The following is a 60771-nucleotide window of genomic DNA, read 5'->3' as shown; positions in this document are numbered from 1 at the left end:
AGAGTAGCTGGGATTACAGGCGCGTGCCACCATGCCTGGCTAATTTTTGTATTTTTAGTAGAGACGGGGTTTCACCATGTTGGTCAGGCTGGTCTTCAACCCCTGACCTCAGGTGATCTGCCCACCTTGGCCTCCCAAAGTTCTGAGATTACAGACGTGAGCTACTGCACCTGGCCCTAAAAGTTATATTCTTAGACCCTTAGTGTTCCATGAATCACAGTGTGTAAGAATTCATAAGGGAAAGAATAATACATTTTGTATACATACATAATAATATATAACATAATTCTTGTAATCCATGTTGTGTTTAACAAATCTTTGTTGAGTGCCTAGTATGATCCAGGTGGTAGACTAGATGTTTGGAATTGCATTGTGAAACTTAAGATTTTTTACACATCTGCTTGTGCTTTTCCTTGGTCTACGTTGGACTTGCCATAGCAGGTAGGCATATTAACTTTTATTATTTCACAGGCTGAAAATACCTTTCTGTTCTTTGAGGGTTCCTAGCCTTGTGATTTGGAATCAGAATGATCTGGAGGAGAGTCTGCCACTTGATAACAGTGGTAAGTTACTTAACCTCTCAAGGCCTCAGTAATCTTATGTGTTTAATGAAAAAAAAAATAGGGTGACCTGAGATTTTGTGTTAGTTATGGGTATTGGTTCCAAGCAACAGAAATGGACTCTGAATGAAACAAGCAGAAAAAAGCCTTATTGAAGGCATGATGGGAAGATGTCAGAATCAGTGGGAGCACTAAAGAACCAGATTTGGAGACTATTACTCACATATCCATTTACTGCCAAATTGTCCACAGAATAAGTCCAAGAAGAGGCCAGTAGTAGAATTCATCCAATGGAGACAAGATTATTTGGGTTTAGCAATATGGGGGAGGACTAACACAGGTCATCATAACCATCTGATCTGCAAGGATCTCTTATAATCTTGCTCTTGAAATTATTCTTCTCTCTTCTGCGTTATAAATTTTCCCAGTCTACTTGATCAGTACCTCAGCCTACAGACATACCTTTATGATTGTCATCTTAAAAAGAAACTTCTCCTCAATCCCGGAAAGTCTAAACCAAGCTCATTCAACCCATGTACTGCAGACCATATGTGGCCTGGGAAGGCTTTGAATGTGGCCCAACACAAATTCATAAACTTTCTTAAAACATTTTCATCATCACTGGCCATCAGAGAAATGCAAATCAAAACCACATTGAGATACCATCTCACACCAGTTAGAATGGCGATCATTAAAAAGTCAGGAAACCACAGGTGCTGGAGAGGATGTGGAGAAATAGGAATACTTTTATGCTGTTGGTGGGACTGTAAACTAGTTCAACCATTGTGGAAGTCAGTGTGGCGATTCCTCAGGGATCTAGAACTAGAAATACCATTTGACCCAGCCATCCCATTACTGGGTATATACCCAAAGGATTATAAATCATGCTGCTGTAAAGACACGTGCACACGTATGTTTATTGCAGCACTATTCACAATAGCAAAGACTTGGAACCAACCCAAATGTCCAACAATGATAGACTGGATTAAGAAAATGTGGCCCATATACACAGAATACAATGCAGCCATAAAAAATGATGAGTTCATGTCCTTTGTAGGGACTTGGATGAAGCTGGAAACCATCATTCTCAGCAAACTATTGTAAGGACAGAAAACCAAACACCGCATGTTCTCACTCATAGGTGGGAATTGAACAGTGAGAACACCTGGACACAGGAAGGGGAACATCACACACCAGGGCCTGTTGTGGGGTGGGGGGAGAGGGGAGGAATAGCTTTAGGAGATATACCTAATGTAAATGACGAGTTAATGGGTGCAGCACACCAACATGGCACATGTATACATATGTAACAAACCTGCACGTTGTGCACATGTACCCTAGAACTTAAAGTATAAAAAAAATTATGAGATTTTAACTTTTATTTATTTATTTTTTAGCTCATCAGCTGTCATTAGTTTTAGTGTATTTTATGTGTGGCCCAAGACAATTCTTCTTCCAGTGCGGCCTGGGGAAGCCAAAAGATTGGACGTCCACCCATGGTCTAAACAGTCTTACAGAAGAATTCCTTGAAACAGTTTTCTTTTTTTTTTTTGAGATGGAGTCTTGCTCTGTTGCCCAGGCTGGAGTGCAGTGATGCGATCTCCACTCACTGCAAGCTACGCCTCCTGGGTTCATGCTATTCTCCTGCCTCAGCCTCCCGATTAGCTGGGACTACAGGCACCCGCCACCATGCCTGGCTAATTTTTTGTATTTTTAGTACAGACAGGGTTTCACCATGTTAGCCAGGATGGTCTCGATCTCCTGACCTCGTGATCCGCCCGCCTCGGCCTCCCAAAGTGCTGGGATTACAGGCGTGAGCCTCCGTGCCCGGCCGAAACAGTTTTCTTTACTTGTTATTTCCACTTTTTCTGCTTCCATTTTCTCCTGAGCTCACTTCAGTTGGCTTTTGTCATCATCAATCTATGGAAACCATTAGTATGATTGTCACAAATGGCCTCCTTGTGGCCACATTTAATGGCCAATTTTCACTTGCTCTTAGCCAAAAGGCCAAGAAGCGATCAATGACCAATTTTCAATGTACCCAACAGCCTTTGACAAAGTTGATTATGCCTTCCTTTTTTGAAACACTTTCTTCACTGAACGCTACACTCACTTTAACTCCTACTTCATTGAGTCTTCATTTTCCATTTCCTTTGCATTTAAATTCTTTCATGTTACTTCCTTGTTCTCATGCTCTTCTACAGCAGCGATTCTCAAACATGAGTACACATTAGAATCATCTGAAGGTCATGTTAAAGCAGTTGGCTGGGCCCTAGTTCCAGGGTTTCTGATTCAGAGTTTCTGATTCAAAAACTCTGAATTTACATTTTTAATAAATCCCAAGTAGTGCTGATGCTGTTGATGTAGGTACTACATCTAGAAAATGTATTTTTCTTCCAGAATATCCATGGTGACAATTTAGCAGATGAATAAATTTAGGCTTCTGTGAACAGAGGAGAAAATAATCCCCCTGACTCCCGATGCCACACTGCTTCCCTGTCTTCTCATGGGAGCCGTCCCCTCTTGGGTGGCCCATTGTAGTCACAACGCTACAGCCCTGCTTTTGTCTGGTCACTGGACTAACCCAAGAGTGGGGATATCAGCTCCATGGCAGGCAGCTGGAGGGGCTCATTACAGCTCAGAACTCCATGGCTGTGCTCCTACTTACTCTCAAAGTGAGGGGCTTGCCCTTCTCTACTTTCTGTCTCAGGTTTCTCAAGAACACATCTCCGTACTAGAGTATGATCAGGAGCATCTCAACACTCAAAGAATATGCAAGGGGAACTCTGGAATAAAAAAATGAATTCAGGCCGGGTGCGGTGTGAGAATCAGAAGGGTCACACGCCGATGGGGCAGATTAGTGGCTCATGCCTGTAATCCCAGCACTCTGGGAGGCTGAGGTGGGTGGATCACTTGAGGCCAGGAGTTTGAGACCAGCCTGGCTAACATGGTGAAATCCGTCTCTGCTAAAAATACAAAAATTAGCCAGGTGTGGTGGTGCATGCCTGTAGTCCCAGCTACTCGGGAAGCTGAGGCAGGAGAATTGCTGAAACCCGGGAGGCAGAGGTTGCAATGAGCCAAGATCGCACCACTGCACTCCAGCCTGGGCAAAAGAGTAAGACTCAAAAAACAAAAACAAAAACAAAAAAAATAGGTGAATTTAGCACAATTGTAAGATACAAGATCAACACATAAAAAGTCAAACACATTTCTACATGACAGCAATGAATATGTGAAAACACATTATAAATGCTATATGATTTATAACCCCTCCAATTAAAGACTTTAGGTATAAACCTAACAAAACATCTCACTATCCTGAAACTACAAAATGTACATGAGAGGAAGAAAGGAAGGAAAGGAAATGGAGAGGTATCCTGTGTTCATAAGGTCAAGATTGTACATAGTAAAGATATAGATTTATTTCATATTGATCTGTAAGTTTATTTCAATTTGTATCAAAATTTCAGTAAGTTTATTTTTAGATATCGATGTTTATTCTGAATTGTATAGAAAGTCAAAGGACCAACAATAGATAAAATATTTCTGAAAAAAATAAATGAAGTGGGAGAAATCACTCTCAATAATGTTACGACTTACTGTGCAGCTGCTATAGTCAAGACGCTGTGATCACAATAGAGAATGAGAAGTAGATGCACACAAATAGGCCCAGCTGATTTTTTTTTTTCTTTTTGAGACGGAGTCTTGCTCTGTCGCCCACGCTGGAGTGCAATGCGCGATCTTGGCTCACTGCAACTTTCGCCTCCCTGGTTCAAGCATTTCTCCTGCCTCAGCCTCCTGAGTAGCTGGGATTACAGGTGCACACCACCATGCCTGGCTAATTTTCGTATTTTTCAGTAGAGACGGGATTTCACCATGTTGGTCATGCTGGTCTCCAACTCCTGACCTCGTGATCCGCTTGCCTCAGCCTCCCAGAATGCTGGGATTATAGGCGTGAGCCACCGTGCCTGGCCTGATTTTTTTTTTTTTTTAAGATAGAGTCTTGCTCTGTCGCCCAGGTTGGAGTGCAGTGGCTTGAGCTTGGCTTACTGCAACCTCCACCTTCTGGGTTCAAGCGATTCTTCTGCCTCAGCCTCCTGAGTAGCTGGGACTATAGGCATGCGCCACCACGCCCAGCTAATTTTGTATTTTTAGTAGAGATGGGGCTTCACCATGTTGGCCAGGCTGGTCTCGAACTCCTGATGTCAAGTGATCCATCTGCCTCAACCTCCCATAGTGCTAGGATTACAAGTGTGAGCCACCACGCCCGGCCCAACTGATTTTTGATAGTGGTGCAAAAGCAATTCAGTGGAGGAAGGATAGCCTTTCCAGAAATGGTGTTGGAACAATGAACAGCCATAAGCCCCAAGAAACGAACCTTGATCTAAACCTGATACCTTATACAAAAATTAATGCAGAATGAATCATAGACTTAAATGTAAAGGATAAAACTATGTAACTTTTAGAAAAACAACAAAAACATCGGGGGTGGGGTGCGATACACAAAGAATTTTCAGACTCAATACCAAGAACACAATTCATAACAGGAAAAATTGATAAATTGGTCCCCTTAAAATAAAGTTTTGCTTGATAAAAGCAATGAAAAAATCTTGTGAAAAAGAAAAGTTAAGCTACACATTATGACTATAAAAGAATAGCAGGTGAGAATCAGAAGGGTCACACGCCGATGGGGCAGTTCTGTATCTTGATTCTTCTGGGCATTATGCAAATCTACACATGCGATGAATTTGCATAAAGCTACACACACACACACACACACATACACACAAATGAGGGCTCATAAAACTGGTGAAATCTGACTAAAGCCCTGTGGATTATATCAATGTCAATTTCTTGTTACTAGAGTAATAGGAATATACTATATACACAGTTATGGAAGACATTAACATTGGGGGAAACAGAATGAAGAGTACATGACACATCTCTGTACATTTTTGGGGCAACTTTTGTGAATATATATTTCCAAATAAAAATTAAATAACTATTTAAATTAAAAAAATGAATGTCTACCCTCCAGTTTGGGAAGACAGAATAACATTCTTTCACTAGCACTGTTTTGATCATTGCTTTCATTTGCTCAATAAAAGCAATAAAATACTTGTTAAGAGGAAAAGACAAGCAACACATTACAACTCTAAAAGAATAGCAGGTGAGGCCAGGCACGGCGGCTCATGTCTGTAATCCCAGCAATTTGGGAGGCTGAGGTGTGAGGATCACCTGAGATCAGGAGTTCGAGACTAGCCTGACCAACATGGTGAAACCCCGTCTCTACTAAAAATACAAAAATTAGCCAGGTGTGGTGGTGCATGCCTATAGTCTCAGCTACTCAGGGCGGTGGGGGTGGCAGTGAGGGTGAGGCACGAGAATTCCTTGAACCCTGGGAGACAGAGGTTGCAATGAGCTGAGATTGCACTACTGCATTCTAGGCTTGGTGATGGAGTGAGACCCTGTCTCCAAAAAAACCACCTAAACCAAAACAAAACAGCATGTGAAAAAAAAGCTGGCCAAAGCCCACCAAAACCAAAATGGTGATGGAAGATGACCTCTGGTCATCCTCACTGATCATGATATGCTAATTATAATGCATCAGCATGCTAAAAGACACTCCCGCCAGTGCCATGAGAGTTTACAATTGACATGGCCATGTCAGAAAGTTTCCCTATATGGTCTAGGAAGGGAAGGAACCCTCAGTTCTGGGGATTGCCCACCCCTTTCATGGAAAACTCACAAATAATTCCCCTTGTTTAGCATATAATCAAGAAATAACATAAAAATAGCCAAGGAGGAGCCTATGCTGCTGTTCTGCTTGTGGAGTAGCCATTTTTTATTCCTTTACTTCTTAATAAACTTGCTTTCACTTTACTCTATGGACTTGCCCTGAATTCTTTCTCATGAGTGATCCAAGAACCCTCTTTTGGGGTCTGGATTGGGACCCCTTTCCGGTAACATTATTGCTAATACTACATGCTCTATTAGGGTAATTTCCTCTTGTTGATGAAAAGAGTCAAACTCTGTAAAATATTTGAAGAGATTTATTCTGAGCCAAATATTAGTGAGCATGTCCTGTGACACAGCCCTCAGGAGGTCTTGAGAACATACGCCCAAGGTAGTGGGGTGCATCTTGGTTTTATACATTTTAGAGAGGCATGAGACATCAATCAAATACATTTCAGAAATACATTAGTTTGGTTCAGAAAGGTGGGACAACTCAAAGTGGGATGCTGGGGGTGTGTGTGCTTCCAGGCTATAGGTAAATTTAAATATTTTCTGACTGACAGTTGGTTGAGTTTGTCTAAAGACCTGGGATCAATAGAAAGGAAATGTTCAGGTTAAGATTAAAAAAAAAAACAGGTTGTGGAGACCAGGGTTCTTTTGAGGTTTTACAGTGACTGCCCTTAGAGACAATAGATGACAAATATTTCCCATTCAGACCTTTAAAAGGTGTTAGACTCTTACTTCATCTCTTCAGGATTGGGAGGGCCTGGAAGAAAAAGATCTAGCTACATGATAAAAAGAGATTCTTTACAGATGCAAATTTTCCCCCCACAAAGGACAGCTTTGCAGGACCATTTCAAGATATGGCAAAGAAACATGTTTTGGGGTAAAATATTTTGAGTTTCTTCTTTGTCACGTAATGTTATGCCAGAGTCAGATTGGAAAGTAAGTCACGATATATAGGGTTAAATAAAACCCATCTGATGAGAATTTATGGTTTGTAGGGCATGACTCCCTAGACCCTGTGGATAGGAATTTGGGCAAGATGAAAAAACTCAGGGCTTAGTCCTCACTCTGGAAAAGTGGAGACCCATATACACAAAATAAGAAAAACTGGCCACATGGTTACAACCTGTCTCGACTAATTCCTTATGGTCATTTGGTTTATTTAATTACTTGCCTTTAAGCCTAGGTTCATGGCTTATAAGCATTATGCAAACTAGAGTTATCATATTACTATTAATTTCACTTTTTTTCTTTTTAAACCTTGTATCTGTTACTAGTCACATTTCTTTACATAAGCACAACTCCCAAGCAAATAGTGCTGGTCTAGCTTCTTGAGATGATTTTAAAAATGTCTACAACACAGATAAAATTAGACAACAATTGACTTCAGGTAGACTTAGCCAGTTTATTGCAGCACTATTCACAATAGCAAAGATTTGGAATCAGCCCAAATGCCCGTCGATGATAGACTGAATAAAGAAAATGTGGTACATATACACAATGGAATACTATGCAGCCATAAAAAGGAATGAGATCATGTCCTTTGCAGGGACATGGATGAAGCTGGAAGCCATCCTCCTCAGCAAACTAACACAGGAACAGAAAACCAAACACCACAAGTTCTCACTCATTAGTGGGAGCTGAACAATGAGAACACATGGACACAGGGAACAACACACACTGGGGCCTGTTGGGAGTGGGTGGGGGAGGCAGAGCATCAGGACCAATAGCTAATGCATGTGGGGCTTAATACCTAGGTGGTAGGTTGATAGGTGCAGCAAACCATGGCACCCCTTTACCTATGTAACAAACCTGCATGTTCTGCACATGTATCCTGAAACCTAAAATAAAATAAAAGAGAAACAAACAAAACAAAATGTCACTGCTCATTGATAATACATTTAGTCACTCAAGAGCTCCAATGAAGATGACAAAAAGATTATTGTTGCTTTAATGCCTACTAACAAAACATCCATTCTGCAGCTGTGGATAAAAGAGTAATTTTAACTTTCAAGTCTTATTATTTAAGAAATACATTTCATAAGGCTACAGAGGAATTAGATAGTAATTCCTCTGATGGATCTGGGCAAAGTCAATTGAAAGCCTTCTGGAAAGGATTTACTACTCTAGATGCCATTGAGAGCATTTATGAGCCATGGGAGGAGGTCAAAATATCAACATTATTTTGAAAATTTGGGAATATATAGCCCCATTTCTTTGGGATGAAGCAGAAAAGGAAAAGGAAGAACTCTGTGCAGCCTCTGATACCAGCTGAAACTGATGAATGCCTTTAGCTTTGCTGCCGAATCAGTTGACTAATAAACCACATTTTATTCGGTGTTCATTATGTTAAAACATTTGGGAGTTAAAGGTGAAATAGAACAAGTATAGGAAAACATGTTCCCTGCCTTCCAGCACTATCAGGTGAGATGAGATATAACATTAAATCAAAACTAATAATGTAAAAATAAGTTCCTAAGTTGAATGTTACCAAAATATGTGCTTCAAAAGAGGCCCAATGAAACTACGAATATGTTTTCTAAACAATGGGCAAAGTCACAGTGGTTTAACTCACACCTAGATTAATAATCAAGTTAGAGTCCTGTAAAAGACCCCACAGAACCAGCAATTATAATGACCAAAAATATTTATTTGTTGATCCTTATTGATCTAATTCTGTAGATTCATCCTTAATATGCAGGAAGACATCAGATAACAGTTTTGTAAAGAGGTGCTTGTTGACTTTCTCAATATAATACTTATTATAGAATATCACAAATGGAACATGTAATATAAATGTCACTACGAGAATCACAAGTATAATTTTCCTTTTCATTAAAAATTGTTGGTAAAATTGTTGAGAAATGTTTATTCTCTGATCACAGCTCAGGAGGACTTGAGGGTACTAACTATAGGTGGCGGGGAGATAGTCTTATGAGAACTAGAGAAGATGACTGTACTTATTTGGCATTGATTTGTCACCTGCTTTGTAGTATGCAACGTGTAATACTCTACCCAGACAATGAGAGCTCAATGAATGTAGAGAATTTCTAATTATTCACCCAGTATACTAGGTTAATTAAGCTCATCTTCATTTCTGAGTTTTATTCACAAAACAATTTGAAGTGTCTAGTGTTCTGGGATACAGCTTTCTTGAACAAAGTGGAAGTCCTTAGGGAAAGTCAGGGTCCACTTGTAATCCCATCTCTTAAGTGCACTTTTAGAACAATAGGTTTTTCTGGTTGAAGAATTGGTAGATTGTCTAATTTCAGTGGGATCTGCAAAAGTTAAACAAGAATATTCAGAAACAATGAAGCAAATGAAGAAAAGATAGAAGCAAAATAAAAAAGATGACATCAAGGGTAATGCTTTGCAATGACTAAAAAAAAACTACTTTCAGCACCATACATGTTGGTTTATTTGTACTTGTTCAGTTAGCTCTGTGAAGATTGGATAGTGAAAGCATTTACCATTCATCATTTAACAAAATATTTATTGAGTATCTATTCTGTGCCAGGCTTGAGATTGTTCATGCTGGCTTCTGTTCCTTTTTATTTAAATTTTAAGCAAAGAGATATTTTAAAAAATCAAATCCAGATTATTAGGCATTATGTTAAACTATTTTGGAAAAGCCATATAAAGTTAATTTTGTATATGATGAAACTTGCAAGGTAATCCTCAGTAGGTGTTATATATTTCAATTATATGGACAGTCTTCAACTTATTAAGCATTCACTAACTCCATCCAACTGAACCTATCCAGTGTAATGATGGGAAGAGATCTTCAAGAAGCATTATGCTTTTGTTTTTTACTTCTTCTCTTGATTTCCAAAGGAAATGCAAATGGGAAGCTTCTCAAGGCCTATAGTGTTTTGACTAATACTTTGAGCCCTCATTCTCCCAAGTCACTTCAGTGTCAGGGGAGCAGCCAGCAGAGAAATGTTCTGATGTCAGTTAAGTGAAGGGCAGGCAAATTGTCATGGAAATTGAAAAGTGCCAGCTAGTAGATGCTTGGGAAATTGCCAGGGAGTATCACCCCATCCCATGTGTGCCAGAGACCTGCTTTTATTCAGAGTTGAGCCCCTGTCTGTACACACTTAGAGGATGGATGTACAGCTTCCCTAAAGCCACAAATAAGATTGAAACCCTATCTATTCTTCCTTCCCATGCACAAAGCCTACTTTAGAATAGGAGTTGCATAGTAAATGCACAAGTCCTAGAAATAAGGCTTATAGGGCCTTGCTTGATATAAATAAATGACAAGTGTTCATTAAGTTCTTCAGAGAAAGATTCCATATCTTTCTATTAATGTGACTCATTATTTTAAAATTTCAAATGGCATGAATGTTTTTCCTGCAGACAGACATACACACTCAAATATACAAATGTCACATATTAAATTTAAAAATTAAACAGCTTAAAACTTGTATCCAAGAACTCCAAATCAACTGAAACTCACTCCTTAAACATGTGTGGAATGCCTGCAATGGATAATGTCCTCTGCAAGACACTATTGGACTTTTATGAAAGAATTAAAACAAAACAACATAAATGGGGCAGAGAGGAGAAATTCTTAGAATAGAGAAAAGACTTGTAGAATAAAACTGAGTGGTTTAATGAAAAGTATAAGATTAGGTGATGATAACAGCCTGCAATAAACAGTAACAAAGCAGAAGAATAACTGGCCCTGTACTCGATGGGGAAGGTTTCTTAGAGTGGCTTGGGGAATTGATGTAGGACTTGTGGGATAGGAACATAATGAGAAGGAAAAGAAGAACATTCATAGAGCTATTATTGGGTTGAAAAGATGCACAGCTTGTATGAAGCAGCGAAGCAGTGCTCCTGGAAGATAAGGTCAAATGGTCAGGATGGCCTTGGACTGTAAGTATCTTTTCTATCTGGCAGAAATGCCTTAAATTAGTGATTCCCAACATTGGCTTCACATGAGGACCAATGGGAGAGCTTTTAAAGCCACAACTCTGGGCAAATTAGTTTAGAATTTGTGAGATGATCCAGGCATCATGAATTTTTGAAGCTCCCCAGTGATTCCAATGTACAGCTAGTGGTTGAGAAACACTGTCATGAGAAAGCTTCTGCAAGTTCTAGTGAGTTCTAGTGGAGGAGAGCACCATTCGAAAGTCCTGACAAAGTAATCATTGCACTTCATGATTGTGCAAAAGACTTCCTCATCTTTACAGTTGACATGAAACTGAATTTAAAATTTGCTCAAGTTCACAGAGACTGAACATAATTATACCATGCTAATCTATATTGACATTAGATGATCTTTATAGTTCTGTCTTTACAAAGCCACAGATTTTGAACTCCAGAAGTGATTCATCTTTAAGCATTATGGATAGCTCCAATTAGATTCTTTGTCCTACAGAGCAAATTATTGAAAAATGAACAATAATTTTTAAAAAATGTAGACTTCTCAGTTTAAAAAACTCCCAATAAACATTATTTATAAGAAAGTTTACTGACCTGAGTCTCTTTACAAGGTTTGAAGGAGAAGTTCTGCAGTGCTCTAATGACAGCAAGTTTTATGTTTGTGAGAGCAAACCTCATGCCAATGCAGTTTCGGGGTCCAGCTCCAAAAGGTATGTATCTGTAAAGATCTATGCTGTCCTTGTTCTTCTTACTGAACCTACTTTCACAGTAGTACATAAAAACTAGTTAATGAAACATAAAAACTATTAAAACTACACGTTATGCAGGGTGTGGTGGCTTTTGGGAGGCGAGGACCTCCTTGGCCTCCCAAAGTGTTGGGATTACAGGTGTTAGCCACCACACCTGGCCGGCTATACAATTTTTGAAGGTTAAACCCATGTTTATTCAAATTTGATTCCTCAATATTTGATTATATTGTGAAAAAATTTTGATGGAGGAAAGTGATAATGCCCTTGTGGTTATGTGTTTTTAAAAGACTACTTATATTTTAGAGAAAATTCTGAAATATTTACAGGTTATTTCTTCAAGATAACATTGTAGTCACAGAGAGGATTGTGGTGGTGTGTGGACAGGGAAGCTGACATGCAGCATTGACTACTGAGACAGGTGATGAACACAGGGGGATGCATTAATACTGTTCTATAGCCTGGTGTCTATAGAATATAGTTATGTGTATGTCAAACATTCTTCACAACAGACTTTTTTTAGTATATGGATTTCTCACTGCCTGGCCCAGTTCCTGACACACGGTAACCACTTACTATCTGTTTGGTGACTGAATGATGCAAAGAGAAGTACAATGAGTGGTCTCTGATTTTGTGTTGGTGCAGCCACAGGAGGTGGAAGTGCCAAGATGGAGGAAACACAGAAGTCCTCTACTCCAGAAAACAGAGAAATTGGTCAATTCTGACTTGCTCTTCCAACAAGTATTATGTACAGAGTCTGTGCCAGCAGTAGAGACAGCATGCCTAACAAGACAAGGTCCCTGCCATTGGGAAGTTTATAGTTAGGGGCCAATAAAAGTCTAGATCCCAGGCCTCACCAGCCAGTGCCCTACAAAGTTCATTCCAAATTTTCCTTTCCAAAATGGGAAAATATCAACTATTTCCAGAGTGCAAATTGTGCCCAAAGCTTGACCTTGGCTCTGAATTCCCAGAATATCATGCCCAACACTTCCAAGGAAGAACTTCTGAGAAGTCTAGAAAGCAGGTGACTTTGCTTTGGAAGAGTCATCAACAACTGAGAGTACAAGGGAGCCGGCACAGGACTGCAGACACAAACAGGACCAGGAGAACCTCTGCTTCCCTCTGTCCTCAATGAAGTGGCTTAAACCATCAGGGATGAGGATGTCTCAGGATCTCAGCCTGCACTTTCACAGTTACATTACGGAAAACAGCAAGCAATGTTGAAAGAAAAAGGAATGTGGAAACATGTCCTAAACGTGGTGCTAAATTCAGAGAGCTAAAGGGCACAGCAAAGAAAAACTGAAATGAATAACAAGCTTATATACTCAAAATAACATTATGGTGAAATGAATTATAGCTTATGCATATAGAAATATGTAGTAACGTAAGATAGTAGATAGGTAATGGTTTACTTTGAAATGAAGTAAGCAGCAGTTCAAACTCAAATAAAATGTGATAGTATACTAGTTTTTAAAAATGTCTATGCATAGAAAAATGCCTACAAGACAGGCATTACATAGTTAATGAGGGTTGTTATAAGGTGTTTCTTAATCTATGGTTTGTAAAGTTTAACAGTTATCATTTTGTAATAAAAAACTTCCAAAATGAAAAGGCACATATTCAAATGATTGCCATGTGCATCGAGAGAGGCAGAATATACTTGAATCAGGCTGGTTGAGGGAAGGCTCCTTTCCCAGGGGCCTTGTACCTTTCAGGGCAGAACTTCTCAGGCTCTGTCCAGTACTTTGGGTCATGGTGAAGAGCATAGATTGGAACCATCACTGCTAACCCTTTGGGAATGAACACTCCATTGATTTCAATATCTTTCTTGCAGACTCTCGTAACTCTACTAACAACTGGGAATAATCTGAGCGTTTCATTCACCACCATGTCAAGGTACTCCATCTGTACCAGGGCATCGTAGGTGACAGGTGCCTGGGAAGAAAGAAACAGATTTGGATAAATTGAGATTGGGAATTAACTTTCAACTTAGTCCATGCAGTACTATTGAAGTGTTAGGAGCTCCAGAGAATAATTCATTCTGGTAAAAGATTGTTGCATTTATAAATTATTTTAATAATTCTCCATACCCAGTGATGTGCTCGATGGCCCATTGAGATGTGTGGAGGAGTTATGAATTTGGCACAATCACTTACACAGAGACTGAAATCCTTGACATTACCATTTCGTGTTTTTTCTTTCTTGGGAGAACAAACATGACTAATAGACGATGGCCATTTGAATCACCTAAAATATGCCAAAGCCAGTGTCACCTTTCCAAAGAGAGGCTATGCATCTGTACCAAGGAAAAAGAAAATGTAAAAAGCAAATCCTCTATTTCATACAAGCATTTAAAATGGAAAAGTCCTGTTTAGGCCAGGCATGGTGGCTCATGCCTATAATCCCAACACTTTGGGAGGCCAAGGTGGGTGGATCACTTGAGGTCAGGAGTTTGAGACCAGCCTGGCCAACATGGTGAAACCCTGTGTCTACTAAAACTATAAAAATTAGCCGGGCATAGTAGCGCACGCCTGTAATCCCAGCTACTCAGGTGGCTGAGGCACGAGAATCACTTGAACCCTGGAGGCGGAGGTAGCAGTGAGCCGAGATCACCCCACTGCAGTCCAGCCTGGGCGACGAAGCAAGACTCCATGCAAAAAAAAAATGTGGAGAGTAACACTATGTTATATAAAAACCCTATAAATAGTTTGGGGATAAACTAGTTCTTTTGTAACCCAAATATGACAAAAGAACTTTATAACTGGACAGGGCACACAATTTCAGTGCTACTGAGAGTTGTAAACAGGATAGGAACCCTCCGGGCAGCCCCATCCTGTCTTTCTCGAACAATTTCCCACTTGTTCCTTCAGGCCTGGACTATGAACTTAGATGAACATTCCTTTGTGTTCACCTCACTGCCAAACCAGGGCCAGCCCCAAGGCCAGATCTCGTTACACCATAAAGAATTCCAATTTGGGCAGAATTCTGGAAACAGTGTGGGTAATACGTGGCTAGCATTTGGTGTTATATTTGGAAGGTAATATTGTAGAGGTTAAATGTTTGGCCCAGGCGTCAGGCACCCTGGGTCCTAGCTTGGCTTCTTCACCACTAGCTACTTGACTGGAGCAGAGAGAGGTGTGAGGCAGAGCTGAGTCAGCCTGCCCAGCGCACCCAGGGCCAGGTTCCATCAGACCACTGCCAGACCACAGCGAGTCCAGCCAATATCAGCAGAGCTCACTATCCAGACTTGTGAGCAATAAATGATTGTTTTTAGTTGTCATTGAGATTTCTGGATATTTTTTACTTGGTGTTATGTTGCTAACAGACAACGGATGCAGCAGGACCAGCACTGTTTCACAAAGATCTTACACTTACGCAAGAAGCATCCACTACCTACGATTCTCCCTTTGTTTTTACTCTTTACAGCCTTTCTGCATAGTGTAAATGAAAGAACTGATGCTTACGCTTTTTGCAAAAATTGTCCTGGCAAGTGGTGAGGAGGCATTCTTGCTGAGGCTTCACCTTCTCCCTCCTTCTCCAGGGGATCATCCCCTTACCTTATTGGGTAAAACTGCGTCAATCTCCTCCTGCAGTTTCTGCTGGACATCAGGGTGAGTGGCCAGTTCATACATAATGAAGGGGAGAGTGGTGCTAGTTGTGTCATAGGCAGCAAAAATGATGATAATTGACTGGGCCACAAGCTCCAGATCAGACAGAGCTGAAAGGAGAGGAAATATATTTTAGGAAAAGTGGTTAGTGTAGAGCATCACAGTTTAGATGAAGCAAAATTCCAGTGAAGCTCCCAAATCCCTAAGAGCAAAAATAGAAAAGCAATTCAGAGTCACACTGCGGGTGGCTTCACTCTGATGTGTATCCTACAGAGCCAGAATAAGGCAAAGTCACTTTAATCCAGTTTTTTTTCCAGGGTCTACACGATTGTGGGCCATTCACTCCTCATCATACCATCCCCACCAGCTGCACAGCTGGGTAACTTTCAAAGAGAGCATTTCTGTCTAACATACTCAGTGTTATAGGGATGTCCCTTGGATAATCATAGAAGTTCTTTATCTATAAGTAAACGTGGAGTAACATTCTCCCCAGGGAAGATTTAAATTACTCTAGCTACAATATAGCTTGACAAACAATGAGACAGTTTGCAATACTAAGGCTTGATTTTAGGGAAATATAAAGGAACTTTTCTCTAAGCATGTTTGCGGGAACCCAAGGGAAGAATATTGGGCTCTTGCCACTCAAAATGTGGTCCATGGACCAGCAGCACCAGCAGCATCTGGGAGCTTATCAGAAATGCAGAATCTCAAACCCTACCCTCAAACTGCAGAATCAAAATCTGAACTTTCATGAGATGTGGTAATTTGTGAGCCCAGCATGGCTTGAGAAGCATGGATTACATCTTTGAGTGACATCAAGTAATAGAGTTCCTAGGGCACTAGTCTTCAAAATGGATGACCTCTGGATATACGAAAGCTACAGAGACAAAAATCTAGAAGTGAGGTGATTGACTGTAGTCCAATGAGTGGTTTTAATAAAACAGGCTGGGCACAGTGGTGCAAGCGTGTAATCCCAGCACTTTGGGAGGCTGACACAGGAGGATCATTGAGGTCAGGATTTTGAGACCAGCCTGGCCAACATGGTGAAACCCCATCTCTACTAAAATTACAAAAAAACCCACAACTGGGTGTGGTGGTGGGCACCTGTAGTCCCAGCTACTCGGGAGGCTGAGGCAGGAGAATTGCTTGAACCTGGGAGGCAGAGGTTGCAGTGAGCCAAGATCAGACCACTTCACTCCAGCCTGGGTGACAGAGTGAGACTCCATCTCAAATAATAATAATAATAATAATAATAATAATAATAATAATAATAATAATACAGCAGGAAGAATGCATGTATAGATGGGCATTGGCCAACATGAAATATAAAAACAATAGGGTCTAGTGAGTGGAATTCATAGTGCCTATTCCATCCTGGCCCGAATAGCATCTTCCTTAGTACATGCCCATTCTCTCTGCTCCACTTCATGCTCACCGAACAGCATTTATGACTACAGGTTTGCCTCCCTCTTGATATTTCTCCCAAGAAAAGCTTAGCACAGTCAGCCATTGGTCTGTTTGATCAGGACTGGATTAAGAACTTTAGAGACCTAGGGTACTAAAATAAATATGGTGCCCACTCCAACCATGTATTTCATAACTGAAAACAATACAAGATGAGTGTGAGAAAGGTCTACAGAGTTGTGATTTACTGGTGATAATTTTCATGATGATGTTGTGGGTAAATTCAACTTTCCAATTATTTTATTCAGTTGGCATGAACCCCAGGACATGGAATTGAAATGAAATCATAATCTCAAAGTGTAGATCTGCTACCCAGTAGGGTAGGCACTAGCCACAGGTGGCTACTTAAATTTAATTAATTAAAATTAGATATACTTAAAAATTATTCTTCATTGGCAGCAGCTACATGTTCAGTACTCAATAGCCATGTATCTAGTGATGTCTGTATTGAGCAACAAAACGATAGACTGTTTCCCTTTTCACAAAAAGTTGCACTGGGACAGATGGACAGATGATAGATGACACATAGATAGACAAGTAGATGAAGACATAGATATATTTACAATGGTGTGTTTGAGTTAAACATTTCCTGCTCTTTATTTTTACTTATTTTATTTATTTAGTATTATTTTTGAGATGGAGTCTCACTCTGTTGCCCAGGCTGGAGTGCAGTAGTGTGATCTTGGCTCACTGCAACCTCCGCCTCCCTGGTTCAAGTGATTCTCCCACCTCAGCCTCCCAAATAGCTGGGATTACAGGTGTGCGCCACCACACCCGGCTAGTTTTTGTATTTTTAGTAGAGACAGGGTTTCGCCATGTTGGCCAGGCTGGTCTCGAACTCCTGACCCTAGGTGATCCACCTGCCTCGGCCTCCCAAAGTGCTGAGATTACAGACGTGAGCCACCATGCCCAGCCTCCACTTCCTGCTCTTTAGAATTAATTGTTAATATTCACAATTATGTCATATGGTTGTCAAACTTTGATGGCTTGAAATCGATCATGGTCATTATTTTGCGACCATCATAGTAATGATGGTTTCAGTCAAAACCATCCATGGGTGGTAAAACTAGTAGGTGAAAAATTGAAGAGGAAAAGGACATTACACAGTCTTAAAGGTTTTCTCACAGTTACTTTTCCATTATATAGGGAAAAATAAAACCCGTCAGTAGATTAACCTTGTGAACACACTTTCACCAAGTGTTTCCAGTTAAAATCACCCTTATTTGGACAGTGTGTCTCCTGATTGGATGTTAGATGTACGTTTCCAAGTTCTGAGTAAGTGGATCTGGAGGAGGCTGAGAACTGGCATTTTATCTGATGTGGGTGATCCACAGATCACTGACCGACCTCCGGGAGTGCCACACTTGTTCAGGGTTGCCCTTCAAGCCTGGAATGTGGCTATGCCTGTGTGCTTCTAGAAAGTGCCTCCAGCTATCATTTATAACATCCAAATGTGTGCCTTTCTGCAATGTGGAAGAAATTCTCATTTTCCTGGAAAACTTTCTGCACATTTTCAGAACAGGGCCTTCTCTCTGAGTGTCCCCATCAGTAGCCCCCAGATGCAGTTCTTGGTTACCTTTATGGGACTTTGTTTCTTTGGAATTCTGGGAGTCGATCATCTGTTGAAAGAAATCTACTCGATGCTGGAAGCAAAAAGAGAAATTTTAATGACAGAAAGTCACTTGTGAAGTCAGAAGTGAATCAGGAGTCCAGTCCTAAGCACCCCTCCTGAGAATATGCTCTCTTTAAGTTCAGAAGTGTAATGGGTGTTGCCTGAGTCACCAATGTTTAGAATAAAATCATGCATCTAAAACCTTGGAGAGCAGGATGTTTCCTTGAGAGAAATCCTTTTGTCATGTCTATCTGCTTTTTAGTCTTTGCTCTCCCTGATCCTCAGCTTCTCTGGCCTTTGGACACAACTTCCTGGCCAAAGAGTTGTCAGCTCATTCTCTAGTCATAATTTCTTGAACAGGAAGAAGTCCTGAATTTCAATCCTATTTGTTCTGCTGCTTTTATTCTTAACCAATGGACAAATAGATTAATCTCTGGATAATCCCAGGGGAGCTGATTTGAATGCATCTTCAAATACTCCCCACTCCTAGAACTCTATACAACGTTCAGTGTCACCTAGGGGACCCAGTCCTGCATTCCTGACTTTGAGGCATCATCATCGGGCTGGTCTCCAGGGCTCATAAAGGCAAAGTTGGATCAGTCAGCTTGCACCCACAATGCCCAGAGAAGACCCCTGCCCAGTCCAGGCTATGACAGGACTGAAATTTAACATACACTTACTTCTGCAGGTAGCCTGGTAGGGACTCCTGCTGAAGAAGGTGTAAAAATAACAGGCTTGGACTTGAAATGATTCCTTACTAATATAAGAACTAGGGAAATTGTAATACCCATAAAATAATTTTATCAGTCATTTTTATCCAGTCAGATTTATTGGCAACTTTATACAGTCAAATTTATTGACAATTTACTGAAAGGAAGAGAAGCGGTAAAGCTTCTATCTCTACATTATTTATGCCATAATATACTAAAGTCATGCCTATTATTAAATTCCAAATGCTGTTTCACTCATTCTCTTTCTTCCCCAAGCTTCACCTTCTTTATTCCCAGCAAAATGTAAAAACCCTCTTGGTCTAAAGTTCTCTAGCTGCCTTTAAAAAACACAGATAAGTGCACAAATCGTATGTAAACAGCCCAAAAATATAATAAAAAAGTGAACATTCTCATGTCACCACCACCAGATTTTACCTTTTGTTTATCTTTGAGGCGACTTTCTTTCATCCTTTCAATGGAATTTTTTAAAAAATGGGTAACATCTTTTGGAAACAAACCGATATTTAGGGCTTCAAAAACTGGGGTAAGAAATGGAAAGAGTGCTATAGGAAAATTAAATAGAAAAAGAAAAAATAAATCATAGTGAAAAATGTGAAATTTACCTACAACAATTACAATTTTCTCTACCTATAGACTTCAGGGTTCTCAACCAGGATCCATTTCCTGTATGACCTTTGCCCCTCTTCCTGTATGACCTTTGCCCCTCTTCCATGCCAATGGCTGAGCAAGAGCAGATCCACACATAGGGGCCTCCACTATAGCAGTGAGATCAGTGGTCCCTTCTGCATCTTCAGAGTGACCAAAGGAACAGAATTAAATTCCCTGACTTCTTAGCCTTTATCTACTGGACTAGAGTCTCTTTGGATAGCCTGCTGCTTTAATGAATCATGTTTTTCCATGAAATAGTAGTCAGGATAGAAACAATACGGCAAATGTCCTTCAACTACCATGGAATGAAACTAGAAATCAATAAAAGCAAGAGAATTGCACTTAGGGAGGCTGAGGCAGGCAGATTGCTTGAGGTCAGGAGTTTGAGACCAGCCTGACCAACATGGCGGAACCCCATCTCTACTGATACAAAAATTAGCCGGGCATGGTGGCATGTGCCTGTAGTCCCAGCTACTTGGGACCCAGTCATGAGAATCGCTTGAACCAGGGAGGCGCAAGTTGCAGTGAGCTGAGATTGTGCCACTGTACTCCAGCCTGAGTGACAGAATGAAAATGTCTCTCGAAAGAAAAAAAAAAAGAGAGAGAGAGAAAAGAGAATTGGAAAACTCACAAATATGTGGAAGTTAAACAATACACTTTTAAGTAACCAATGAGCTGAAGTAGAAAGCAAAAGGACAATTAGAAATTGTTTTGAGATGAAGAAAAATGAAGACATGATATGCCAAAGCGTATGGGATGTAGCCAAAGCAATGTTCAGAGGGAAATTTATAGTTGTGAATGTCAGATAATCTCAAATCAATAACCTAAATGTATACCATAACACACTGAAAAATGAAGAGCAAAGTAAAACTAAAGCCAGCAGAAAGGGGGAAAATAATAAAAACTAAAGTGTAACCTAATGAAATACAGATTTAAAAGCAATAAAGAAAACCAAAAATTGGTTCCTTGAAAATATCATCAGCCGGGCGCGGTGGCTCACGCCTGTAATCCTAGCACTTTGGGAGGCTGAGGCGGGTGGATCACCTGAGGTGAGGAGTTAGACCAGCCTGACCAACATGGCAAAACCCCGTCCCTACTAAAAATGCAAAAGTTAGCTGGGCATGGTGGTGGACACTTGTAATCCCAGCTACTCAGGAGGGTGAGAAAGGAGAATTGCTTAAACCCGGGAGGCAGAGGTTTCAGTGAGCCTAGATCACGCAACTTTTTTGAGACTCTGTCTCAAAAAAAAAAAAAAATTATCAAAACTCAAAACTCATGGACATAGAGAGTAGAAGGATGGTGACCAGACTCTGGGAAGGGTAGTGGGGGCGGGGGAGGTAAGGATAATAAAAGGTTACAAAAAATAGTTAGAAAGAATGAATAAGACCTATGGTTTGATAGCACAACAGAGTGACTACAGTCAATAATAACTGTACATTTTAAAATCATTTAGAGTGCAATTGGAATGTCTGCAATTCAATGGATAAATGCTTGAGGGGATGGATTCCCCATTCTCCATAATGCTCTTATTTCACATTTCATGCCTGTATCAAAACCATCTCGTGTACCCCATAAATGCATACACCAACTGTGTATCCACAAAAGTTAAAAATAAAAAATAAAGCTCAAGGCTGGGCGCGGTGGCTCACGCCTATAATCCCAGCACTTTGGGAGGCCGAGGCAGGTGGATCACCTGAGGTCAGGAATTCGAGACCAGCTTGACCAACAGTAAAAACCTTGTCTTTACTAAAAATACAAAAATTAGCCGGGCATAGTATTGCATGCCTGTAGTCCCAACTACTCTGGAGGCTGAGGCAGGAGAATAGCTTGACCCCAGGAGGTGGAGGTTGCAGTGAGCCAACATCGTGCCATTGCACTCCAGCCTGAGCGGCAAGAGCAAAAGTCCATCTCAAAAAAAAAGCTCAAATTTTACCACAAAAGAAAATATCATCAAAATTGGCAAACTTTTAGCTACATTGATGAAGAAATAAGAGATGACTCAGTTTACTAGTCTCAGAAATAAAAGAAGGGAAATAATTACTATTGACATTTAAGAAAAATAAAAATTAGCATAAGGATATTCTCTTAACAATTTTATTATTAGAACAATTGTATAAATTAGATAACAGGTAAAATGGATAAATTCTTTGAAAGACACAAACTACAGAAACTGAGTTGGAAAGAAACAGACAATCTGAATAGATCTATAACATATAAAGGCATTGAATCAGTAATCAAAACTACCCACAAAGAAAAGGCCAGGCCAGATAGTTCCAATAATGAATTCTACCTAATATTTAAAGGAGAATTAATATCCATTCTACAAACACTTTCAAAAACTAGGAAATGAGGGAACATTTCCAAATTCATTCTATAAGGCCAGTATTACCATCATATTAAAACTGGAAAAATATATCACAGGATAAAGAAACTACAGACTAACATATCTTGTAAATATAAATGCACAAATCCTTAACAAAATACTAGCAAACTGGATCAATCTAGCAACATATAAAAATAATTATATACCATAACCAAGAGGGGTTTACCCCAGGGAAACAAGGTTGTGTAATATACCATGTCAATTAAATGAAAACACACAATCGTCTCAGTATGAGTAAAAGCATTTGACAAAAATCCAAAAGACTTTTGTGATAAAAACACTCAGCAACTAAAAATAGAAGAGAATTCTTCCACCTGATACAGGGCATCTATGAAACCCATAGCTAACCATACTTAGTACCTTTCCCCCTAAGATCATGAATGAGACAAGGATACCTCTCTCAGCACTTCTATTTACCTATTAAAACTAACAAATGTGTTCAGAAATATTTGAAGATAGAAGGTCAATATACAGAAATAAACTGTATTTCTGTACGTTACAATATACAATCCAAAAGTGGAATTAAAAAATTGTATTTACCATAACATCAAAATATTAGTGATACACTTATCAGGAATAACATTAACAAAAGTGCAAAACCCAGACTCTGAAAAATACAAAACACTGTTGAAATAAATGAAAGAGTATCTAAATAAAAGGAATCACCACCCCGTGTTCACAGATTAGAAAACTTAAAAAGGTCAAAATGGCAATACTTCTCAAATGGATCTGCAGATTTAATGTATTATCAGAATCCTAGCTAGATTCTTTGTAGAAATTGACAAGTTGATTTTAAAATTGATTTGGAATTGTAAGGGATGCAGAGTAGCCAGAACAATGTTGAAAAAGAATCAAGTTGCAGGACTCATACTTCCCAATTTCAAAACTTACCACAAAGCTCTAATAATCAGGACAATGTGATACTGGCATAAAGATAGAAGTATAGTTCAACAGAATAGAATTTACAGTCCAGAATACATCCACATGTCTCTGGTCCACTGAATTTTGAGGAAGGTGTCATGATCATTGAATGGGGACAAAATCGTCTTTTCAACAAATGGTCCTAGGACAACTGGATAGCCAAGTGTAAGAATAAAGCTGGGCTCTTACGTCACACGGCATATAAAATGAAAATCAAGATGCATCGAAGACCTAAACAGAAGAGCTAAAACTATACAACCCTTAAAAGAAAACCAAGAGGGCAAATCTTCATGAGCTCACAATTGGCAATAGATTCTTAGATTTGATACCTACAGGATAAGCAATAAAAGAAAAATACGCAAATCGTGCATCATCAAAATTAAAGTTCAAAGAAGTTCAAAGAAGATACAGTTCAAAGAAGATAAAGTTCAAAGAACAATATCAAGAAAGTAAAAAGACATGTATAGAATGGGAGAACAATTTTGCAAATCATATGCCTGAGAAGGAAGTTGTATGTAGAATATGTAAAGAACTCTTACCAATTAACAAAAAGAATTCAGCTGTATATGGGCAAAAGACTTGAACAGACATTTATCTAAAGAAGATATAAAGATGGCCAATGTTGCTCAATTTTATTAGCCATTAGAGAAGAGTAAATCAAAATCACGATGAGACCAGTTCACATGTAGTAAGGTGTCTATAAACAAATGAGAAAACCAAGTGTTGGCAAGAATGTAGAGAAATTAGAACCATTATATGCTCCTGGTAAAATGGTGCAGCTGTTGTGGGAAACAGTTTAGAAACTCCTTAAGAAGTGAAACATGGAATTACTACTATAAAACGCCTCCATTCCACTGCTGAATATATACCTAAAAGAAGAAAAATCAAGTATTCAAACATAAACTTGTAAACAACTATTCACAGCAGCACTATTCACAATAGTTGAAAGGTAGAAACAACACAAATGTCCATCAACTATGAATGGATAAGCAAAATGCAGCATATCTTTTTTTTTTTTAGACGGGGTCTTGCTCTGTCACCAGGCTGGAGTGCAGTGGTGCGATCTCAGCTCACTGTAACCTCCACCTCTGGGTTCCAGTGATTCTCCTGCCTCAGGTTCCTGATAGCTGGGATTACAGACACCCGCCACCATGCCTGACTAATTTTTGTATTTTTAGTAGAGACAGGGTTTCGCCAAGTTGGCAAGGATGGTCTTGATCTCTTGACCTTGTGATCTGCCCACCTCGGCCTCCCAAAGTGCTGGGATTACAGGCATGAGCCACTACACCTAGCGCAAAATGCAGCATATCTATACAATGAAATATTATTTGGTCATAAAAAGAAATGAAGTACTGATCCATGTTTCAACATGAATTAACTTTGAAAATGTAATGCTAAATGAAAGAAGCCAGTCACAAAAGACCACATATTATATGATTCAATTTATATGATGTGTGCTAGATTAGGCAAATCTAGAGACAGAAAGTAGATTAGTGGTTGCTTAAAGCTGAGGGGGGTTTTGGGGCTGTGTGCAGTTGCTCACTCCTGTAATCCCAGAACTTTGGGAGGCCAAAGCAGAAAGATGGCTTGAGGCCAGGAGTTCAAGACCAGCCTGGGCAACATAAAAAAGGTGAGGAAGGCAGGGCATGGTGGCTCACTTTGGGAGGCTGAGGCAGGCAGATCACAAGGTCAAGAGATCGAGATCATCCTGGCCAACATGGAGAAACCCCGTCTCTACTAAAAATACAAAAATTAGTTGGGTGTGGTGGCGCATGCCTGTAGTCTCAGCTACTTGGGAGGCTGAGGCAGGAAAATCACTTGAACCTGGAAGGCGGAGGTTGCAGTGAGCCGAGATTGAGCCACTGCACTCCAGCCTGGCAACAGAGTTAGACTCTGTTTAAAAAAAGAAAGAAAGAAAGAAAAAAAGGCCAGGTGCGGTGGCTCACACCTGTAATCCCAGCACTTTGGGAGGCTGAGGAGGGCGGATCATGAGGTTAGGGGTTCGAGACCAGCCTGACCAACATGGCAAAACCCCGTCTCTACTAAAAATACAAAAATTAGCCAGGCGTGGTGGTGTGTACCTGTAATCCCAGCTCCTCAGGAGGCTGAGGCAGGAGAATCACTCGAACCCAGGAGGTGGAGGTTTCAGTGAGCCCAGATCGCACCATGCACTCCGGCCTAGGCAACACAGCGAGACTCTGTCTAAAAAAAAAAAAAAAAAAAAATGGTGAGGAAGATTGGAAGGGGATGATGGTTAAATGGTATGTGGTTTCTGAGTTTACAAAAAATGTTCAGAAGTTTACAAAAATGTCCAGAAGTTAACAATGATGTTGGTTGTGCATATCTTTAAATGTACCAAAAACCATTGAATTATACATTTTAAGTAGGTGAATTATATGGTATGTGAATTTTGTTTTCAATAAAACTGTTTTTAAAAATTAGATGAGAGAGAGAGAGAGAGAGAAATAACATAAAAGTCCACATACATATTAAGAGTAAAAAGGGATCCAAAAAATCCAATTTTAAAAGCTTCTTCATATTTTTCAGAAAGGGATCTTGTGGATTGTTGAGAGAATCCAAGTTCACTCCAAATAATGTGCCAGTGATTACATCCATGGTGTAGGCCCCAAAGAAACTGAGTAGAGTAAAACATGGAAAATTAAAACCAGCACCTCTTTACCTTCCTTCTGCTATACACACAGCAAGAAGTGCTATGCCAGAGCAAGACAGGTGAAAACCCACACACAATCAGAACAATCTGCTGCATCATCTCCCATCATACTCATGAGGCATTTATTGGGTATCAGTGATGCAGCTGGCCCTGTGCTGGGAGTGATGGAGACACTAAGGTGAGTTAGACCCACCTCTGAGCTCAAGGACCTCAGTCATAGGGAGACACAGACCCAATAATCAGACAATTACAGTAGTTTGTGTTGAGTGTGGATGGTAAAAGGTGTGTCAACACTGTGCTTCTGCAGGACAAGAATAAAATAATTAACTCTTTCTCGGCCAATCAATAAATTTGACATTGCCAGACCCCACAGTCTACGCCCAGAGCTGATGTCTCTTCAGCACTTTATAGAACAGCCACACCCTGTTCAGACTTGCTGTGAACGTCATGTCTCCGCTGCACTCCCTGATAAGCCTCCTGAAACACCTGCTTTTCCCCAACTCCTGGGATCTGAGGTTGCTCTGAGGGCAGATTATTTTTGTAAAAGTAAGAACTAACAGTGATATTGATTAAACAAATAGATCACTCCAAAGTTGATCGGGGCATCCCATAGCTGAGTGACCACATGTCCCCAGTCTGCCCAGGACAGGCTCAGCTTACACATGTTGTTCCAGCATAATTCAAATTACATTCCAGTTCAGACAACAAACAATAGCATTGCCCTACCTATAGCCTTTACAGAGTCTTTTAAAATTTAAGATTGGAGAAAAGAAATTAGAAGTGGTGGGAAGGTTTAATATTTCATATTTTGGTGGTATCCTCAGCAAAATAATGAAGGGATTGAAGTTATTCCAACTTCCTCATTGTAACTTTCCTGCCCCAGTCACTGCCAGCCAACAGCTATCAAACACCTTCCCCTCCCACCACTCCATAACGTCTATGCTCAAAACTTTAGTACAATCAGGTTTTTATTTTTTCTTTCTACACAATGTATTATTCTTTTGGAATATCCAAGGGGACAATGTAACAGATAAGTTATTCCTGGCTCCTGTGCACAGGGGAGAAGATCCTTTTCTCTCAGCTTCCTAGCTTTCTTTTGTGAGCAACACCATCTTGGGTGGCCTATTGGAGTTGCAACACCACAGCCCTGCTTTTGTCCGATCACTGGAGTAACCCAACAGTGGGAATATCAGCTCCACTGCAGGCAGCTGGAGGGGCTCATGACAGCTCAGAACCTCAAGACTGTGCTACTTACTCTTTCAAGTTGATGGACTTGCTGTTCTCTGCTTCCTGCCTCAGGCTTCTCACCAACATATCTCCACATTGGGAAATGATGGGGACCATCTAAAACACAACACCACCCATAGTTAACTACGCAGACTCGAGTCTCAGAAGGACATGGCTTTGCCCAGCATGGAACAGTAAATGATATTTTGTAATGACTCACCATGTCCTCTAGGACATAAATAGAAAAGACCGCCCCCTGCCCCTTTTTTTTGAGACAGAGTTTCGCTCTTGTTGCCCAGGCTGGAGTGCAACGGCGCAATCTTGGCTCATTGCAACCTCCGCCTCTAGATTCAAACAATTCTTCTGCCTTAGCCTTCTGAGCAGCTAGGATTATAGGCATCCGCCACCATGCCCAGCTAATTTTTGTATTTTTAGTAGAGTTGGGGTTTCACCATGTTGGCCAGGCTGGTCTCAATCTCCTAACCTCAGGTGATCCACCCACCTCGGCCTCCCAAAGTGCTGGGATTACAGGCATGAGCCACTGTGCCCAGCTGAAAAGACCCTTTTTAGAAAGCTCAAACTCAGTGGACTACCCATTAGAAAGGAACTATGATGATACTTACTACCTGTCTCCAGATTCATCCTTTAAGTTTCTAATTATAAATCACCTTATTTTCTTACTTCCTTGAATTTTACACTGGTGAAAGCTGGAGATAGCAATGTTCGTATTCTCTTCCATTCTTCATCTTCAGCAAAACTTAAGGCACTTTTCAGAAATCCCATTGGACCTAAAGGCTTGAGTTCAAAGCAGAAGCAGTTTGTCCTACGTAAGTTTTAGAGATCTCCATAGTTGTAGAAAATGTGTTAAACAGGCATCATGAATTTAACAAATATTTAGTAACTATCTACTGGGTGGCAGGCTCTATACTAGATGCTCAATAAAGATTTATCTTGAATGTGTAGCCTCCTGTAAGCATATGGAAGGGGGATGGTGGAATCAAGGCAAATGGTGTGGTTTCCAGTCACTATATCCCAGTTTCCTTTTAAATGCATGGTTTCCACGTGGAAGAGAACCAGTTCTTCCAGTAGAATAGATGGGAACAAGACCTAGCAACTCCTCCAGGGTTGTGCAAAGCAGAAAGGGACTGGTGACAGATAGGCAGGTCGCCTTGGCAGATTGTACGTTGCCTCAGAGCAGCTGTGTCTTTAATACACCTATAGCATGAGAAACTTGACAAAGGGGTGGTTTGATTTAGTGACTTTTGAAAAAAAAATTAGTAATAAGCAAAAGACTAAGAATGCACTTTGAAGAAACAATGCAATTACATGAAAAGCCCCTTTCTTTTATTTTCCCCCCAGGATTAGAGGAAAAATAAAGAAAAGAATGCTATTTCCCAACTTGCGACAGGCCTATTAGTCCAATAACTTGAAACCTTCTTCCATCTTTCAAAACTGTATTTTAAAATGGATAATTTCAATGCTTATTTAGGATAAAACCTGGCAAACTAGGAAAAAGAGAAACGTCCTCAATTTGATATTCTGAAAAACATGGAAAAAAATATATACAAAAAACCTTCAGCTAAATCACACTTAATGGTGAAAAAAATGAATGCTTTCCTCCAAGATCAGAAACAATACAAAAATATCCACTCTCACCATTCTTATTCAACATCATATTGGATGTCTCAGTGCTATAGATGAGAAAAAAATTAAAGGCATACAGATTGGACGGCAAGAAATAGAAGGGCCTCTATTTTCGGGTGACATAAATGTCAATGTAGAACCTTTCTAGGAATATACAAAAAGACTTCTAGAGCTAAAAAGTGAGATTCAGCAAGGGTGTAGAACACAAGATCAACATGCAAAAATCAATCACATTTCTACGCCATAACAATGACTATCTGAAAATACAGTAAAAATATTCCATTTACATGTCAATGAAAATGAAATACTTTAGGTGTGAATCTAACAAAACACGTACAGGATCTCTATGCTAAAAATTACAAAACGTTGATGAAAGGACTAAAAGAAAACCTAAAGAAATGGAGAGGGATACTATGTTCATGTTTTGAAAGACTCAATGTAGTAAAGATACAGATTTTCCCTAAACCAACTTATAGGTTTAATTCAATACTTATCAAAATCTCAGCAGGTTTGTTTGTAGACATTGACAAGCTTGTTCTGAATTTTTATGGAAAGGAAAAGGGGCCAGGCGTGGTGGCTCATGTCTGTAGTCCCAGCACTTTGGGAGGCCCAGGCAGGTGGATCACCTGTGGTCAGGAGTTCGAGACCAGCCTGGCCAACATGGCGAAACCCCGTATCTACTAAAAATACCCCAGATTAGCTGGGCATGGTGCCGCATGCCTGTAATCCCAGCTGCTTGGGAGGGTGAGGCAGGAGAATCGCTTGAACCAGGGAGGCAGAGGCTAGAGTGAGCCGAGATCATGCCACTGCACTCCAGCCTGGGCTACAGAGCGAGACCGTCTTAAAAAAAAAAAAAAGCAAAAACAAGAACTAAAACAATAAATAAAGTGGGAGTAATCCCTCTACATGATGTTAATAGTTACCGTACAGCTACTATTGTCACCACAATGTGGTACTGGTGGAGGAATAAACACAGTGATCAATGGGACAAAACAGTGAATGAGAAACAGATGCGCAGGTTAGGTGTGGTGGCTCACGTCTGTAATCTCAGCACTTTGGGAGGTTGAGGTGGGTGAATCATTTGAGCCCAGGAGTTTGAGACCCGCCTGGCCAACATGGCAAAACCCCATCTCTACTAAAATACAAAAATTAGATGAGCACGGTGGTGCACAGCTGTAATCCCAGCTACTTGGGAGGCTGAGGCACAAGAATCACTTGAACCTGGGAGGCAGAGTTTGCAGTGAACTGAGATCGCGCCACTGCACTTCAGTCTGGGTGACAGAGCGAGACTCTGTCTCAATTAAAAAAAAAGAAAAAGAAAAAGAAAAAAAAGAGATGCACAGAAATCTGCTCAACTGATTTTTGACAATTGTGAAAAAGTAACCCCATAGAGGGAAAGTAACCTTTCCAAAAATGGTGTTGGAAAAATCACACAGCCACAGGCCACAGAAAGTGAACTATGACCTAAACTTTACATCTTATGCAAAAAATTAAGACAAAAAATTAACACAAAATGTATCATAAACTTAAATGTAAAGCATTGAACCATATAACTTTTTTTTTTTTTTTTTGAGACTGAGTCTTGCTCTGTTGCCAGGCTGGAGTGCAATGGCGCAATCTTGGCTCACTGCAACCTCTGCCTCCCGGGTTCAAGCGATTTTGCTGCCTCAGCCTCCCGAGTAGCTGGGACTACAGGTGCCCACCACCATGCCTGGCTAATTTTTGTATTTTTAGTAGAGATGAGGTTTCACCATGTTGGCCAGGATGGTCTTGATCTCCTGACCTCGTGATCCACCCACCTCGGCCTCCCAAAGTGCTGGGATTATAGGCGTGAGCCACCGCACCCAGCCTTAAACCATATAACTTTTAGAAAAAACACCAGCGACAAAGTGTGCTTGGAGAATAATTTTCAGACTTACAGTAAAAGCACAATCTATAAAAGAAAAATGGATAAATTGGCCTCACTGAAATAAAAAAAAAGTTTTCTCTACTATAGACCCTGCAAGGAGGAAAAGACAAGCTACACATAGTAACAACAGAATACCAGCAGGGAGCCTCCTGGTGCTAGAACAGATCTGTACATATTGTGCTGATAGTCATGCAATTATACACATGGGTACATTTGCATAATGCTACACACACACATATACACCCACACAAATGAGGGCATGTAAAGCAGGAACTCTGAATAAGTTCTGTGGATTGTGTCAATGGCAATTTTCTGTTACTAGAGTGACAGAAATACACTGTATCTACAGTTAAATAAGACATCACCATTGGGGGAAATAGGACGAAGTATAAAGCACTTTCCTGTCCATTTTCTGGGCAAGTTTCCATGAATATATAATCATTTAAGAATAAAAATTTGATTAATACATTTGAAAATATAGGCCTACCATCTGGTTTGTGAAGACAGAGTAACATTCTTTCACTAACACTGTTTTGATCATGTCGGGATCCATGATGACCAGCATGGGCTGTTGCCCCTCATACAGCCTGTGTGGGGGAAAACAGAGCTGACTAAACCTCGCTTGCCTGATTCTGCAGCTGGAACCACACCAAAGAATCCAGATTTTGATCCTGACATTCCATCATCCATACTTGCAGTTGTGCAATACACAGCAAAGCCAGCTCCAAGGTCAATTAGGGTATGACACAGAGTAAGATTCTCACCACGGAAGCCACTTAAGCCTTCATACAACGAAGGGTGATGTGGCTCAAACAGGAAAGAGTCATTGAAAGACAAAAGAGCTCTTCAAAGAGATCATGGTTAGAAATATCAGAAGCCTTTGTTACATCTAGGTGGTGTATACTTGGGCATTCCCTATACCATTCTCCATAATCTTTTGTATGTTTAAAATATTTCATTATAGGCTGGGTGCAGTGGCTCACACTTGTAATTCCAGCACTTTGGGGAGGCCGAGGTGGGTGGATCACTTGAGGTCAGGAGTTCGAGACAAGCCTGGCCAACATGGTGAAACCCCATCTCTACTAAAAATACAAAAATTAGCTGGGCGTGGTGGCTCACACCTGTAATCCCAGCTACTTGGGAAGCCAGGGCAGGAGAATCACTTGAACCCGGGAGGTGGAGGTTGCAGTGAGCCAAGATCGCATCACTGCACTCCAGCCTGGGCAATACAGCGACACTCCATCTCAAAATAAAAAAAAATAAAATAAACAGTTATGTAATCCTCTTCATTATTTTCTTTAAAAATACTGTCTTCTTTTATCTTCTTGTTAACCAAAAAGTGACAGAGACTGGAGCCTTGATTAATAGTTTCCTTTAGCCAAAGTTTGAGAATACATCTGGGAAGAACACCAGCCACAGGAGCCTCTGTGACCTGTGCTTTTTCTAAAGAGGGTTTTGGGAACTTCAGAATTTAAAGGAGAAAGAGCAAGCAGGAGAGAGAAGAAGGAGAGTGTGTAGGTAGTGAGGCAAATGGTCACATTCTTGTGAGGCTCTGAGAAGTGCTCAGCAAATCTGCATTTTGCATGTGAAAAGAGGGCATAGAGGAAAAAGTCAGTTATATATTTCTATTGTGATAAAGAAATCTCCATTTTACATAAAATAATGCAAACATATGAAAAGAGAGAATAGAGGCAAAGTCGATTACGCATTCAACTTGGATTGGGTGGAGGGATAATTTCTTGGTCTTGTCCTTGTCCTGTGCCTGCCAAGGTAAACTGGAAATTGACATTGTCAGGGTAAGTGAGATTCAACAGAACTTGGTTTTAAGGGCTGGTTCATGGGGGGAAGGAGGATATGTATACTAAAAGATTTAGGGACTCATAAGGAACGTCCTTGTGAGAAACTTACGAGGGACGCCATCTGGGGAGATATGTGGCCTTCTATCATTTTGGGAATCTGGCTTTCTTATGAGGTTATGACACAGCATTGTGAAATTACAGCTATATGATTTGAACTAAAGGAAGGCAGTATTGCATGACTCAGTTTCCAACCATAACTTTTCATTTTGGCATAGTGAGTTTGGTCAGATTTTTGCTCTTAATTTAGTCAAGATAACTTTTTTTTTCATAAAGGACCACAGTATGTTTTATTACGTAAAAAGTGTTAAAACTTTTGTATGAAAAGATACCGTAAACAAAGTTAAAAGACAGGAAAGAGACTAAGAGAAGATATTTGTACAAGAGTTAATATAGAGAATCTATAAAACTTCTATAAATGAAGGATTTACTTGATAAGTGAGAAAAGGATATTAATAAGCAATTCATAGGAAATGAAGTCTGAATTATCAGTAATATGAATGAGTAATTGACAATGATAAGCATGGGAAGTTCCTCAGTATTGGTAGAAGTCAGGAAAATGCAAACTAAAAAGATGCCATTTTTATTAAAATGGCAAAAATTACATTTAAAAGCATAGATTGGCAAAGATGGAGGGAAAGGATACTTTTTTATATAGCTAGGGAGATTGTAAATTAACAAGTTTCCTTTGCAGAGTTAGTTTGGCAGAAAATGGGCATAGAAAAAGAAGATAACTTTTAAGGATAGACATGACCATTTTATAAGTCCTTTAAAAAATTTGATCTTTTAATTAATTGTTTAGAATAAAAGGTCACTAAAATTTTAAATTTAGAAGTCTTAATTCAAAGGCTCCCACTATTTTGTCATTGACAATTAGAATTTCTAATGAAGTATTTATTATAACAGCACATAGAGAGAGAGAGGCTGGGAAGGTGGCCTTGTTATGCAAAGAAAACCTCGTAGGTAGTAGCCCTCAGAGTATGTGTCAGATCCTTTTCTACTCTTCCCTAGATTTAGACAAGGGAAGTTCTGGTAAGGCCACATTAAAATGTGTCAAAGTTGGGAGGCTGAGGTGGCAGGATCACTGGGAGGCAGAGGCTACAGTGAGCCAAGATGGTGCCACTGCACCAACCTGGGTAACAGAGTGAGACTCCATCTCAATTAAAAAAAATGTGTAGGCCGGGTGCAGTGGCTCATGCCTGTAATACCAGCACTTTGGGAGGCCAAGGCGGGCAGATCACCTGAGGTCAGGAGTTTGAGACCAGCTGGCAAACATGGGGAAACCCTGTCTCTACTAAAAATACAAAAATTAGCTGGGCATGGTAGTGAGTGCCTATAATCCCAGCTACTCAGGAGGCTGAGGCAGGGGAATTGCTTGACCCTGGGAGGTGGAAGTTTTAGTAAGCCGAGATCACCCCATTGCACTCCAGCCTGGGTGACAAGAGCAAGACTCCATCTCAAAAAAAGAAAAGTGTCAAAGAAATATATTTTGAGTTGCATATTGATTTCTCTTAACTGGCTGGGGTTTCTAGAGGGGAAAATTGACATTTTGTAGCTGTGGGCATTCCAGTAAACATTAGAGGGGGCCACGAATTGGTAAAACTTAGTGGAAGGTAGATTGAAACTCAAAACAGAAAGTTATCACACAATTTACATAGGGTCAAGATCTCCAAGCATAAGGGGAAGTTATAGCTAGCTGACAATAAACCTTGACCCTCAGCTACCAAATTCCAAAATGAAAAGCCACATCGGCTCCTTATGTGGAGACGGATCTCAAGCTAAAAACTGTTCATCATTATGGAAGCAGAAAACTCACCTTCCTTGTTGGAAGTAAGTAAAAACTCCCAGAAAGGAGCTCTATGGCAGAAGAAAATTCAGGTCTCAAGCAACATTTTATGGGAGATCAAGGATCTCTAGAAGGAGAAGCTCCCAGACCTCAGCACATGAGCCAATTGGTTAGAGTGATAAAAAGCTCTAGCTGGTTCTATCACACTGATGGGAAAATTTCTGCAGGCTGAGGGCCAAACTGCCCTCAGTGAATCCCATTGTGGTTACCAAGGTGTTAACCAAAAAGTGACTGAGGCAGGTGTCTTGATTGATAGAGGTTTATTGAGTCAAAGCTTGAGGGGACACCTGGAAACACATGAGCCACAGGGGTAGCTGCGACCTGTGTTTTTCCAAAGAGGGTTTTGGGAACTTCCGAATTTAAAGAGGAAAGAACCAGCAGGAAGGAAAAAAGGGGGGAAAGAGTAGGCAGTGTGGCAAATGATTACATTTGTGTAAGGCACCAATTAGCTCTCATCGAACCTGCACTTTACATGTGAAAAGACAGAGTAGAGGAAAAAATCAATTATGCATTCATGTTGTACTCAGAAAATCTACATTTTACATGAGATATACATGTGAAAAGAAAGAGTAGAGGAAAAGTCAGTTACATATTCATCTCAAGGTAGGTGGAGGGATGATTTCTGGTCTTGTCCTTATTCTGTACCTGTGATAAGCTGGTAATTTACATGATCAAGGTGTGAGTCAACAGAACTCAATGACAGGGCTGGTTTATAGGGCAGATGTATAGAATTCCATGTGAGCAACTTGTGAGGGAAACCATCCAGAAAGATATGTAGCCTTCTATTGATATAGGAGCCAGAAAAAAATTATTTAGGCAGATAGTGAGGGCAAAGGGGTCCTCAGCAAAGCTTCCCTTTTAACAAAAAGCAGCCCCCCAAATCATTTCTTTTCTAACAAAGAGCAGCCTGAAAAAATCAAGCTGCAGACATCGATAAGCAAGCTGGAAGCTTGCACGGGTAAATGCTGGCAGCTGTGCCAATAGAAAAGGGCTACCTTGGAAGCTGGTTATGTTCAACATGGAGGCCCCATCTTCCCTTATCTTTGTCACCCCATTTACAGTAAAAAAAGCAGGCAACATGGTGCCAGCCAGGAAGAGAACCATCTGCATAATAAAAGATTAGGGTGGGGCAGCCAACTTCTTCACATGTTATGCAAACAGTACACCTAGTCCTAACCAGTTTTTTATGTGCTATGCAAATGACACACCTGGTCCAACCAATCTTTCATGCCCTATGTAAATCAGACACTGCCTCCTCAAGCTCATCTATAAAACCTCCTGCACTTTACCGCAGGTCAGAAGACCCACTGGGGGCCCCCTCTCTCGGCAGGAGAGAGCTTTTCTCTTTCTTTCACCTATCCAACCTCTGCTCTTAACCTTATTCTTTGTGCGTCCACTATAGGGAGACCCCCTATATCTGTGGGACAACAAACCTCGGGTATTACCCCAGACGAGTGATGCCACATTGCTATTGTTGTGGGAATGTGGCTTATGTATGAAGCTATTACCCAGGGTTGTGAAATTACAGCTATCTGTCTGGGGAAAAAAGGAAGGCAGTAAGGTATGACTTAATTCTCAAGCTCGATTTTCCCTTTGTCATAGTGAGTTTAGGGTCTCAAAGATTTTATTTTTGTTCACATACTGAATATGCATGGAGTTTCCTATGACACGCATATTCCCCTTGCAATGCTCAATTCCCAGATCATCTTTTTCTTTTAGATAGCCTCTCTCTGTTTGTTACTTAGGTTGACAATAGCATTATCCAAACAAAATCTGGGCTGAGATTGTTCTCTCTGCAGTAAAATAACTCAGCATAGCAACAGCTCTATCCAATGCAAGTTTCCAGAATACTCACCCCCACATTTCTCCGTATTTTTCATTACATTCTCTGTCAAAATTCCAAAGACCCTGGCAGAAGAAACAAAATACAATTCAAGTATTATTTCGAATGTACTGAACGCTACATTTAACCAGGGCAAAAAAGTCAAATCCAATGACTTGCTACCATTAGGCTTGCTACCATTTACTGGCAGTTAGAGGGAATCTTTTTTTTTTCCTTTTTTTCTGCTGCCCAGGCTGGAGTGCAATGGTGCGATCTTGGCTCATTGCAACCTCTGCCTTCTGGGTTCAAGCTCTTCTCCTGCCTCAGCCTCCCAAGTAGCTGGGATTATGGGGGCCCGCCACCACACCCAGCTAATTTTTGTATATTTAGTAGAAATAGGGTTTCACCATGTTGGCAAAGCTGGTCTCGAACTCCTGACCTTAGGTGATCCTCCTGCTTCAGCCTCCCAAAGTGCTGGGATTACAGGCGTGAGCCACCACGCCCAGCTGGGAATCTTATTCAGAGACCTCTTAAGGAAAAGGAGAGAAAATACAGAAGATATTTGAAATGGAGAATTTAAAGTCACTTTTAAATTTTCTCTAACTAGTGTAGATATTGAATGACTTACTTCTGTCTATGAACACTAAGCAACTCATTGTCTTTCTGATGTGTTTTCATTTCTGCATATGTTGTCTCTGCAATCTCATAAACCCCTGAATTATCACCACCATGGGAACATGAAGAAACCGAGGCTGACGGAAAGTGAGTGAGTGTCTCAAGGGAATGTGCAATCTTTTATCTCCTTGTTCAGCATCCTTTTCATTTATCTCATGTATTCTCTCTAGAATTCTAGCTGAATTAGAAAGTCAAAAACATCAGGGACCACTTTTAGTCTAGCAGATTTAAATAAAAGTCCAAGGCATTTTGTTGAGCGAGAAAATGAGTGAGTGGGCAAATGACAGAGTGGACTCACTTTCCAGTTTTCCAGCTTAACACATAATAAGTGTGGGAAATGCCACCTCTAGATGTCAGACACAGCACATTACAATACTCACTCAGAGTTTTCACTTCTGACACTTAAAAACAAACTTTCCTGCTTCCTTGTTTCAGTTTTGATGTTCTAACTAGGCAACATATAGCCCAGGACATGTGGATTTACTAAAGGATCGATCTGGGAAATATGAAGAGAAAATTATTGCTTTTTCGGGGGGTAAAAAAGGATGAAATTCTTAAGTGGTAATTTTGCAATGAAGGCCTCAGTTGGGAGAATTAGAATCTGAAAAACAAGCCTCAGGTCTGTAAGACAGAAAACCTGAGTCAGAGAGCAACCTGTACACAGGCTTTCTTACTGGCCATGTGGACACGCACTTGTGACTTTCCATCATGGCCCCAGGCCCTTGGTGGAGCATCAGACCAGGGTAGCCACAAGGCTCAGTCAAAATTCGAAGACTATGAGACACATATTACCTCCTGTTTAGATAATTAAATTTTGAATAAGTTTGTCAAATTATCCCCTTTCTAGTTATTTTGTTAAGTAATTTTGCCTTTCTTTTAAAAAAAAACAGAACTCATTTTGTGGTTAAATATCTGAAGTTGATGGACAGCCTCCATATTGTCTTCATTATAAGCACTCCCTGCTCAGGCTCACTCATAGGGTGCTGCCTTTGAAGAAAAGCAGCAGGAAAGCAGAACCTTCTTGTTCTTCCTCTCAAATCTGTAAAATACATCCTGGGGAGAAGAAGCTGGAGCACAACTGTGGAACTACCTGCAGGGAATTTAACAGTTCTTGAGAGAATTCAAGTATGTGCAAATTATCCAGCGGTAAATAGCTGCCTAGTGAACTGAATTTTCTTTTTCTTTTTTTCTTTTCTTTTTTTTTTTTTTTTTGAGACACAGTCTCGCTCTTTCACCCAAGCCAGAGTGCAGTGGCGCTATCTCGGCTCACTGCAAGCTCCGCCTCCCGGGTTCACGCCATTCTCCTGCCTCAGCCTCCCGAGTAGCTGGGACTACAGGCGCCCGCCACTGCGCCCGGCTAATTTTTTTTTTTTTTTTTTTTGTATTTTTAGTAGAGACAGGGTTTCACCGTGTTAGCCAGGATGGTCTCGATCTCCTGACCTCGTGATCCGCCCGTCTCGGCCTCCCAAAGTGCTGGGATTACAGGCGTGAGCCACCGCGCCCAGCCAATGAACTGAATTTTCAAAGCTCTACAGGAGGAAGGAAACAAAAGCTTACTAAAGCTCTTGGTGAAAACAGGAAAGTTTGAATGTGGTACATGATGCTAATGAGCGCTACTGGGGCTCCCATTTCCCCATTTCTGCTTTTCTCTTAATACTAAGGACAACTGTAGCTTCTCAAAAATCTGCACAGGGCAAAAGGAAAGTCCTCTTTATGGTTCGCAAAGTCTGAACATCAAGTCCTGAACATCGAGTGCTGATCCCCCAGATATCTGTGCCGTGCAACTGAGGCAAACCCAAACCCCCTGACCATTAAGATGAGAGTCCTGGTATAAACCTGGCCCTGCTCTGGGTGGAGCATACACACCATTTCTGAAAGTGTAAAACATTGGAAATTCCTCCTGAGGAGGAGCATTTTTACTGATAGGACTAAGCTTGGGTTTGCATCGATAAGAAGCAAAAGAGGGAGCTCAAATAACACTTACCCTAAGGTAGAACAAAATAGTTCCCAGAAAAGGCAGAGGGGTTGGCCCAGGAATTCCCAGCTTCTTAAAAAGTTTATGTGAATGGGTCCCATAACTATAAAATAAAAGAGAAAGCCAGGTTACAGAAATTGTAACTTTATAGATAAGGGGTTGGCCAGACATTACCTCAGGAACTGGAATGTTCAAGGGAGGGAGGTAACATGGAGGCAATAAATAACAACAGAAACTCTGATGGCAATAATTACATTTTATAGCAGGATTTTAAGGAATCAGAGAGACCAATGGGGTTCAGGAGGATATTTATTAATTATTTAGGTACACTGGGCCAGTCAGATTAACATCCAAAGGACTGAGCCTCACTTTCTTCCAAGCCTGACTTTTCGGGTGCTCCTGACTCTGCTTCCTGCCTTATTCTGACCAAAGACAGATATACTGGCACACATGGGGATGGACATTCCCTTTCCTCAGGTGGGGCCTGAATAATTGATTTCGGCTGATCTTTGGGGATTCCTGCAAGCTCTGCTCTAGTTACATCTCGGAAGCTGACTAGTCTATGCACAGCCGAAGCTAAGAGTACCATCTCTGGATAAGTAAATGTGGATACAATTTACAAGCCTAGTTATAATTCTGTCAGTACTGATTGTTCTGTTGTTACGTTATTACTGCAAATGCTGCAAATGTCTATGCCCAGAGGAAGGTTTGCCATTCCCACGTGTAGTGTAAGCATGTTTCTATTACATACGCTAATGTTGTTACCATTTCTGCCTACACTAAAAGGGGAGAAATCTCTAGAAGGATGCCCACACTGTGTACACACTACCTGGGTAAGGAATACCATAGTCAAAACTCTACTGTACCATAACTACTATGAATGTGCAGGAACCAAGTTAGAAACCTGCACATACAACCAGACCACCTATTCAGTCTGTGACCCAGGAAATAATCAGCTATATGTATGTTATGACCCTAAGCTCTCACCCTATGAATTCTGGCTTGAGGTACATGTTAAATCAGAGGGAGAAAAAGAAGGAGAGCTTATAGCTCAAACCAAAGAAGCCCTTCCCCTCTATAACAGGCCTATTTCCTTGTATTTTGATGCCTACCATACCGCATATGTTCATAATCCTAAAAAACCAGAAGCAGTCTGCAATGGTTTGACACGAGAGGCTTATCAGCAGCAGTCCTAAACATCTGTACAGAGAATGACAAATCGGATGCCCAGACTGTAACATTAAGTGGTCTACACTGACACAACACCAACACCTATATTCAGGGAAGACTGTTCTGCTAAGTAGTATGTCAACCAAACCAGATCGTAAGACAAAGACATGCAATCCTTTAAATTTTACTATCTTAAAGCCAGAGCTACCTTTTTGGTCTACAGGACAGACAGCACTATTAAGAGTTGATAGGCAAGGAGCAGGCCTTAGAATTCCACTACTGATTGTCAAAAAGACTAGAAGAACTCAGATGTGTCCAACCCCACAATTCTGGGTTCATAAGTCATTCTATAAGCATTTTGATCAGCCGGTGCCCGAGCTTCCCCCATCAACCAAAAACTTATTTGCTCAACTAGCTGAAAACATAGCTGGCAGCTTAGGAATTTCCTCATGCTATGTATGTGGAGGAACTAATATGGGGGACCAGTGGCCATGGGAGGCAAAGGAATTAATGCCACAAAATAACTTCACTTCGCTTAACCCTACCAGTGAACCAACAGCCTCAACCAGTGTTTGGTTGTTAAAAACCTCCATAATTGGAAAGTACTGTATTGCCCAATGAGGAAAGGCTTTCACAGGGGCAGTAGGAGAAACAATCTGCCTAGGGCAACAGTATTATGATGAGACTAAAAACAAAACTCTATTGAAGAAATGCCCAGAACAACTCCTACTTACAAGATCAAAACCCTTTCCCTCCACTGTCTATTCTAAGCCGCACTTGGCATCGGCTAGAGGCTCCAAATGCTTAGAAAGCACCCTCTGGCCTATATTGGACCTGTGGAGCACAGGCATATCAGCTGCTGACTAAATGGACAGGGGAATGTGTGTTAGAAACAATCAAGCCATCCTTCTTTCTAATTCCTCTAAAGCCAGGGGAACTCTTAGGATATCCAGTTTATGATGAAAATAAAAGAACTAGAAGAGGCATAATCACAAAAATAAACACAAATATCAAAAAAGATGTGGACATAGGAGACTGGAAAGATAACAAATGGCCTCCTGAAAGAATCATTAAATACTATAGGCCAGCTACCTAGGTGCAAGAAAGGTCATGGGGGTACCGTACCCCCATCTATATGCTCAACTGCATCATAAGGTTGCGGGCAGTCCTTGAAATTATAACCAATAAAACATCAAGGGCACTAGATTTATTGGCAATACAAGCAACACAAATGAGAAATGCTATATATCAAAATAGGCTGGCTTTAGATTTCCTCTTAGCCTCAGAAGGAAGAGTATGTGAAAAATTTAATTTAACCAATTGTTGCTTAGAAATCGATGATAATGGCCTAGCTGTCATGAAAATCACAGCTAGAATGTGCAAGATGGCACATGTTCTAGTTCAGACTTGGTCCAGGTGGTCCCTGGATTCCTTATTTGGAGGATGGTTGTCAGCCTTTGGAGAATTCAAAACCCTCATTAGTGAGTTCTTGCTTATTTTTGGCATTTGCCTCATCCTCCCTTGCCTTTTACCCCTGTTTATTAGGAGTATTCAGTCAACTATAGAGGCAATAGTAGCCTGACACGCTACCGCACAGTTGTGGCATTAACCAGATATCAGCTGCTGCCGGTAGAAGAAAAAGCTCAGCTCCGCGAGGAGGTGGCAAATAGTGGTGCTTTCTATTAACACTTCTGTTGTAAAAAGCACCAAAGGGGACAATGGAACAGGAATTAAAAGAAATTAAAGAGTGCGTAAGCAGAAACTGAGTTGTATATGAAAAAAACCCAACTTCCCCTGAAAAAGAGAAAGAGCTGGAGTCTTTTAAAAACTAACTGCCTGTTTTTCTGAGGCTAGTGAGCCTTATCTCTCCTCCCTTCCCAGGCATTGCAAAGACCCTGTTTCCCTAGCTGTGCAGCTGCAAGGTCACTAGACAGATAAACTCAAGTCACAAAACGTGTTTTTCCTTGAAATGTAAGAAATGATGTAATGCATTTCTCAATTGAATAACTGTGTTTGTTTCTTACTTCTCTAGTATGCTTCCCTCTCCACAGATCTCCCCCCTCCCACGAAATGCTTAAAAGGTAACTAAACTCTTTGTTCAGAGCTCAGTCCTCTGGATGTTAATCCGACTGGGCTGGTGCACCTAAATAATTAATAAATATCCTCCTGAACCCCATCAGTCTCTCTGATTCCTTAAAATCCCACTACATTTCAATCCTCATCTTTTTTGCTGCCTCCTCTGTGAGACCCCAAAAAGTCACAATGATTAACTAAAAGCAGCTGAAGTCTGCATGATCCCAGTGCTAGAGTGAATGCTTAATAAATGTTCCCAAATTTGAGTGCCCTTAAGAGGTTCAGACTGGAATTCTTCCAGGGCATTTCATTCACGTATGTCTATTTAGTTAATTGATTCTTTCCTGATTTGGAAATTCTCTTTCTAGGTGTATTAGTCCATTTTCACACTGCTATAAAGAACTACCTGAGACTGGGTAATTTATAAAGAAAAGAGGCTTAATTGACTCACAGTTCTCCATGGCTGGGGAGGCCTCAGGAAACTTAAAATCATGGTGGAAGGTGAAGGGGAAGCAAAGCATGTATTACATGGAGGCAGGAGAGAGAGAAAGACAGAGAGAGAGAGAAGAGGTGTCACACTTTTTTTTTCTTGTTTTGTTGTTTTGTTTTTTTTTCTATTATTATTATACTTTAAGTTTTAGGGTACATGTGCACAACGTGCAGGTTTGTTACATATGTATATATGTGCCATGTTGGTGTGCTGCACCCATTAACTCATCATTTAGCATTAGGTATATCTCCTAATGCTATCCCTCCCCCCTCCCCCCACCCCACAACAGTCCCCGGTGTGTGATGTTCCCCTTCCTGTGTCCATGTGTTCTCATTGTTCAATTCCCACCTATGAGTGAGAACATGCGGTGTTTGGTCGAGGTGCCACACTTTTAAAACCATCAGATCTTGTGAGAATTCATTCACTATCATGAGAACAGCATGGGTGAAAACACCCCTATGATCCAATTCCTCCCACCAGGTCCCTTCCTTGACACATAGGGATAACAATTCAAGATGAGATTTGGCTGGGGACACAGAGCCAAACCATATCACTAGGTGAGGTTTTTTTTTTTTATCTTTTGAACTAATAATGAGTTTGTGTATCACTACATCCATTGAATTACAGAGGGTTACTGAGGCCCTTTGCTGACACCTTCTTTCCTGTTTTCTCAGAGGTGTTTATGCTTTTCCTTCCCTCTAAACACTGACCTTGTTTTAGGATCTGGCCATCCTTAAACATTCCTGCACAGAGGAGCTCTGGAAGAATCATAGTGTTCTTATTTCTATGGAATGACAACCATATTCAAGGCTTCCACTGGCTTCATAGAAATGTGAGCACCTTCCAGCTACACCCAAATCTCTGTGGTCAGATGATTTGATTGATATAAACTACAGTAAATGTGATTGACCTATATGTTCTCTGAATGGCACTATGCAGAGGAACCAATGACTAAAGAATAAATTTCAAGGCCATTCCTCCTCTTGTGCAATCTGGCCCTCCAACTGGTGATCCTTACTTGATAAGCACAATGCCAGTCATGCTCACTTTTTTTTTTTCTCAAAATGATCAGTCACACAGAGTCAGTTTACTGCTTCTGTACATCAACTATCCTGCAGGAAAACCCATTAAGTCTGGTGCTCCTTATGGCAGGCCTGCCTGCAACTCATCTTTGATGGGTTATGTGTGAACTCCATCAATTGCAGGTTCTGGATCCTTGCAGAACTTCCCACTCTGGTGTTACTGAGGGATGGAAGACTGGAGGAAAAAGAGAGGCTGCATCCCGCCGATGTAACCATGCAACTGCTGGTGCCACAAAGTAGGCCCTATAAGGGTAAGTTAGGAAAGTGTGGCTGAAAATTATGGTATGCATAAATAGTTTTAAATGCCCCTTATGTGCTTTCAGCTGAAAGAGAGGTCTTCCAAAATTCAGGAACATTTCTGTTGATAGAAAAGTTTCACTGTGCTACATAGCATAAGTAACCATAAAATATTCCAGACAGTTGAATTAGAAACTTGATTTCTCTTCTTTATAGGTTAGCTTTTCTTAGATCCTAAATATTCAGTACAAATAAATAAATCTTATAAAATGTGATAAAGCTGAAAAATTGCATGAAGAGAATGTGTTTGAAGGACCCCACAGTGGCACCCTGGCCAGGCCCAGCTGTTAGCTTGGTTCCCTCTTTGGGGATCTTTTCCTACTCACACATCGAAAATAACCTCTTGGGTTTCCAGTTGTTTATAATCCATTATCTGCCCATGCTAAATTCTGGTTGTTAGTCTAGGTAGATCAAAACTCATAGTCAATCAGAAAGCATCCCCAGGATTGAATGATGTCAGTAAACACTCTTAGTAACAGAAATTGGAAGTTGAATGAAGAGGAGGTGGATAATGTTTATTTACTTCTTCAACGGATCTGTGTAACATCTGTAGGGTCAAGAGAACATTCCTCTATGGAGGTTTGATATTTGAGTCTGAGAAATGAACTAACAGTAGATCAATTAATAGGAGATAATCCTTATAAATTTATCTCATGAATATGCATGGGAGCCTTGAAAGATATGATACTCAAAGAATGGCCTGATGATTGAAGCTTAAATAGCATTCTGAGCTATAAAAATGTAGTATCTTCTGATGGGGAGTGGGTGACACAAGACATGAGAGAGTGAGGGAAGAAAAAGCATGATAAACAAAAGTCATCTTATTATAATGTCTGTCAGGCATCAGTGCTCCAAAGAACAAGTATTATCAACCTTAGTCTCCCTTTCTGTGAGCTAATATTATTTTTTTCTTTTTTTTTTCTTTTAGACTAAGTTTTGCTCTTGTTGTTCAGGCTAGAGTGCAATGGCGCAATCTTGGCTCACTGCAACCTCTGCCTCCAGGGTTCAGGCGATTCTCCTGCCTCAGCCTCCCGAGTAGCTGGGATTGCAGGCACCTGCCACCACACCCAGCTAATTTTTGTATATTTAGTAGAGACAGGGTTTCATCATGTTGACCAGGCTGGTCTTGAACTTCTGACCTCACGTGATCCACCCACCTCGGCTTTCCAAAGTGCTGGAATTACAGGTATGAGCCACCATGCCTGGCCCTGCTAAGATTCTTTTTCATGAGATTATAGGGAGGGGGCTCAAGACCATTGCTTTTTTTTAGGAGGATCTTCCTTTAGGTATGAGAACTTCAGAGAAAGCCCCTTCCTATATTTTGGGAGAAATAGCAGGGTTGGGAGACAGGAGAACATAAGAGTTAGCTTGGTTCTGAAGACTTTCTGAGACCTTTCAATTTCCTTTGGTTCAAAGTCCTCAACATGCTTAAGTGCCATATTTTGGGGTTTCATTTTTGGAGCCCCAACTTTCCCCTGTCATAAACTTCCCTAGAAAATGTACATACTAAAGCTGAGTTGATGCTTGTGGAGAGGACAATTGAATTGGTAGCTGAGTCGCAAGGAATCACATTAAACCAGTATAAACCAGTCTCACATTCCTAGCAATGTCAATCCAGTTAAACAGCTGTGCCTCATTTCAGGAGGTGATGTTGCAGGTCTGCTGTCATGAAAGATAGGTCTGTATATGGTGCAGTTAAACAGGTACTTAATAAGAGGTCATTCTACCAAAGCAAAAGGAGACCAAAAGTTAATCATTTAGCAGACTAGTTTCTGAGTTCACAGGGCAGCCAGACAAAAAGATTTCTACATGTTGGTTTTGAAACAGCTCCAGTTGGAGTAGAGGTAGGCAATGGTGATCTGACAGATTTTTTTTCTCTCCTATAGCTCCTTAGGGCCAGATCTGAAAGACTTTAAGTTGTTGCAATTTCTCTGGAGTCTGCTCTATCACAAAGAATTCTGCAAAAATCACATTTCCTGCCTTTGTGGACCAAACCAATGTATTTCTTAAATGTATTTGATATCTCATGCCTCCCTAAAAGAATAAAACCAAGCTGCACCCTGACCACCTTGGGTACATGTTCTTAAGACCTCCTGAAGGCTGTGTCATGGGCCATGGTCACTCATATTTGGCCCAGAATAAATCTCTTCAAGTATTGTACAGAGTTTGGCTCTTTTTGTTGGCAGCATGTATTAACTCATTCTCTATTACAATTCCCCTGTCTTGATGAATGGGCTCTGTTGAGGCAGGGGGCAAGGTGAATCTCTTGGGTGGTTACAGTGAAAATCCATACAAAATTTTACATGCATATGTGCTGGAGGCCCACAATATATGAGACTAAAATAAGGACTGAATGAGTAAAGCTTAAATAGCATTGTAAGCTAAAAAGTAGGGAGTGGCTTCTGATAGGGAGTTTCTGACACAAGTTATGGGAAGGTGAAGGGAGAAAACACATGATGAACAAAGGTTATTTTATTGTGGAGATAAAGTCTCTCAGGTAGCAGTGCTCCAAAGAATAAGTATTATCAAACTTTTTCTCTTTTCCTGTGAATTAGTTTTCTGATTGATGAGATTATTTGGAGAGGCTCAAGACAATTGCATTCTTTTTGGAAGATCTTCCCTTAGTCAGATAAGAGAACTTCAGAGCAACCCTGCACTTCAGGAGGGAAAGAATGGGGGATGGGTAGACAGAAGAGGGTCAGAGATTCTGAAGACATTTGTGAAGTCTTTCAGTCTTCTTTAGTTCAAACTACTCAGTATGACAAAGTTTTATTTTTTTTTTTGAGACGGAGTCTTGCTCTGTCACCCAGGCTGGAATGCAGTGGTGCAATCTCCGCTCACTGAAACCTCTGCCTCCTGGGTTCAAGCGATTCTCCTGCCTCAGCCTCCCAAGTAGCTGGGATTACAGGTGTGTGCCACCATGCCTGACTAATTTTTGTATTTTTAGTAGAGAAGGGGTTTCACCATGTTGGTCTGGCTGGTCTTGAACTCCTGACCTTGTGATTGGCCTGCCTCCACCTCCCAAGTGCTGAGATTACAGGTGTGAGCCACCGCACCCAGACTAAATTTTACATTTTCAAATGTTGTATTAGGAGTCCTAACATATTAATAATATTTTATGTGTTCACAGTATTTGGCACTTAGGTAACTTCCCCTCCGTTATCTCTTTTATCTTCAAAACAAATAAGAAAAAGATGGGCCCAATTAGCACTTCAGGTCTTAGAGTTAAGAGCAAACATGCCTGCATAGTTACTCACATATAGAGGAGTACCAGGCTGGTAGCCACAAGAACCCATGTTTCCATGGCAAAGTTTGGAATGAGATCCATCACCAGTTTTCTTTTTCAGCTCTGTCTTCTGAGTTTTTCTTTCAGCTGTGTGCTGCTCTTTGCTGGGCTGTGCATATAGAGCTTTGTTTCTCTGCCCAGAGGTGATTTAGTTAATGTTAACAGCGATATTTATGTGCTGGAGAAGGAGGTGGGTCTACAGCGGCAGCCAGTAGAAAAGCCACTTATGCTACTCCTCATATGGAGGGATTTGGGTACCCTTTTCAAATTGACAATTGGCAAATAATTATGGCTGTCCTTATTTTGGCCTCCTTTGATTTCCTATTCTGTGAACAATCAGTAAACAAATCAGTCACTGCTATTGGTAAGCCCAAAGGTTATAGATTCTCAGGAACCTAAAGAAAAATACTTCTGCAAGAACATCTGCCCAGCAACTGCCTGTCCAACCTCAAACTGATGTCAGTCTTGTTATTGATCTTTATAGCCAAGGATAATCATTCCAAAACAAATATGTAATCCTTCTCATTATTTTTTTAAACTTTGTCTTACTTTACCTACCTGAATAAGCACATAGTTTACCTTGGCACGCATATTCCCATTGCAATGCTTTATTCCCAAATAAAAATAATTCTTTTTAGAAAGCCTATCTCTGTTTGTTATCTAGGTTGCCAAATCATGCCTCCAGGTAAACAGACAAGAAGGACTCCCTGTGCCTCAAAAGCAAAAACAAACCCAAGAGGCCATGGCAGGTTTAGGTGATGGTCATGTTCTCTGTGTTCTTAGTAAGTGTTGCAAAACCTATTTTTCTGTAGCCAAGTCAAATAACATTTTCTGAAAAAATCTGTACCTGGGAATTTTCCAACTGCTCACCAACAGATCATGTGGTAAGAACTAACTGACCACCTAGGAACAGCCAATTAAGAGACATGTGACTTGGGGCTTAAAGGCTGTCTAATCAAGACTCTTTTCTTCACTCCTCTGACTCCTCTATCCTGCTCTGTGGTTTTTGACTTTATAGCTCTCCACCTCCGAGGCTGCATCTCCTCAATCTGCAGACTGTGTTTTATAGAAAATGAAGCTCTCCCTCTGTCCTCCACAGATCCCACAATCTTTACTCATATTTCCTGGTGATGAGGAAGGGATCAAAATTGGCTCTCAAGATCCTCTCCCTTGTCATCTGGACTAATCAATGCATTGGCACCAGCAAGAGTCCTCTAAGCTCAGTTATCTTCCTGGCCTGGCTGTTTTGTGGAAAAATCAGTAAATCCTCTTACATCCAAGATCTCACATTTAGGATGAGGTCTTGAGGTCTTTATTTTTTTCAGGGAACCTGCCCTTCTGGCTCTATGGCTACCCACTTGTGGGGTATGCTTGCACTTGGAGGGGCATGCCCATGTTTCTTGGGGTGCATTCATGCTGCATCAAGCAAGTTCATGCCTCACAGGATACTCCATGCTTCAGTGTTGCAAGGACTATCGCATTTTATTTGCCCTTGAAGGGACCCCTTCCTAAGGTGAGGGCTATGCATAACCTAGGTCCTAAGGCCATGGTCTCTAAGGCCTGCCATCGGGTAATTCGGTGGCTCTGTCTCTGATCAATCACTATCAGGTACTCTGGCAGTTTTTCAAGTTTAAAATTTAAAGGTAAAGGCTCGACAGAAATGGATGTGAGAGATACACCTAAATTGAACTCCGAAGCATGCAATGAGGATAAGAGGAGTCTGGACTTCTCAAAGACAGTAAGAGGCTTTCTTTCAATCTGCATTTTTGAAAGTTTCAAACACAATTGGGACTTTGGCTGTGTTTTACTAGGAGACTAACCTGAAGAGTTAACCCATGTCTCAGAAAATCTGAAAAACTTGAAGACCCTAAAATGGAGAGTCCCATATCTTCCTGCTGCTGCACTTGCATTCTACCTCCACTTTTCCCTTTTTACCATCACTGTCTTTGTCTGGAACATTGCAGGGACCTGGCAACTTGGTACCAGCAGGGGCCATTGAGCCCCTGGCTCCTTCATGATGATTGAAAACTGGGTGGGTCTCTCATGAGTTTTGGACTTCCCACTTGATTGACAGCTGTCAGTTTTGTTCAGCTAGTTGTTCTTACCCCTGGATAAAAGGGGGTGAAAGAAAGTCTCTTTCTTTGAGACTTACTGTTTCTCAAGAAGGGGGAATCACTCTGTATTTCTCCTCCATAAACATATGAATGAATATGTATGCTATTTCTCCCATTAATCTCCTTTGTGGGTGATTTTTTTTGTTGTTAACAAACCTTCAGAGGAGAAAGGACAAACATTTTTCTTGGCCTCAGCAGTTCTGTCCCTATGAGCAGGATACCAAAGCCACTCTGTTCTTTCAGAAGCCTCAGTGAAGGGAGCCCAAGCACTTGTAAGTCAGCAGAAAAGTAAGAATTTCTTTTTTTTTCTTTTTCTTTTTTTGACAGAGTCTCATTTTATTACCCAGGCTGGAATGTAGTGGTGTGATCTTGGCTCACTGCAATCTCCGCCTCCTGGGCTCAAGTGATCCTTCTATCTCAGTCTCCCAAGTAGCTGGGACTACAGGCACATGCCTCCATGTCTGGCTGAGAAAAGTAAGAATTTCTTTCCAGACAAGCTCCTGGCCTTTCTTTCTGGGAGATCCACTTGGGCAGATGTTAAGAATTGCTCTTTGTCTCCTCTGCAAAATCTTAATAAATAGGAGAAAAGGATTTGTGTTACTAGTGCTGGGTGCAGCAACTCTAGGGTACTCTCTAGTACTTTCTCTTATGAATACTCACATCGTTTGATCCCCTTTTCCTCTAGAAATAGTCTTTTCCTTTGTTCCTGTATTTCTGTGCTGTTCTGTCATAAAAGGGGCTACAGGAGTGTAGAACATGGGCCTGAAACCCCTATAAGCCCACTTGTTGGAGCTGGCTCTGCGGACTGAGCAGCTGGTGCTTCTGAAGAACACACCTGTTGTTCTACACATGTCCAGCTCTCGGGGGAGTTTCTCTTAAGAAGCCCCATCCCTATGGGTCTTTTGCTTCCCTAACCCTTGTGACTTGGTTAGTCCTGGGAAAGTCCAATCCCCGGAGAACCTACCCAGTGTCACATATCAACAGGCCTGAACTTACTGGTTTTGGTGTCACTCAAAAGGGTACCTTCAGTTTTAAAAAATCAAAGCCTAAAATGTTTATAAAGGATAGATCCTCAGGTAAAATAGACTGACTTCTTTTTCAGAATTATTCATAGTACAGCCAAACATTAAAATGCTTTCTTTGGCTAGGTAAGGAGGCTCACGCCTGTAATCCCAGCACTTTGGGAGGCTGAGGCAGGTGACTCACTTGAGGCCGGGAGTTCAATATCAGCCTGGCCAACATGATGAAACCCCATGTCTATTAAAAATACAAACATTAGCTGGGCATGGTAGCGCATGCCTGTAATACCAGCTACTGGGGTGGCTGAGGTGATCCAGAGGATCACCTGAGCCCGAGAGGCAGAGGTTGCAGTGAGCTGACATCACACCACTGCACTCCAGCCTGGGAGACAGAGATAGACTGTTTCAAAAAAGAGGGAAAAAAAGCTTTCATCACTCTATTTAAGAGCTCCATCCTGAATTCAGTAATCTAATCAAGAAATTTCCATAAAAAGATAAGAAAATTATGGAGAAGACATCACAATAATGTTATAGGATCCTTGAGGTGTTGCTTTTATGGCCTAAAACCTCTGGCCAGTGGCACCTTTGCCCAAGTTTTGCTCGGACTTGCTGGGCTTCTTCCACCCACTTGGGTTGGCAAGCTGCACACAGTCCACACTACCAGCCTGGATCCCATGCCTGCCAAGGGTGAGTTAGGAATGGAGCCATGAGGGGTGTGTGAATGAATGTGGGGTCAGGCCACTGCACAGTCAGACACTACAGCCGCTGCAGTGACAGGCAGCTCCAGGTGCCGGCACAGGCACTGGCTCTCTGTGAGGCTGTGGCTGGACCAGGTGCACTGCAAGCAGTTTCCCCAGCCAGCACTGGGGAATGCAGTGGTTACTGCAAACTTGGAGACACCAGGCACTGCAGGATACCAAAGAGTCACAACCCTGTTTTGGGGAGCTTCCAGGTCTGGGCTCCCTGAAGGACTGTGGCTCTTCTCTCCTTCTCTTTGCCTGCAACGTGGTGAGCAAGGGGCATGTTTCAGCCCTGTTTATGTTATAGCTGTTTTACCTCTGCCATTCAGTGGGTCCTGAGTTCTTGTCCTTCGACCAGGAAGAATGAGGTATGCAGACAGGTGGAGGGAAAGCAAGATGAAGAGGAGCATTATTGAGCAATAGAACAGCTCACAGGAGACCCACAAAGGGTAGCTACTTTCCACAGTCAGGGTGTCCCGATCAGTGTTCAGCTCCTGGCAGAGAAGACACCCTGGGTTGGGAGGCTCCTCTCTTCAGGTAGGTCATCCTGTCATCTCTGCAGCTCTCAGCAGAGAGGGGGTTTTGGAGTGGGTTGCTCCTCTCTGCAGCTGGTAGTCTGCATGTCTCTGCGGGTCTCTGAGGCTCTCAGCAGAGAGGAGGCCCTAGAGTGGGTAGCCCCTCTCTGCTGCTGGTTGTCTAAATGTCTCTTGCTATCAGCAGAGAGGGTAGCTCATTTCTGCAGCTGGTCCACCTGATGTCTGCTCAGCTCTAGCAGAGCCTGGGGCTTTTATGGGCCCTAGAGGGGAGGAAGTGTGCACTGATCGGTCCTTGGGCAGCCATGGAAGGGCTGGAAAAAGAATCACAACTTCCCAGTCTGGTCAATGGGATTGGCAGCCCAGCCACCAGCCTTCAGGCCCTCCCTGACCTGAAGGTGGGGCCTCACTGGGGACCCACCTACTTCTACCTGGGAATCTGTCTGCCTCCTGCTTCCATTCTTGGCACCAGGGCTCAGCCTCACTTTGCTATGAGATTGGAGAGGGTGCTGACAGCAGGGAGAAGCCAGGGAGCAGGAGCAGGCACTTTGGAGCCTGTGAGGGTAGGGGGGCCTTCCTGGGCCCCCAAGAGTGCAGGGATGCCTGAGTCTGCAGCTGGTGGGTGGCTGCAGCTGTGCAGGGTAGGGGGGATGGGGGTGAGGAAAGGTGGGGTGGGTTGTAGGGGTGGGTGAGGGAGGATTTCTGCCTGCTCCATGGAGCTGGAGGCCTGGGTCTGCAGCTGTGGTTTGGGTGGCTGCAGCAGCACCCAGGGAGCTCCTGCCCCAACTTGGGCAGGGCTCCATGGAGTGTGCAGCCCCGCCCACCTCCCTGCTGCAGCCAGCGTAATGGCAGTGGCAGGCTGTCTGGAGCAGCCACTGCCATCAATAACCTTTGTACACTTGTTCCCAGTTATAGAATTTATGCAAATAGATCTATAAAAATAAATGTACTGACCACTTTAGGACAAATATTAGAGAGACCACAAGAAACTTTGCAGGACAACCAGAGTCTCTAAATTTCTTAGCTTAAATGGTTTTAACAAAATGCTCAAGTTTTATACAGCTAATTGCTACAAGTCTGTAACTAAAACCTAGATTATAGTAGCTCAGTGCATATAACTTACAGATAAGTCTATTTTGTAACCTTGCCTTTCATGACAAAAGTCTTTTGACTTTTGTTTTTTGGCTCTTATATTACTTAAAAAAGATTTTAAGGATTGATGAATGCCTTCCCACCTCTATTCCTGTCTGGCCTAGAACATATAAATCAGCGATTAGTCTTTTGGCTTTAAGTCCTTTGGCCATAAGAGCCCCATGGAGGGACAGGGTGGACTTGGGGCAGACAGCCACACCATTACAGCAATGATGAGACCAAATAAAAGTCTGCCATTGATGTTGGCTCTGGAAAATCTTGGCCCAAATAAAGGAGAATGTAAACCAAAAACAAAATCCCAAGCCCCCTCCACCAAATAAACAGACCCACCGTTGGCTAAGTGGACCCCAGAGGAACCTGAAAAACTGAATTCCAGGGCATGAGGAAAAGGGAGGTCCAGCATGCCTCATTATACCCCCTCCATTGCTCACTGTCATTAGACCTTCTTTCCTAAAGGTGAAAAAGAAAGCAGCCCCTTCAAAAGATTCCACACCAATATTGTCAGTTATGAGCTTATCCTTCCAGGTACAGGGTAAGGATAAGATGAGATTAATCCTTCCCTCACCCTTCCCTGAGATATCTACTTCCTCTATTACTTTTTCTTTAAATGTTCACCTTATCATATGACAAGGCACTAACTAAAGTCTCACAAGTATGTAATCACTCATCTCATAACACCCCCCCACCATTTTAAAGGAAAATGTATAAATATTAAATCTCTGAGAACCTCTTTGGAAAAAAACCAGCCACAGATGCATGTGTGACTTACATTTTTCCTGGGCATGCACTTAAGCTGGCTCAATAATCCTCGGTGATTGAGACTTATGCTTCAGTCACTCATTTTGGTGAAGGTTGAGATGACAAAAGCCCTCATGGACTTGAGCCTCTTAAGACTAACTCCCCTAAGAGCTGGCATGGTCAGACAAAGAGAATGCTACTTTCTACTTCATGTCATGGGTCCCTGGCCTTTTTGACTAGCAGCCAGATGGGAACCAAAAATCAGACCCCCAGGTAACAGAGACCAGAGAGAGATGTTCTCACTTGGCAACAAAGCCAATTTCTCAGGACATACAAATAGACAAAAGGAAGATCTCATTTGATTTTTTTCTGAGAGATACACTGCAAAGTTTGCCTAAACAGATGCTGGTCTGCTGAGAAATATGAAGTCACCAGTCTGCTTGGTGGGCTTAAATGACAGGCTTATAAAAAGACCTTATGCCCATGTTCTGCCCTACAATTCTCCTCTTTCTGACAAATGACAACAAGACAAAGGAAAGCAAAGACCATCTCTGAAGGGGCAGGGACCAGAAATGCAGAATACTCATAGCAAAAATAAAAACACTAGATGTATACCAAGAACAAGTTTACAAAAAGGTTTTCTACTACTAATCTAAGTTTGGAAAGAAACATGAGACTAGTAGTGATATTACCACTTGTTCAACCTGGTTCCACAAGCAGAGATCCAGGAGACAGACTGGGTAAGGATTCCTACCTTTCTCCAGCTTCATCAGGTCTCAGGGTCTCTCAACTGTAGCTTCAGAAGCTGCGGAGTGACTTTATCTCCTGGTTGTCTCACCAAAACTGTAGGAGGTGGGGAGAGAAAACTTCAGTTCCTCTGGAGGCTTAATGTTTGAGTCTGAGAACCTGACAATGGATTGATTAACAGCACCTGTCATCTCAGTTACTCGGGAGGCTGAGGCGGGAGGATGATTTGAGCCCTCAGGAGGCTGAGGTGGGAGGATGATTTGAGCCCAGTTGTTCTAGGCTGCAGTGAGCTATGATTGCATCACTGCACTCCAGCCTGGGTCACAGAGCCAGACTCTGTCTCAAAAAAAATGCATACACATTTATGAAATGCATACACACTGGAGACTCACAATATATAAGACTAAATAATGACCAGGTGGTTGAAGCTTAAATAGCATTGTGACTTACTAAAAATTTAAAGACTTCTGGTGGGGAGTTGGTGACACAAGCTATGGAAGGATAGGGGAGAAAATGCATGATGAACAAAGGTTATTTTATTATGGAGATAAAGTGTGTCAGGTAGCAGTGCTCCAAAGAATAAGTATTATCAACTTTCTACTTCTTTCCTGTAAGTTAATATTCTGTTTGTTGATATTATTTGGAGGTGCTAAAGACAATTGCATTCTTTCTGGCAGGTCTTTCCTTAGTCAGATAAAGGAACTTCAGAGAAAGCCCCTCTCTGCACTTTTGGAGGGAAAGTATGGGAGGCAGGAGAAGGTCAGAGAGACCTTAGTTCTGAGGCCATTTCTGAGATCCTCCAGTCCCCTTTAGTTCAAAGTACTCAGCTTGCCACAGTGTCCTATTTTCAAGTGTTTTCTTCTGAGCCCCAACAGATCAGTAATGATAATTTATGTTTGTAGCATTCAATGCTTAAGCAACTTCCCCTCCATTATGTCTTTCATCTTCAAAACAAATAAGAAAAATAGGCCTGATTAGCACTAAAAGTCTAAAGTTACAGAGCAGATGGCCTGGACAGTTATTCACAGGTAGAGGAGCACCAGGCTGGTAGCCAGGAGAACACACATTTCCATGGCAAAGTTTGGAATGAGATCCATCGCATTTTCTTTTTCAAATCTATCTTCTGAGTTTTTCTTTCAGCTGTGTGCCGCTTTTGGCTGGGCTGTGCATGTAGAGCTTTCTTTCTCTGCCCAGAGGTGATTTAGTTAAGGTTAACAGGAATATTTATGTGCTGGGGAATGAGTTGGGTCCATAGCTGCAGCCAGTAGAAAAGCTACCTATGCTGCTCCTCATGTGGAGGGATTGGGGTGCTCTTCTCACATTCACAGTTGGTGAAGAATTATGGCCACCCTTATTTTGACCTCCTTTGACTTTATATTGTGTGATATCAGTAAACTAATCAGTGTTTGATAAGCCCCAAGAGTTATAGATTCTTATCAGAAACTCTTGTGAAGTCATTGGCATTCAATCTCTAACCAGCCCTTATCTTCATGGCTGCCTTCAATCCAAAATACTTCAAATCCATCAAAATAATGCACACATACACATCTTTATCCAGGAAGTTTCCACTGCCTAGAATTTCTCTATACTCCCTAGAAGACTACTATTCATCCTTTCAAACCCAGATCAGATAGACTTCTTTTTAAGTTTTTATTCATTTATGTTTCTTTTTTTCCCACGCAATATACCTATGTTAGCCTGTACATGCATTGCTATAAAGAAGTACCTGAGTCTGGGTAGTTTATAAAGAAAACAGGTTTAATTGGTTCACGATTCTGCAGGCTATACAGGAAGCATGACTGGGGAGGTCTCAGGAAACTTACAATCATGGTGCGAAGGCACATCTTATATTGACCAGAGAAGGAGGAGGGAGAGAGAGAAGAGGGAGCTGCTACACACTTTTAAACAACCAGATCTCATGAGAATTCACTCACTATCATGAGAACAGCAAGGGATAAGTCTGACCCCATGACACCCAATCACCTCCCACCAGACCCCTCCTCCAACATTGAGGATTACAATTTGACATGAGATTTGGGTGGGGTCACAAATCCAAACCACATCAATACCCATATAATAATTTGTTTTATTTATTTTTTTGAGACACACTCTCACTCTGTTGCCTAGGCTAGAGTGCAGTGGCACAATCATAGCTCACTGTAACCTCAAACTCCCAGGCTCAAGCGATCCTCCTGCCTTAGTCTCTGGAGTAGCTGAGGATACAGGTATGCATCAGCACACCTAGCTAATTTTATTTTTTTATTTTTATTTTTGTAGAGACTGTGTGTCTATGTTTCCGAGGCTGGTCTCGAATTCCTGGCTTGAAGTGATCCTCTGGCATTGGACTCTCAAAGTGCTGGGATTATAGGGGTGAGCCACTGCACCAAGCCCAGACCTCTCCTATTAGAGGCTTTCTCTGATTTAGGAATCAGACATGACTGCTTCCTCCTCTGGGCAACTTCTTTCCCCCCTCCCATGGTTCTATTATTGTCTTTCCTCCTCTCCAGCACCGTGTTGGTTTCCACACATGAGCAGTGGTGATCCCTTACCAGAGCATGAGCTTCTTAAGGACAGTCTGAGTATTATTCACCACTATGTCTGCAGGCCCTAGCTGAGTCCTTTACACAGAGTGGGCATCCAGAAAGATTTGTTGAGTTTAGTTGGGTTAGATTGCTGCATATTGCAAAACTTTTCCTGGGACTCTTTCCCTAGGACTCTGGTGACCAAGCCACTTTCCTGCATACAGCAAGAGCTTTTGGCTGGGCCTCAGCTGCCATTCCTGTACATTCAGAATGATCCACCAGGATTCTGTTGTCAAGAGGGCCTGTAATGGAGACACAGGGAAGGAGATGAAGATGACGGCTTCAGTGAGAAGCAGCATACTGTGCTGCTTCCTGTGCACCCCCTCAAATGGTTCTGCAGAAGACGGAAAGCTAGAGATGCTCCTGACCAAAGAATGCCCCTCTCTCTGGAAATAATGCATGTCTGGGAACAATGGGTGTGAAAGGAGAGAAGAGGAGAACAGCTACCTGGATTGCCAGGTGGACTCCAGCCACCTTAGCCACCAGGGATGTGGCTGATGTCACTACAAGCAGCACATACAACATCAAGGACTCCAATAAGATGATTTGAGCTTCTTCTTTGGGGTAGTAGGGGTCAGAACAGACACATCCTGCTTTCTGAAGAGTGAAATATTTACCCCAGGAGCTGGTAAGGATGAGGCCTGCGACAGCAATGCTGTCATCTGAGAGCCCCTCTATGCCTGCTTGCTGGAAGAGATCCCAAAGCTGAGCCTTTGGAAATGGCACTGGCTCATTATCATCACTGACCCACGTTCCATGTCTCCTTGCCCTGAGGAATTATGAATTATGTGACAAGTAAATCCTCGACATTCTTAAAAGTCAGCAGAAATACAGCCCTAAACTCCTGGGCTCAAGTGATCCTCCTGCCCTAGCCTCTCGAGTAGCTGGAACTACAGGCATGCATCAACATGTCCAGACTTTATTTGTTGTTGTAGATATGGGGTCTTGCTATAATGCCTAGGCTGGTCTCAAAGTGCGGGCTCAAGCAATCCTTCTCTCTCAGCCTCCCAAATTACTGGGAATACAGACATCAACCACTGAGCCTGATCTTGATAGAAATTCTTAGTAAAAAGGATGACTTTTAAATATTAAATCTAGATTCTCAAGCAGTATGGTAAACTATTTTTGAAAAGCCATATACAATTAAATTTGTATATGTTAAAACTTGCAAAATAATCTTGAGTAGGCTGGACGTGGTTGCTTATGCCTGTAATGCCAGCACTTTGGGAGGCCAAGACCAGCGGATCACAAGGTCAGGAGATCGAGACCATCCTGGCTAACACAGTGAAACCCCGTCTCTACTAAAAATACAAAAAATTAGCCGGGCATGGCGGCGTGTGCCTGTAGTCCCAGCTACTTGGGAGGCTGAGGCAGGAGGATGGCGTGAACCTGGGAGGCGGAGCTTGCAGTGAGCCGAGATCTTGCCACTGCACTCCAGCCTGGGCGACAGAGCAAGACTCTGTCTAAAAAAAAAAAAAAATCTTGAGTAGATATTATACATTTTAATTATACAAGCAGCCATTGACTTCTGAAAAGTCCAGTAACCCCTCCTAATTAAACCCATCCTATGAAATGATGGGAAGAGGGCTTCAGGAGACTTTATTTATTTATTTATTTATTGAAACAGAGTCTTGCTCTGTGGGCCCTGAGCTGGAGTGCAGTGAAGTGATCTCGGCTCATCGCAACCTCCGCCTCCTGAGTTGAAGCACTTCTCCTGCCTCAGCCTCCCCCGTAGCTGGGATTACAGGTGGGCACTACTGAGCCCAGCTAATTTTTGTATTTTTAGTAGAGACGGAGTTTCACCATGTTGGCCAGGCTGGTCTTGAACTCCTGGCCTCAGTGATCAGCCTGCCTCGGCCTCCCAAAGTGCTGGGATTACAGGCATGAGCCACCGCGCCTGGCCTGTGCTTTTGCTTTTAACATCTCATCTTGGCTACAAAGAGCAGTGCAAATGGGGAACTTCTCAAGTCCTACAGCATTTTGACCATAGTTTTAGCCTCACTCTTATCAAGTCAGCAACACTGTAACTTCCAATCTCAGTTGAGTGGAGGGCAAGCAAATTGCTATAGAGACTGAGAAACATCAGCCTGTAGATGCCTGGGAGCTGGGCTAGGGACTATCTTCCCCTTCCCAAATGTGCCACAAGCCTGCTTTCTCCCGCACTGAGCCCCCTATTTGTACAGATGCACAGATTGGCTACAAAGCTTCCATTAAGCCACAAATAGGATGAAAACCATCTCTACCCTCCTCCATTCCCATGCAGAAATCCTGCTTCAGAGAAGGAGTTGCATATTGAATGCATGAATCCTAGAAATAAGACTTAGAAGGTCTTGTTTGACATCAATCAATGACAACTGTCTTTAAGTTCATCAGGGAAAAGATCCCAACTTTTCTATAAAGGTAACACCATGTTATTTTTAATTTTAAAGTGACATGAATGTATTTTTCTAAGAGACAGACAAACACACCCACAAACACCCACACATACATAAATGTCAGATTAAAATTAAAAATTAAATACCTTAAAATTTGTGGCCAGGAACCCCAATTCAACTGCAAATCACTCCTTGAACATTTACTGAATGCTTGCCATGGAAATGTCCCCTGCAAAGTGCTATTTGAATTTTATGAAAGAAATAAAATGAAGTGATATTTTTTAAGGGGCTGAGGACAGACATTCTTAGATATAGAGAGAACTTAGTAAACAAACATGAATGATTTAGTGACAAATATGAAATCAGGTGATGATAACAGCCTGCAGTAATGAATAACAAAGCAGAGGACTGAATGGGCCCTGGACTAGATGGAAGGGCTTTTCGGAGGAGGTTGGGGATTGAACCAGGACATGAAGGATGGGGAGAGGATAAGAAAGAGAGAGGGAAGAACATTCATAGAATTATTGTTGGGTTGAGAACTAGCTTGGCTTGTCAGCAGGAAGGGTCCTGGAAGGTGAGTTCTAACAGTCAGGATGACCCTGACCTCTGGGAGATTTTCTACTCTGGAAGAAATGTCTTGATTTAGTGATTCTCAAATTTGGTTTCACATGAGAAGCAATGGAGAGGATGTTTAAAGCAACACTGTGGGGAAAGTATTTTAGAATCTCTGAGATGACACAAGCATCGTGAATATTTAAAACTCCCAGGTGATCACAATGAACAGCTAGTGGTTGAGAACCACTGTCATAAGAAATCTTCTGGAAATTCTTTTTTAAATTTTTATTTATTTAAATTTAAAATTTTTATTTTTGGTGGGTGTGAGAAAACATTTTAAATGATCCATTTTCTTTTTTTTTTTTTTAATGTTTTTTTTTTTAATTATACTTTAAGTTTTAGGGTACATGTGCACATTGTGCAGGTTAGTTACATATGTATACATGTGCCATGCTGGTGCACTGCACCCACTAACGTGTCATCTAGCATTAGGTATATCTCCCAATGCTATCCCTCCCCCCTCCCCCGACCCCACCACAGTCCCCAGAGTGTGATATTCCCCTTCCTGTGTCCATGTGGTCTCATTGTTCAATTCCCACCTATGAGTGAGAATATGCGGTGTTTGGTTTTTTGTTCTTGCGATAGTTTACTGAGAATGATGGTTTCCAATTTCATCCATGTCCCTACAAAGGACATGAACTCATCATTTTTTATGGCTGCATAGTATTCCATGGTGTACATGTGCCACATTTTCTTAATCCAGTCTATCATTGTTGGACATTTGGGTTGGTTCCAAGTCTTTGCTATTGTGAATAATGCCGCAATAAACATACGTGTGCATGTGTCTTTATAGCAGCATGATTTATAGTCATTTGGGTATATACCCAG

The 60771-nt window shown here is 41.5% G+C and overlaps 1 protein-coding gene and 2 pseudogenes across 10 annotated transcripts, besides 1 other annotated feature; all 3 read right to left on the bottom strand.

Moving 5' to 3' along the window:
- Window positions 3228-3318, bottom strand: CYP3A52P (cytochrome P450 family 3 subfamily A member 52, pseudogene; annotated as a pseudogene).
- On the bottom strand, window positions 9393-47473 carry CYP3A43 (cytochrome P450 family 3 subfamily A member 43). Of its 10 annotated transcripts, NR_103869.2 has the most exons (14): window positions 47300-47473; window positions 38940-39033; window positions 36314-36366; window positions 31244-31343; window positions 27885-27998; window positions 27232-27320; window positions 25792-25940; window positions 25387-25507; window positions 19768-19895; window positions 18587-18653; window positions 15496-15656; window positions 13647-13873; window positions 11787-11949; window positions 9393-9580 (listed from the first exon to the last, which is right to left on the bottom strand). NR_103869.2 is itself a non-coding variant. In NM_022820.5 (13 exons), the coding sequence occupies exons 1-13, from the start codon at window positions 47368-47370 to the stop codon at window positions 9485-9487; spliced, it is 1515 nt and encodes a 504-aa protein (NP_073731.1). In that variant the 5' UTR covers window positions 47371-47473; the 3' UTR covers window positions 9393-9484. The 10 variants fall into 10 exon arrangements, 8 of the variants coding, with proteins under 8 accessions (NP_073731.1, NP_476436.1, NP_476437.1 ...); NM_022820.5 differs by lacking the exon at window positions 25387-25507 and having other exon boundaries at window positions 11787-11952; NM_057095.3 differs by lacking the exon at window positions 25387-25507.
- Window positions 15014-15214: a silencer, noted in NCBI's record as "peak6657 fragment used in MPRA reporter construct". NCBI's record gives its function as "represses an SCP1 promoter by STARR-seq MPRAs in K562 erythroleukemia cells {active_cell/tissue: K562}" and the evidence as "EXISTENCE:reporter gene assay evidence [ECO:0000049][PMID:32103011]".
- CYP3A137P (cytochrome P450 family 3 subfamily A member 137, pseudogene) lies at window positions 55400-55468 on the bottom strand (annotated as a pseudogene).

This window comes from Homo sapiens, chromosome 7 (genome assembly GCF_000001405.40).
Source record: "Homo sapiens chromosome 7, GRCh38.p14 Primary Assembly".
In the NCBI taxonomy this organism is placed as follows: Eukaryota; Metazoa; Chordata; class Mammalia; order Primates; family Hominidae; genus Homo; species Homo sapiens.
The sequence above is the reverse complement of the archived record's forward strand: the minus strand, read 5'-3'. Positions and strand labels throughout refer to the sequence as shown.

What these genes read in the sequence shown, in the direction of transcription:
- CYP3A43 (NM_022820.5), bottom strand. Translation starts at nt 47,370, where the DNA reads ATGGATCTCATTCCAAACTTTGCCATGGAAACATGGGTTCTTGTGGCT. An exon ending in TCCCTTTTTACTCTTAATAT is followed by an intron (nt 19,896 to 25,791) that starts GTATGTGGACTT and finishes ATTTTCCTATAG; the next exon opens with CACTCTTTCCATTTCTTACC. An exon ending in AGAAACAAAGTCCCATAAAG is followed by an intron (nt 15,657 to 18,586) that starts GTAACCAAGAAC and finishes CTCTCCTTTCAG; the next exon opens with CTCTGTCTGATCTGGAGCTT.